Source organism: Clytia hemisphaerica, unplaced genomic scaffold (genome assembly GCF_902728285.1).
Source record: "Clytia hemisphaerica strain Z4C2 unplaced genomic scaffold, Clytia hemisphaerica genome assembly, whole genome shotgun sequence".
NCBI lineage: Eukaryota > Metazoa > Cnidaria > Hydrozoa > Leptothecata > Clytiidae > Clytia > Clytia hemisphaerica.
The window spans coordinates 1-72,089 of NW_027103355.1; the positions used below are offsets into that span (position 1 = coordinate 1).

The 72,089-nt window shown below is 36.2% G+C and overlaps 1 protein-coding gene and 1 long non-coding RNA gene across 2 annotated transcripts; both read right to left on the minus strand.

Annotated features, from left to right (window-relative positions):
* Positions 1–674: 674 nt before the first annotated feature.
* Positions 675–4,897, minus strand: LOC136820947 (uncharacterized). The gene is made up of 2 exons (XR_010848663.1): positions 4,717–4,897; positions 675–2,182 (listed from the first exon to the last, which is right to left on the minus strand). It is a non-coding gene; the product is annotated as an uncharacterized lncRNA (long non-coding RNA).
* Positions 4,898–21,671: 16,774 nt separating this feature from the next.
* Positions 21,672–40,588, minus strand: LOC136820955 (histone-lysine N-methyltransferase PRDM9-like). Its single transcript, XM_067077188.1, has 7 exons — positions 40,352–40,588; positions 30,414–30,566; positions 27,565–27,602; positions 26,799–27,009; positions 25,866–26,140; positions 25,117–25,402; positions 21,672–22,581 (listed from the first exon to the last, which is right to left on the minus strand). Exons 1-7 carry the CDS (start codon positions 40,446–40,448, stop codon positions 21,683–21,685), a joined length of 1,959 nt encoding a protein of 652 aa, XP_066933289.1. The 5' UTR covers positions 40,449–40,588; the 3' UTR covers positions 21,672–21,682.
* Between the last annotated feature and the right edge of the window lie 31,501 nt (positions 40,589–72,089).

The following is a 72,089-nucleotide window of genomic DNA, read 5'->3' on the forward strand; positions in this document are numbered from 1 at the left end:
CTCAGAGCATAGATTGTAGTCGCAGTCGAACCCCCAGATTATCCTAAAGCCCAACTTAGTAACTTAAATTTATTAAAGCCTTTATATTAAGCAATATCCGATGCAAAACAAAATACAACCATATTCCTGCTAAAAATTGTCGTTATTTCATAGACATGTTCACAGATGATCCCGGGGGGGGGGTACTTAGGCAAAAATGGGTGCTGGGTATGTGCGTGCCTTAAGGGTAGGGTTTTTCACCCTCCCAAAGTCTCTCTAAGGGTTACCAAAACAACAAAAGTCAAAATCAGTCTCTCTAAGGGTCGGTTTTTTCACAAACTCGGGTCAAAGAAAAGTGAAAAGTCAAAAAAGTGAGAACATTTTTAAAAAAAGTGAGAAAATTTTTCAAAAATTAGAGAAATTTTTTCGAAATTGGAGAAAATCGAATTTCTTTGGCCCATTATAGAAATTTTTTGTGAAAAAGTCTCTCTAAGGGTTGGGTTTTTCTACACTGAGTCTCTCTAAGGGTCACCTTTTCACCAAAATTCAGTCTCTCTAAGGGTAAGGCTCCAGAGGTCTGGCACGCACATACCCGACACCCATCAATCCTAGTACCCCCCCGGGCAGATGATATAAGTCTAAAAACTTGTTAAAAAATCGCATGCAAATGATAACCATTTTAACACAAAAATAAATGTATTTTATTCAACTAATATTGGTTTTTACCTTCATTAAGGAAATAAAATCTTAGATTTACAAGTTGATATTATTCTAAGACTCATCTGAGTAAGAAAGTGCCAAAATATCTTGAGACTGTCTACTAAGGGACTAATATAGAAATATGGCAATATGAATTTGGGAGATATCGAAATATGTTGTTCACATTAGTTTCATATGAAAAACTTCCTTGTCATCAATATTTTAAAGCACCATATTATACCATCCACAAATAAAAAGTTACTTAAAAATGGATCTCCTTCTTTACGTGCAACATTATCATTACATCATTGCCAGCAAGTTACATTGTATTGTCAGCTTTAGAGGTCGTCAAACTTTGTTGAATTTGTAATCGGGCAAAATTATTTTAAAGGGAACCAGAGACCACCTTGATTTCAAAAGGATATCGTGCATAAAGTGGAGATTGTCATTGAATGATTTTAATTTCAGAGGATGCACAATAAAAAATGCTGAAAAATGAGAGCTCACACAAGTCTGTAGCACAAGCGAAACTAAAGTTATGGCATTTTAAAGCTCAAAAACTGCCGATTTTCTACATGAAACAGAGTGTCACCCAAAAATTTGCATTGTTAAAGTGGTTAATAAATTAACACTGACTGATGATTATGCTATCAAAGTCATGATTTTTAGCCATAGCAACGATAACACTTTGAGAAAATCAAAAAGATTTTTGGTAACACTCAAACAATTTTTTAAATTTATCATGAATGCGGTACACATGATATGAAACAGAATCGGCTGTAAAAATCTTATTCAACTTTAGAACCCTATATAGGGTTAATGGAAAGGTTTTCAAGATGGACCAAATGCTTAGATTTTGATACAAAGTTACTGTATCAGCTTGAAAAATGTTTGAGGTGATATGGTTAAGTGAAAATTTCATATTTTTTATTTCAGTAAAGTAAGATAATTTTCCGTCATTCCGTAACCAAAAATGATTTCTCAATTAAAAACCAGTCTTCCCCCAATGGCAATTAATTTATGCCTGGTTTGAAAGTACTAAGTAAGAGGTAGAAACTTGCCAAATATTTTACTCTAAAAATGTTTCCTTAAAACTTTACAGCATTTTTAATTTTTCCGTCATTCCGTAACCAAGATTTTTGGAAAATAAAATCCTCCATCGTTCAATACAGGGAAGGCCAAACATGCTGTAAATGAGTTTTCTTGATCAATTGTTGGCCTATGTTGGATTTTGAATAACTAAAACTGCAGCATTCATTGTATTTTTTGTGATATGGCTGTGGCTGTTTTTTAGGCTAAAAAGCTTTAATTTCAAGGCTTTTTAGCCTGAAAAATGGCAAAATCAAGTTTCAGAAGCGCTGTAGCTCTAAAACAACTGCAAATGAATTTAGGATACTATGAGAAATGATACATATAAATTTGAAAATGTTTACTGAAAAAAAATTTTCAGCTCCCAGATGCACTTTTTGGTTCCCTTTAAAATAATTTTGCCCAATCCTGGTACCTGAATGTGAAAAGAAAGAAAAATTCAAAATTTCATAATGGGAAATAATCTCTTTACAGTAATCAATGCCAAATGTGTGGTCATTCGCTGAAATCTCTCAAAAAAAAAGACTTTAAAAAAGTGAGACTCTGCTTGATGGTTTGAGCTATGTTTGCCATGCATATATACTGAGCCATTAAAGAAGTTTACGAGAACGTACAAAAAGAACCACAGGGTACGTACAATAAGGTACACTGGGAACATACAATAAGGTTGACGGGAAACATACATAAGGTTCACGGGGAACATACAATAAGGTTCACAGGGAACGTACAATAAGGTACAAGGGGAACGTACAATAAGGTACAAGGGGAACGTACAATAGACCTTTTTTCAAAGAGCCCACCCTGTTGAATAATTATGTAATCCAGCAGAAAAACAATGATAAAACCATGCATAATTATTACAATATGCATGATACAGTAATTATGCATGGCTCTATCATTGTTTTTATGGCTGGAGCAGGGGGGGGTCAAGCAGTTAGTACAAGACATCATGCCTACTAAGTGATTCTTTGGAGGAAAGAGGCCACACCACCACCCTTTGACAGTTAGTACGAAATATACTAAGTGATTTCAAAGGAAATTCACTAAGGACCACCCCTTAAAACCTATCAAACGAGAGTGTGATATTTACTTTTTGTCAAACCATGTTCCCAAAATTGTTTTGAAACCGTTATTGATTTGGTATGATGAATTAAAATGAATCAAAAATTTTATTTTAACACAACGCTGTACAGCGATATATGTACAAGAGTTTCAAATAACGAAGTACTTCTCAATCATTGATACAATAATGAAACACCGTAAACCAAAAACATAAACATAATATGTAGCGTTCAATCAAGGCAGAAAAAAATACTTTTTCATGATCATTTAAACACAAAACTTTTCTTAAGTACAGGGAATTTCCCTACGAACATTAGGGGAAAATCAACTTTTTTCTTTTATTTATCAATCTATAGTTAGGGAATTCCCCTGATATAGTGTTTAACTAAAGGGTAATACCAAACAAACTCCAAAGGGGAAGACTTAAATGTCTTAGGTTCTTTGATTTCTCTTATGGAGGGGGATTTCCCTGATTGCTTTTGGTATTTATTTTTAATATTTTTCTAGAAAAGGTAAAAAAGTAGCACTTAGTATTCATTTGTACTAACTGTTTTCCTAGATTTTTTACTTGACACCACCCTAGCAGTCACTTAGTACCATCAAGTACTAACTGATTTTTGAAAATTTTGTAGGTATACCACCAGGGTACTAACCGGCATGATGTCTTGTACTAACTTCTTGACCCCCCCCTGGCTGGAGTACATAATTATTCAACAGGACGTCCTCTTTGAAAAAAGGTCTATAAGTTACAAGCGGAACGTACAATAAGGTACAAGGGGAACATACAATAAGGTACACGAGGAACGTACAGTAAGATACACTGGGAACGTACAATAAGGTTCACGGGGAACATACAATAAGGTTCACGGGGAACATACAATAAGGTACACTGGGAACCTACACTGGGAACATACAATAAGGTACACTGGGAACATACAATAAGGTAGAAGAGAACATAAAATAAGGTTCATGGGGAACGTATAATAAGGTACAAGCCAGTATGGTATTTTCGAAAGCAAATTTAGCCAAATGGAAGCTAAAAATCGATGGATTATGGAGTCATTCACGCCGAGCTGGAATTATTACTTTACGCCAACTGAAAATCAAACAATCTTTGTAAGTGCCCTTACGCCAATGCGCCAAAAACGTTTCAGTTGTACGCTGAAGAACTTCAGCGTTAGTTCAATAATAGTACAATAAAGGTACACAGGGAACATACAATAAGGTACTGGGGAACGTACAATAAGGTACATGGGGTACGTACAATAATTTATACGGGGAACTGCACAATAAGATACACTGGAACGTACCATAAGATACACAGGGAGCGTACATACGCCAATGCGCCAAAAACGTTTCAGTTGTACGCTGAAGAACTTCAGCGTTAGTTCAATAATAGTACAATAAAGGTACACAGGGAACATACAATAAGGTACTGGGGAACGTACAATAAGGTACATGGGGTACGTACAATAATTTATACGGGGAACTGCACAATAAGATACACTGGAACGTACCATAAGATACACAGGGAGCGTACAAAAAGGTACCCAGGAACATACAAAAAGGACCAACGGAGAGCGTACAAAAAGTACCCTGAAAGCATTCAAAAAGTACCCTGAAAGCATTCAAAAAGGACCATGGGTAGTGTACAAAAAGGAAAACGTACCAAAGGATCCCAGAGAGCGCACAAAAGATACAAGGGAGGGGAGCATACAAAAAGGTAAACAGGGAGTAAAAGCATCTATTATGATATATTTTCTTTTTAGTATCCGGCATCAAGGCTAAAAATGGGGCACTGAGAAGAGTACAAGCTTTTCCAAGTTTTGACCATTAATATCTAGACAATATATACATGATGGAAATCAGAAAGAAATTTATGCTCACCTTCTTCTCAAGTCAAGATAGGAATGGTTTGGATTTCCATGTGTTTCAGCTTCTTTCTCCACCCTTCTTCTTCTCCTTATGGGAAAGACAATAAATTCCAGTAAATTCAGCACACATGAGAGAAACTCAGGCAGTCCTCTGAGCTTTACACACAATCATTTGTTTTATGAAAAGCTGGTAAAAACAAAACATTTCGCTAAATGCACAGAGCGCGACGGCCCATTTTCCCTTTCCTATCTTTCACCTTACCTGTTTATTCTACTTTCTGAGAGTTACTTTCTCATTTCTGACTGAGTTTTCATACCTGTCAATCATTTGTCCATCAATTTCGACCAGTCTAATTTTTCGCACCGAGTGGGATTCGAACCACCACTAAAGAAAGACCTTCAGATTCGGAAGCCAGCGTCCTATCCGTTGAGCCATCGCCGCACAGCAAAACCACGCAATTCATAACACATTATACCGAACTGGCAAAAGACGGGGGTAATGTTATTATAATATGGGTAAAAGTACCCCTTTTTTAAACCTAACTGAAATTCGAGCCGTTACTAGCAACCCTGCGGGGCCCAAGGCGCCGAGTATGCACCCGGCACAGTGACAAGCCGTTACTAGCAACCCTGACCCTACCTCCCAATGCCCCCTGAATCACGGAATGACGGATAGGAAAAATTATCGGGGAAAAAAATTGCTCTGCGCGCTCTGTGCATTTAGCGAAATCTAAAACAAACCCCTGGCTGCCATATTTTGATAGATTGATACTATTTTTTTCCCCGCTAAATCTTCGCGACGATTTTTAGTCACGTGACTGAAGAGCCTAGTCATAATGTGCAGCACGAATAAAGAAAACATTTTAACATCGAAAATGGAAAAGGAAACGGAAAAAGGCCGTTTTAATAAATATTCCCCTATAGTAGGGAAATATTTAATAAAATTTAATTCCAAGAAAATTTAAAGTGTGTGAGACGAAGAATTTGATATGGAGAGGATAGGATGAAAGGAGATGAAGAGATTTCGTTTTTTTTTGTTTTCTTTGGGTTCATGAAAATTTCGAATCTTTCAAGTACTTTAGGCGTACAAACTTTCGCGAGCAGAAACTTTTGCGAGGACGAAAAATCGCGAATTTCACGACATTTACTTTCGCAAATTTAACGGAAGAATATTTTTCGCGAGCATTAACTTTCTCCTTTGTAGAAATATTAACTTTCGCGAATCAAAGAGGGACGAATACTTCTTGGATTGGCTTGAAACATTTGTCCTTTGACTCACTAGTTTTTTAGCAGGCTAAAAAGTGCCATAAAAGTTACATTTTATTCAAAGTTTGAAGTTTACAGATTTTCTGGATCAGGTCCGGTTAGCGTGGTACACGGGTACAAACTATACTTGTGAAAGATACAACTATACTTTGTACCCGAAACTATTTTACTGACCAGATCGAATTCACTAGTATACTTTGTACCTATTACAAGTATACTTTACACCCGCGATCAAATATACTTTACACCCTGATCAAGTATACTTTGCGCAAGCGATCAAGTATACTTTACACCCGCGATCAAGTATACTTTGTACCCTGATCAAATATACTTTACACCCGCGATCAAATATACTTTACACCCGCGATCAAGTATACTTTGCACCTGCGAGCAAGTATACTTTGTACCCTGATCAAATATACTTTACACCCGCGATCAAATATACTTTACACCCACGATCAAGTATACTTTGCACCCGGGAGCAAGTATACTTTGTACCCTGATCAAATATACTTTACACCCGCGATCAAATATACTTTACACCCGCGATCAAGTATACTTTGCACCCGCGAGCAAGTATACTTTGTACCCTGATCAAATATACTTTACACCCGCGATCAAATATACTTTACACCCGCGATCAAGTATACTTTGCACCCGCGAGCAAGTATACTTTGTACCCTGATCAAATATACTTTACACCCGCGATCAAATATACTTTACACCCGCGATCAATACTTTGCACCCGCGAGCAAGTATACTTTGTACCCTGATCAAATATACTTTACACCCGCGATCAAATATACTTTACACCCGCGATCAAGTATACTTTGCACCCACGATCAAGTATACTTTGTACCCATCACTAGTATACTTTGCACCCATGATCAAGTATACTTTGTCAAACGCCTAATGATGCCATCGTGCTGGCATTAGCTCCCATTTGAAATTCCCTTTTGGCATTTTAAGTCAAACAAAAGAACCAAAACAACGAAAAGATTTTTTTATGTGTGCACGTTTTTTATTCAGTCTTTTCTATATATTGTAAAATTTGCAAGATTTGCCGTAGCCTAGCCTTACGGCAAAAAGGTTTCAGTCATAATGAGTGCACTTTTTGAGAGATTTCGTAGCTATTTATTGTCTAATCTGTCAAAATTGAACTTGACGGAATCAACTTTCAATGACTCTAAAATGTTAATTTTTCGAAATACCATGACAGAAAATACAATGGAAAAGCTATTAAAATCGAATCATTTATGAGAATGCAAAATGCCAGTAGGCTCAACGTGTTTAATTTTATTCAAGTGGCTGAAATATTTGCAGTTCAATTTAAGGAATAATACGAATGAAAAATTGAATTTTTATATCACTACTCTTTTGAAATGATCTACATACATGTGTATGGTACTTGGTCCCAATAAAAAAAGACTTTACAAAGAAGTCCTATGAAAATTCTGAACTCCATTTTGCTTTATGTGTGCACTCTTTTTTGCTATCATGTGTCAGTCTCCAATAATTAGAATAATTCCCGTGAGAGTAGTTTCAGTATGGTAACAAAACTAGTGCACATTCAAAGCGAATCGGCTTTATGTATGAAAAAACTAAAAGATAGGTATGTTTTCATAGGTTAAGGATTTGTCCTATTTTTCAAAAAAATTATATTTTAAAAACTTCTAGAAAGGCCAAGGAAGTATTCGAGTACAACTTGCACTGAAAGCACGCTCTCGAATAACAGAAGAAAACAATATGATCAAACATGTGCGTGTTTATAGTTCATTTGCATAATTTGCAACCATAGCTTGTAAAAAGCAGTCCCCGAAAGAATCTTCTGCAATTTCCCCATAGAAACGGAGATTGTACTCGGCCAAGTACCCTCCCGCTTTATTGCAGCGGATTCCTTTTTTCTGACAAATCCATCTTTTGGCATGCTATTCAGCTAGATGACTGTTGCCTTGGTATAAATCAACAGTATTGGATACCGCAATATTCGGTTGAATATTAAAATTTGTCTCACTGAAGACCATACTCCCTTGAGCAATGGGTAAAACCCATGCTCTATCAGCATTTGAGTATCGGTCATCTTTATTGTGGAGAAGATATCCCGTGCGTTTGTTTGGTTGCGTTAGTATCAAAATATCGTGGTTTCCATTCTTCTGGCATTTCTTTAGAGTTGAAACTTTCACATGAATTCCAGGGCCTCCGATGATTGAAGGGTGTCTCACCAAATACGCTTGGCATTGCTCTCTCAAATACTTTACATGATCACCCGTTACCAACTCTGTTTGCAGGGTTTGAGCAGCAATCGCCTAAAAATAGTATTTGATATTGAATACAGTTCGCCCATAGAAAATAGAAATAGAGTAGTAAAAAGAATATCATATAATAGTAGGGGCAAGCCTGGAGTTCCGTGACATATTTTTAGGACCTAGCCATTTTTAATCTATCCCAAAGAACATTGTATTATAACATATTTTTGAGAGGGAGGATGCGGATAAGGCCCAGGAAAACTTTTTATGACCAAAATAGTGACGCAATAGGCAAAACTGCAGGGGAATATGAATGAGGGGTAGGAAAACAGCTGAGTTTCAAAAGTCAAAATAAACAAAATTGATTGGTATATTCTGGAAGAGCATGAAATTATGAGCAAATAAACATATTACAACTGATCTCTTACTCAACCATACAAAGAAATACAGCCATTTTAAAACCAGCGACCTGTCAGGGGCCTGTCAGCCAGCTCTACAGTACTGTGATTTGACGTCAAATCGTACTGACGTCGGAATATGTTTTTAACTTCAAACTTTTTTAGTTTAGTTTGAGCTAGAATCTCAGAATGCTTGTTTATGAGTTTGTTTGATTGTTCGCAAACTAGCAGTGTAGAGAACGGTATAATTGGTTTACGGAGCTGAAATTAGGGGTAGTTTTTTTAGTTTTTATTAATATTAATACACCGCTTAGGAGTCTCACTATCTCCACCGTGTTCCACCGTGAAAACGGTAGGTAAAATGCGCACTTTAGTACTGTAGAAGGTTAGAGGAATGTAAACATTGCCAATTTTTTTCTTTCCTTTAAAGAGAATGATTTAGATATTTGAACATGATATGAATGATAATTTTATGAATCTCTCCTGAAAATTTCACAAAAATTAATCTGGAGGAAAAGAAGTTATGATTAAAAGGAGTTCTTTACCTACCATTTCTCTGCTAGGTTTCCTTACGAGAACCGGAATTTTACCTACCGTTTTTTACGCGGGAAAGAGCGGTCACTAAAATCAAAACAATGAAAAATTGTTTTGACGCGTGCGCAGTCGACACTCCTAAACGGTGTATTTCTTTCACGAGTTATCACCATTTTACCTGGATTTTGCGCTCATTTATAAACGTCATAAAAGTCAAAATATTTTTAAAGTACCCAAATAGAATTTCATATTTTTTACGAATAATTGACGTCAATCAACAGGTATCACGTTAATCCACATCAAAATGCGCTTCTAAAAAACTATATTTGATATTTCTTAAGTGAGTGGAACTCCCGTGGAACTGGTCCACTTTGGTTTTGGATATGCCGTAACTCACCTGAGGAGGCTTATTCCTTACCAATCTCTCTGGGTGTACAACTAGCCTTCCCTTATTCCTTATTCCTGAGCGTCCGTTACCTTGGTTTATCACCAGAAGTTTACCTTTTTACCTTGCCTTGCCTTATCCCGAGTAACCATCACCCACCCTGGGTTTACAATCGGGCCTTCTCTTATTGACAGCACCTTTCACCCTGGGTTTGCAATCGACATTTTCGCATCCTAAGTGCCCATATTTCATTGCCCTGTTTTAAAAAGTGTTTACAATCGGGCTGACCTTTCCTGACCATCAACAAGGGTTTATAGTTAGGCGTTTCCTAACCCAAGTAATCCCACCGTAATCATTCGCTAATACCAAGTACTAAATTATCACCTGGGTTTGGGTTTACAAATGAGCCTTCGCTACCCAAAGTATCCATCTCCCTGGGTTTACAAATTCGCTAAGTTCACAACAGAGCCTTCCCTTCTCGTCGGATTTATAATTGAGCTTTTCTCAATCCGGAGTACCCATCCGTTACCCGAGGACGTATAATTCTAACTTTTCTTCGTCGGCCCAAATAATGGCTACACCCCCTTAGTCGCTGTATTTTTTACCCCTCAACGTTGAAATCAAGACCCGGACCTCACTTAAGCACATTATGAATGGGTATGGTTGGGCGAGGATTTGTTTAACTACTACCTTAAGGGAACTAATTTTTGCGGGAACTAAATTTTGCGGTTTTTGCGGATTCAGGCCCAAACCGTAAAATTAAGTTCCCGCAAAATTTTTCAAATGCGAAAAACAAAGGTCAAATAATTCACAGTACGGCTCTAATTTTCTTTCAAGTGAGAAATCCGCAAAATTAAGTTCCCGCAAATATTAAATCTTGAACTGCGAACCGCAAAAATTAGTTCTCGCAAAAAATAGTTCCCTTAAGGTACTTAACTGAACTTTTAAGTCAATGCTTAGGGTTGAAGAAATTGAAGTGTTGGTTTAGAGTCACCTGTATAAAGATACATTGGTGGTGAGTGACTCAAAACTTTCAGTTGTAATAGCTACGGAACTGTGAGATGCAAAGGTGTTTAATATATTCCAAGAACCAAGAATAAATTATTACTCACAGCTATAGTGGTTTCTTGACACCAAAGTTTAATAACTTGGATCCATGTTAGTAGTGTGGTGTGTGATCGGTTAAAAAATGAACCAGCCAGAACGGATATCGTGTTTGAACATTCTTTACATCTCCTGTAAGCAGTTGAAAGATATTAGTGAGGTTAAGTAAATTGGTAAAATCACGACGACGAACGAAAATTTAACAGGCTAGTGAGTTTCAACCAATCAAATTTTGTATTTCCACTAGCCTATTACATTTTTCGTCCGTCGTCGTGATTATCCCGGTATACTTAACCTCACTATTAACGATATTTATCATATCGATTCTAGTTTTCAAACTTGAATTATTTTTCGTATTTGCATTCACAACAACTCAAAATTTCGGTTCAGACATGGCGTCGCAAAGAATTTTTCAAAGATCTAGGCCCAAAGTTACTTGTAAGGATGATTAGAAATTTCCAAGTATAATGAGGTGAATAAAGCACATTTATATAGCAAATTTGGTATTTATCAGGGCGCAGTTTAAAGTGCTTTTAGTGTGCGACCACTTGGTCGAAAATTAGAGAGCGTCGACTGTATTCACAGCAAAAAATGGCCATTCATCACGCGTCAAGCAGACCCCTGGCTGAGCCTCTTAACTTATATTTTTTCAAAATTGTGCCCTTGACTTTTCAAATTTTGCACCCCGAGTGTTCATTAATTTGTACTAATTTAGTTATGAAGATTATTTATTAGATCAGAGTGAGAATATATTTCGAAAAGAAGGCTCGACTAGATAAATAGCACAGATTATTGCAAGCGAAGAGAGCGAAAAAATAGCTAGAATTTTAAAGTTTTTTCATCAGATCTGGTCTCGGGGCTTAATAGCTCAGGGTGGACTTTTGGTTACTTTGAATAATTTTCAGGGCAAAGATAAAAAAAGTTGCAACTTTTTGTCAACTTTTAATAATTTTGCCATTTTTCAAGGCGAAAATACGAAAATTTCTCAATCTCTTTGCTTTGACAGGGTTCTAATTTTATCAACGATTCGTATCTTACAGGGTCCACTTTTCGAACTCCAGCGGGACGTCCCCGTCGACCGTTAAGGTCAGTGCCCCTCCGGGTCAAGTGCTCGCTCAGTAGGGGATTATTATAATCACGTTGTTATTTTTATTAGACCTAAAGGAAACTAAGCTTTGGCCCTAAATAATTACAGACACAGTCAAAGAAAAAAATCTTACCATCGTTTCGCAATCTCCTCGTACTCCATCTGAACTTGGTGATTATGTTTTCTGACATTATTACAGGATTTCGTTCTTGAAAGAAGACCATATTGCATCAATTCAAAAATAAGAATTTGCTCGTCTTCAATCTGAACTAACCCTGTGTAATTCATTTTGAAAGTGGTATAAATTTGTATTACAAGCATTAACCTCTATGTATATTGAAAATATACCGAATGCATTGATTTGAAGAATAAAATGTATGTTGGAAAGAAGAAAAATTTTGTCTGGTCATAAGTCTTTATGTCCCTATTATGTTTATATGTGTCTTCTTATAAAATAAAATAGGACGCCAAATTTAAATTTTTTAAACTCGCCAAGATAAATAAGTATAATAGTGAAGTAAATCTTGGAAAAAAATACTTGTCTAGTAAATATTTTTCTGTGTTTTTTCTTTTGGTCATGCTCAAAAAATTTCCTTTTGAAAAAATTAGCATCTGGACATCTGGGGTAGACAAATTTAAAACTCGTGCGACCTAAATGAATCATTGCCTTGATGCTTATCTGAATTGAGGATGGCTGCTGTACAACGCAGATTTTTACAAAGATCGGGAGCTCTACTGTTTGGAAATGACAAAATCGCGATTGTCCACTTTTTGCAAGGTCAAGGATTGCTGAGTATCGTGAAAGCCTGTCCAGGATGCAATTCTAACATGCGTTTGGAGCGACACGACCAATGTTGGGATGGATATCGGTGGTGAGTTATACTATTACTTATATTACACTTTTTTTGTTTGTTAAAAATAATTTAGTGTGTGTGATATTTAGTTTGATATTCGAAATTCAAATTTAGCTCTACGAAGGAGAGCAGTCATCTGCTTGATTTCTAAACCTCTTAAGATGTTAACCATCATTTCCATCAAGAATGGTCACTTTCCATTGCAGTGGTGGCACTACTTTACATAATCGGATTAAATTTCGCGAGATTAAATTTAGCAAGCCAAAAAATTCGTGAAATTTTTTGGATTTAATTTCGCGAGTCAGCAGTTTGAAAAATTTCGCGTGGATTCAATTTCTCGTACAAGGCATTTATTTCCCTAAAAATTACACTTTTACGTACAATTTTTCACGGGCCTCTGCGCGAAATTGCGTGAAAATTAATACGCGCGAAAATTAGTACCTTCTTTGTAATTTTACTAAAAGGTTGTTGTTTGATTTACATTGAAGCTTAAAATATAGAAAGATTCGATCATAAAAGTTTTCTACAAAAAGAGACCTGGCGTATCTGGTCTTCTAGAATGAGTCATGGTCCTCACATTACAAATTTCTCTTGCAGGAAATGCAATAGCCGTCCTTGTAGAGATTCGATGAGGCTGAGAGAAGGCACAATCTTTGCGAGTTGGCGAAGAGTATCTCTTCTGGACCTGTTTTTTACCATTTATTTGTGGGCCAACAAAGTTTCAATGACAAAAACAACCAACATCGTCGGCATCAGAAAGGAGCACACGATCAAAATGTTCCAGTTGTTGCGGCAGGTCTGTACGAATCATCTGCAAGCCAACCCGATAACTGTGGGTGGTGGTGGGCCAAACTTCGTGGTGCAAATTGACGAAAGTCAATTCCAACACGTTCAAAGGGTATGTTAGTTATATTGGTATTGAATAGTAATTGCTCAATGGCAAGTTTTCTTTCGGGGGATTAATTTTGGAATCTCCCCCACAGTTCAGCTTTATCAGAAATTCAACTGTTCCTATTTCATAGGATTCGTGTTTTCAGTACATGAATTTTGGATCCTGATTTTGCTACGTCACTGAAGTAGTCAAACTCTTTTGCGAATTGAGATATAACTTTAACAAAGAGAGTGTCAATGTTCCAACAGTTCCTAAATTCCCAAGTCACTTACTAATGATTACAAAAATTAGCTTTTCCCGCCGTTTTTATTGAAGGGAAATCTGCACATATTTGTGCTTTTTCCCCTGTAAATTGAATAGAAAATAGCATGTAGCAGTTGCCCGAATCCTATGAAAGTGGCTAATGGGAATAATCTGTACACGTAGACAATTTTAAGATCACTCCATCGATTCAATAATTTGTTTTACAATTCAGTTGAAAAACTTTGGCTAAACAAATTTTCTTTCAGCTGTATATAGATTCTTTTTTATATGAAATTTAGTAAGTAAAGGGTCCCAAACCCTTAGGATCTGTGACATCTATTCTAGGACAAAACCTCGTGAATTTCTTTTGGATAGTTGAATGTATATAAACTCATTTTTGCGTATCAAAACATTTCACCCATAAACCGCCAGTACAGCAATATACTAATTTGTAAAATACACAAATATGACAGGTTGCAAAACGTATAACCCAAAGCATGTTTTATTGAGGGGAGGGCTATTCCTAGGTAAAAATTCCAAGCGATTATTTGATGAAAAAGTCCACCCGAGAGAGGACATAATACTCTGAAATCCGAATTTGTTGAATTCTAGCTAGATTTAATTTCCAATCATAATTTCTAGGGAGGAGTCGGCAGAAGAAGACAACCTGTTTGGGTATTTGGGTTCGTGGATACGCGTTTCACCCCAGCCAGAGGTTATATGGAGATTGTCAACCGTCGAAACCGTCCCACTTTAGTGAATGTTATCAATAATGTTCTTAACCCAAACACTGTCGTTCACAGCGACCGGTGGCCGGCTTACAATCGGTTGCAACAGTTTGTTCCAAATTGTGTACAACACAACACTGTCAACCACACCTACCATTTTGTGGATCCTCAAACTGGTGCACACACACAAGTAAGACCATGTGCCTAGTCTAAATTTTCAACACAAAATCAATTATCTCTTCACATAACCCGGGCCGGGGGTACTAGGTTTGCGGAATAATGGGCATGTGCCGCCCGACTTTTGTCCTTTAGAGGGAATGAAATCAAGGCTTTTTAGTGCTGGTGCTGGTGTTTTTCTAGATATATATTAAAAATAGCAATTAAAATCTAATTTCAAAACTCATGTATTCACTTTCAGAATATCGAATCATATTGGAACAGATTTAAATTGAAGCTTAAGGCAATAAAGGGAATCCAGCTCCAATTCCTAACTAGCTACATGGAGGAATTTATGTGGAGGTAACTTCTTTGATTTTATTTTCATTAAAATAGCTTTTTTCGGAACTCATATTTTAATATAAACAGTTGTTAGCGTTTAACAATCGAGGTTTTATGCGTTTTTGTTACATCCTTCTCTATGCAAAACTTGAACGGGTTTTCGCTGGGTTTTATGTTATTGAATCAAGCAGTTTTGTTAAGATTTCATCAAATAATGTCAAAATGTTTCGAATCATTTCAAAAATTTTAACAGCAATCTTGTTAGATTCTACCCTTGGGGTAAAGAGAGTTGGCTCTTCAGTAGTTGTCTAGAAAATTGTTCAAACTAATTTTAAACGTATTCTTGTTGTTTTAAGAGATTGGTATGGGTTGGATACTCCATTTGACCACATCATCAATCGCATAAATATTGACTATCCCCAATGATGATAGAGTACAACGTTGTAAATCTTTGTATTTTTTATAACTAAAGGATTCTTTTTGAATTTTTTGAACATCTTTTTCACAGAACAAAGAAAACATGCCAAGTAATTCATTGTTTTGCTTTATAATTTTATTTATTTATTTTCTTTGTGTTTGTTAATTTAGAAACGGGACATTTGAAAGTGAAGGGGAATATTTTGGTCCGTAAAATTGATTTTGGCACGAAGCGGAGGGACAGTCGCTTGTATTGTCTGAGTTATACCTATGTACAAGTGGACTCCTAGGGGGTACCAAGTGGACTTGTGTTCAGGTACCGAGTTATTTGTGTTTGGGTCTCAAGCAGACTTGTAGACTTTTTTCATAAACATTTTAATGAAAGTTTAAAAATTCGTAATTAAAGACCAGAGACATGAAATGAAATCTTAAACGATGTTTCGTCCTTAAGTCTGGCTAATAGCATATGCGGTTCAAGCCACATACCTTGTAACATCATTTCGCTCTATCAATTTAACCGATTCGACTGGTTTGAGAGAAATTCGATTGTCAAGTGGTGCACTCGAGTTTTACTGACCATAACTGATTTATTGCGGATTCTGTGGATACAAAGTGTACTTGATCAGGGTACAAAGTATACTTGATCAGGGTACAAAGTATACTTGATCGGGGTACAAAGTATACTAGTGCAGGGTACAAAGTATATTAGTGATGGGTACAAAGTATACTTGATCATGGGTGCAAAGTATACTTGATCGCGGGTGTAAAGTAAACTAGTGATGGGTACAAAGTATATTTGATCATGGGTACAAAGTATATTTGATCATGGGTACAAAGTATACTTGATCGGGGTACAAAGTATACTTGATCGGGGTACAAAGTATACTTGATCGCGGGTGCAAAGTATAGTTGATCATGGGTACAAAGTATACTTGATCGCGGGTGTAAAGTATAGTTGATCATGGGTACAAAGTATACTTGATCGGGGTACAAAGTATACTTGATCATGGGTACAAAGTATACTTGATCGCGGGTGTAAAGTATATTTGATCAGGGTACAAAGTATACTTGATCGCGGGTGCAAAGTATACTTGATCGCGGGTGTAAAGTATACTTGATCGCTTGCGCAAAGTATACTTGATCAGGGTGTAAAGTATATTTGATCGCGGGTGTAAAGTATACTTGTAATGGGTACAAAGTATACTAGTGAATTCGATCTGGTCAGTAAAATAGTTTCTGGTACAAAGTATAGTTGTATCTTTCACAAGTATAGTTTGTACCCGTGTACCACGCTAACCGGACCTGATCCGATTTTCTATTTTGTCAAGAATTTTTTCGAGCATAAACTTTCGCGAATGGCCCTTCCTAGAATTTTTAAAGTGTACGCCTAAAGTAGTCAGAACATTGATTCGGCTCAAAGAATGAAAGTTTTCTTTCCAATTTGGCGCCGCAGGCGAAAATCTTTGATTTAAAGAAAGTTCAAACAGCTTTAAAATGAACCCTAAAAAGGTCATCGTTTTAGAAAAGCTGCACGAATATTTTTGCATTTAGGTTTATGCTTTTTTTGTTGCAATCGCATGGATATGTTTCATTTTGTCCCCGCATTAGATTTATGGAAGCCGAGCGAGAAGGGTCAACGTGCGACATCTTCCGAAAGATGTCGAGATTTCTTTAAAGCTGTCAAGATTTCTTTCAAGTTGTCGTGATTTCTTTCAAACTGTCGAGATTTCTCTAAAGCTGTCGAGATTTCTTTCGAGTTGTCGAGATTTCTTTCGAGTTGTCGTGAATTCTTTCAAACTGTCGCGTTCCCAGAAAAATTGTCGCGTTCCTAAGAATTGTCGGGTTCCTAAAAATTGTCGCATTCCCAATCAAAACAGAAATTGTTATTAGGACGATTCTCAAAGAAACCACTGGAAATCACCTGCACTGAAGAATAATGGGCTTTTCCAGAAAAATTTGAATATGGGGGGGGGGTGAAGGATATAACAATTTTCAGTGATTTACCCCCGGACAAAGTGACTTTTGGCCCAATGTAGGAAACGCCAGTCCAGTCGAGCCTAAATGTAATTTGCATGTCCTCTATTAAATCAAAACCTAATGAACGATGAATCCGACCGACTGTATTTTTTTCGAATTTTTTTCGTCATAAATGTGGTTTCAAGTCACTTTTGAAAGTGACATATTTTGCATTTTTTTTCAAAAACTAACATGAATTCGCGCCACAAGGCTACAAAAGAGAATTTCCTGAGTAACATCTGAAATCACGCAACAGTTTTTGAGAACGCGACAGTTTTTGGAAACGCGACAGCTTGAAAAAAATCTCGACAGCTTTCGGAAGAGATCATTTTTTATTGTTGCAGCAACAAAATTTTCATGTTGCAATTGAAAATTATACAAAAACCCTCGTGCCCCCTTACCTCGAGAAGATATTTTGCAACATATTTCGATTTTAACCAGTCAAATTCGTTATACGAATAAACACAAATTAAAAGAAACTTTTCTATCATTGTTTCTTAATTGTCGTTTTTCTCCTTCTTTATCGTTATTTCCTACCCAGTGATTAAATCTAAATCCTCGTTTTTTTTCGTTTTTGCACGGTTTTATGTGATGGGCTGAAATTGGAGCTTATACTCTCTCATAATGCCGATATTCAGATCTTCTTCCTGTGAGGAGATTGCTTCGGGTTTTAAGGTTTAAATCCTTGATATTAAAAAACTATAGGCTATCGCTGTCAAATTATACATACGGTTGTTGATATATGTTGGACGGTGAAAAAGAATGGGGCTATTCCCAGCCGGCAAAAAAACGTTTAAAATTCTCGGTAGCACATTTCCTACGAAATTCCCTTAGAAACTCAGCATATGCTTGTGATCTGTGATGGAGTTATACCAGATTCAAATAGCTTTTTGATATAATTTTGCGTTTTCTCTGAAATCGATTTAAAGCTTAAAGCATGAAGAGAATTCACGGGGTGATTGTGTTTATGCTCTATATCTATGGAGAACAATTTCGTACTTTGATTCGATTTCCTCAAAAATATCAGCAATCAAATCCCTCTCCATGTTTACAAGAGTACCATTATGTTTTCATGTGACTTATCACGAAAAGAATTTATTTCACGAAATATTAAAAATTTATTGCTTGAACGGCAGTTTGGTGCGAAAAACTTTCATGCGGCAAAGAAAGGTATTCGTCCGCTGGCTCAGATTTAGATTCTCAATTTTCTAAGTTTTGCAGGTCTTCGGCCGTTTGTGTAGGTCTTCGGCCGCTGAAAACTGATCGCACATTAAATTTGTAGGTCTTCGGCCGTTAGCGTAGGTTCGGTCGCTGGAAAACCACGCATTAAAGTTTTAATAAAGGTATTCGGCCGCTAGCGTATGTCTTCGTAGCCTATCTCTATCCCAACACGCGATTTTTTTATCACTCTGTCGGTGTCGAGGAAAAAGCCGTGGTGGTCTGGTACAGGCTAAGGTCTTCGTTCGTTGACGGAAAAAAATCCGCCGCGCCACTCAAGGCCGCGCAACTTTGGTAGGATTTGTTGGCTTCAAATCCTACCAAGGAGATTCGATTCTAGCCCTTTTATTTGGGTCTCCCCTTTATTAATTGTTAATTGTAGAAAGAAAGTACCATGTCCACCATTATGGATTTGAGAGTGTTTCCATCTTCCTGGGAGTGGGGCTTTTTTTTGGCGATTCCTGACATGTTCCTGGACCTCTGTGCAAAATTTCATCTCTACACCATTTTTGTCCCGGTTTTGGCGGTTTATTACCTAATTTTACCTGACTAATGTGTTGGGTTTGGTAGATAAAAGTCATTTTTCCCTTAAGATACTAAGAGAAGAAATTTTGGTGGATAGAAAATCTTGGCCAAATCCGCCAAGATTTCCCAAATCGGGGAAAATAAATGTCGGGGGAAAGTGAAAATGAGAGAAAATTTTGAGGGGGTGACGAATTTCATCCCCGAAATTTCATCACCTGATCAAAACTTTTACTCGATTTATTTTCCCCAATTAAAATTCAAATCCAAATTTTTACGCCTTTATTAACCGAAATTTAGTGGTTTAAAGGACAAATTACAAGATCTATTTTCGAGCTACCTTAAGGGCTCTGGATATACCCAATTTTTTGATTTTACACCAACTTCAATGGCAATCTCTACATTTTAAAAAGATTAATATATAACTTTTTTTATATGTCCTGTTAAACCTACCTTTTTAGAATTTAAAAATCGAAAGATTGAAATGAAAAAATTAAATGAAGAAGAAAACGAAGAGTTTTTCGAAGAAGAGTATTTTCACCTTTCAAAGCTCTAATCTCGGTAAAAATTAAACATTTTGGAATTTTTTTTGGTTCAGGTGATGTATCTATTTAGTATCTAAAAATACAATTTCGGAGAATTTTTGAGAAAGTATCTTTTCTTTAAAATCTCAAAAAACCTCATTTTTGGCAATTTTCTGCACTAAATTTCCATACGAAAACAGCTACTTTAATCGTATAAATTTTAGCGAGACTAATTTTAGCGTTTTAGCGAGTTTTCCCTATTTTCGCTAAAATTAATCTCGCTAAAACACGCCGAATCGACAGATCGCTAAAATTTATCCGCGCTAAATTTTTCCAAAACACAATTCGCTAAAATAAATCCAGTTTTTTTCTTCTTTTTTTTTTACGATTTTTGCGAAAACTAATAAAGATATTTATTTTTGTCGGTCCCTAGAGTTCTGGAAGAAAATGTAGGCTTAAAAACACACGCTTATCTCGAACCTCCGTTATATCTCGAACTTTCACCAAAATACATCTCAAAAAGTTATTTGGAAATGGCGATTCGCTAAAATTAATCCACGCGAAACTTTCTCAGACAAGTATTCGCTAAAATTTATCCGTGCGAAATTTTTTGAAATCGTGATTCGCTAAAATAAATCCAAAAAAAATCAAGATTTTCCTGACTCGCTAATATACGCTAAAATTACTCTCGCTAAAATTTCTACGATTAAAGTATAACTTGGGATGTAGCCAAATAAAATATTTAAAAATATTTAATTTTGGCGGGAACTAATTTTGGCGAATTTCGTCTAATTTCGCCAAATCCGCCAAAATAAGTTCCCTTAAGGGCTCTGACCATAGTCCAAAAATTGATTTTGGAATTTGTACATAAAAGTTATATTTCAGGTTCCTTAACACTTTTAACAAAGAATTGCCTTTATAAATTGCTTTTTAATCGAATCCCTTAAGAGTAATTAAGAATTTAATTGCAAAAATGACGTTATGAACTTTAAAAAGATGTTAATAATATGTTGCATCACCCTCTTTTACAAAAAGTGCTTAGCTTTAATGGGCAATTAACTTTTTTGTTTCAAAATTTCTTTACCTTGTCCGCAAAGAATTGAACTATTTCAAATTTTGCGGAAAATTTTTCTAAAAAGATGTGTCAAAAGTTATGACTGTTTTTTTAAGCAAAATCCAGATGAAAAATTGATGAAAAACCACTATTTTGAAGATTTCGAGACAAAGAGGCATTTACAAAAATTTTCCGCAAAAATTTTTATTGTTCGTTAAAAGATACACCATCTACTGCGAAAATTTTTTCAAAATGTTTTTTCTTTGTCGAAACTAAGCTCTTCAAAGTTGAAATACTCTTCCTCGCAAAAGTCTTCATTTTCTTCTTCATCAAATTTTTTCAATGCAATTTTTGAATTTTCAGAGTCAGGAATAGTTTGTCTAACAGAAAATGTATAACATACCATAGTTTTGTTGGTTACATCAGTCAGAAAACACATTTTAAACACGGCAATTATGAAAAATTCACTATGGCCAGAGCCCTTAACGTAGTAAAAAAAACCATTTCATTTGGACAATTTGGTCGGGGAAAAGTGACGAATTTGAATTTTCGGTCGGGGAATAGTGACGAAAATGCCTCTAGGTGACGAAATTTTTCCCCGACTAGTAATTAAAACCCCGACATTTTTTTTCTGCCACCCGTCATTATAAAGTGATATGGGGTAATTTTTTTTCAAAAATTGCAAAATGACCCCCCCCCCTATAATTAAGCACACAAGAGTAGGAAAATTGTGAATTTAATTCAAGTTTTTTTTATCGGTGCATTATTACTTATCAATCTCGAGAAAAGAACTTAAAATACATTAGAATACTTTAAAAGGAAGAAACTTTCGCGGGACGACATTTTTGGGAAAATACTTTCGCGAATGGCGACCTTCAGCATTTTTCGCTTAATATTTGCTATTTGACCGAAAAATCGCGAAAGTTTCTTCCCCTAAAGTAAATGGAATAAAAAGAAAATAAAAAAAAAACAATTATAAATCTGGACAATAAATTAAAAAGATTTTGCATCCACTATTCTACAATTTTTGGATTTATGATACCTAAGCGAAGTATGATCACTGTAAGCAATTTCACAAATATCACATTTGTACGGTTTTTCACCGGTATGAGTACGAAGATGTTTTTGTAAATGACCTGATTGATTAAATCCTTTTCCACAAATATCACATTTGTACGGTTTTTCACCAGTATGAGTACGAAGATGTGTTTGTAAACTATTTGATTGATTAAATTCCTTTCCACAAGTATCACATTTGTACGGTTTTTCACCAGTATGAGTACGAAGATGTGTTTGTAAATTACATAAATTGCTAAATCCTTTTCCACAAATATCACATTTGTACGGTTTTTCACCGGCATGAGTACGAAGATGTATTTGTAAATTACTTGAAACATTAAATCCTTTTTCACAAATATCACATTTATACGGTTTTTCACCAGTATGAGTACGAAGATGTGTTTGTAAATTATTTGATTGATTAAATCCTTTTCCACAAATATCACACTTGTACGGTTTTTCACCAGTATGAGTACGAAGATGTATTTGTAAATTACCTGCCCGATTAAATCTTTTTTCACAAACATCACATTTGTACGGTTTTTCACCAGTATGAGTACGAATATGTCTTTGAAAATCACCACTATTATTAAATCCTTTTCCACAAATATCACATTTGTACGGTTTTTCCTTATCACCTTTCTTACCGTTTACCTTCCCCTTGTATTTCACATTACTAGTTGACGTCGAGATCTGCTTCCTGATACCAATGCAAGAATTTCCGATGGCTTCATCCGTCTCAATGGGGAGTTTCCGACAAAATTTCAAATGTCTTTGCAAATACTTATCATGGCAATACGATATGGAACAATAACGACAACTGAATATTGGGCCTGAAAATAAATTGATAATAATTTAATATTTTACTAAAGAATTCATGATAAAATTAATCGTGTTTGTACTGTAACCATAGTATAAGAAAGCCGCAGCTGGAATATGTACCGCATTGTCTTTTCATTTAATTGCTGTTCCATTTCTGTCTCCGAGGTTTATAAGAACATCAAGATGCTCAGTTTGTTATTGGTAGATAGTTTTTAAAGTTTTTCTCTTAGCTCTAGTTTAGACGGCCCACTTTTCGCCCTGCCTATTCTAATTGTGAATTAAAGTGGGCATAAAGTGGGCTATCTAAAGTCAATGCATTGCCCTCTTTTGACGTCGATGCAATGTCTTCTTTCAATCTTTTCCAAGCAAAGATTTTAACTGCCAACTTTGTGTCCACTTTCTGCCTACTCTAACAATTAGAATAGGCAGGCAGAAAGTCGGCCGTCTAAACTAGAGCTTATTTTCCTTCACAAAAAGTTTTTTATTGCTAGATATCTTTGAATCTATACCCAATAGAACACTTGAACTAATTTTGGACAAATTTTAGGGGTATTTTGTGGAAACAATAGTTTTTCACCAAAATTGAAATTATAAGAACTATATTCAAGATGAAAACTTTCCTGTCAGTTTGAATGATAAATTTTGAAGGTACTGGCTTTTCACAATAATATCTTGATGTACAATTTCATTGATTTCTAAAAAGATTTCAATGCAATTTTGTGAAGGCATCTCGAGGCACTTTATTGATTTTTTAATTCTTTAAGGCCAGCCATTTTGTGCTTGTTTAAATTTCCTATTGTTGATCTTTCCTTCACAATGATTTTATAATGCAAGTGTATTATCAAAGGCATATCATTAATGTCTAAAACGCACTGAGAAGTAAGTATTAAAGATGCTACATTACTGATTCTCGATCAACAATTAATAGTCATCAAATACAACAGAGATAGAACAACAGAAATTCAGATGTTATCATTCCAGCCGCGGCTTTCTTATACTATGCTGTAACATAAAATTTATGACTTAAGTCTTCATAGTATTATTTCGTAAAAAATTGCAATAAATTGTCTTTGGTTTTAGACTTCGTAAATATTAAGGTAAATTTTGACAGCTGAAAATCTTTTCAGTGAATTTTCAGTAGATTCTAACACGGTTCTCCCGTTGAAGTTTCTGTTTTCTTGCTAAAAGTCAGAATTTTGTGATTTGAATAATTTAGGCGTACAAACTTTCGCGAGCAGAACTTTCGCAAGGTCGAGAAATCGCACAATTTGCGACATTTATTTTCGCGAATTTGAGGAAAAAATCTTTTTCTCGAACATAAACTTTCGCGAATCGTTGGAAAAAACTGAGAATTTTTGAATAAAAATCGCCTTAAAAGTGAAAAGTATTCCTTAAATCCGCTAGAGACGGTTGCTCTTCGACTTTAAAAAGGCATTAAAGGATGATAATATGCGGAAAATTATATATTTATATATATTTCGAGGTTTTATAGATTTTCAATTCTTTTAAGAATCTTTCGCGAAAAGGGCCAAAATTCGCAAAAATCGCGAAAGTTTCTGCTCGCGAAAGTTTGTACGCCTAAAAGGGAATTAATTTTCGCAGAATTTATTTTTTGCGAAGCTAAATTTCGCAATAGACACCCGCTTCTTGCCTTAACTCTTTCATTTTCCTATGGGTTTTTAAGGATTTAGCATTTAGCAGAACTAATTTTCGTGGTATACACCCAAAAACGCGAAAATTAGTTACCACGAAAATTAGCTCCCTCGACTTGAAAAAGTCAGGCAAAAGATTTCAACGTTTTGCTTCTAAAACAACCCTACCTGATATCCCAAATCGTCCCAAACAATCTGATCGTCCCTTTCAAAATAGTAAGGGTAAAGAAAACTTCCTTAACTTTATTTTTTTTCAGGTATCTTAACCCTATTCAACCTAGGCTTTTAGGGGCGGTTCAGAACTAGGGGGGGGGGGCTTTTCCTGTACCACCCCTTAACTTTTGATCTAGTGGGTCTTTTTGGATGAAATTTGGCAAACAACATCTTTGTCACGTAAGGTAACTTTTGACAAAAAAAATTTTTGATGACGTCACTCATCATGCCCAAAGTGAGCAAAAACCAAAAATTTCCTTTGTTCTTATAAATAGCTATTGTATTCTAACAAAAGCTTTTGAAAAAGGTTGTCTGAGTTTAAAATGCTTATTTTATCCTAAATATTCAATAAATTACGGTTTAAACGATATATTTGACAATAAAAATAAATTTGTATTGGAAAAGTGTCAATTTTTGTGACACCTTACTGTCAGAAATGTCACCATACTCAAGGTGCGAAAATTTTTAGGTGTCAAATTTTTTTTTATTTTGAAGCTAAATAATTGTTAGGAATTTACAGAAAATTTCAGGGCAAAAGCTCTATATTTCAGGAGCTATTACCAATAGTTTGACCTCCGAACAGAAAGAGCCCCCCCCCTAGACCGAATAGGGTTAAGTAGCCCTGAAGTGATTTCATGCAGGTGATGTACCAAACTTTCAAATCTAATAATTTGGTTATACCTATATCTCTTTTTACTGTACTGGGTTCATCTTTTGACCAAGTTTTAATCTGCTCATCTGCCGCAACGATACCAAGATCTCTGGCGTATTCATCGCCATACCAAACCAAAAGCTCATCACCAATTTTCATCTCTTTGTACGCTCTGTAATATATTTGACCATGGTATTGAAAAGCAACAAGATTTTGTTCTGATTCAGTTCTTGAACAATTGATGTATCTCAACCAGTTTCCGTATTTCTCATCTTTGCCATTAACGTAATAAACAACTCGCCCTTCCTTCATGATCTGAAAGAATGACGAAAGGTTAAGTTGATTTTAGCGAGCAGAAAGAATCCTTGAAAATTCTAATTTGGCGAAGGCAACTAATTTTGGCAAATAACAAGGTAAATTGGTTCATCATTGCCTAAAAATGAGTTTTATAGAAAATTAGAGGATATTCTACAAAACGATGTAAAACCTGCGGGTTACTTACTTAAGCTTTAATATTTCTAATTTCTGCGAATATTAATTTTGGCAAAGTATGGCAAAATTAGTTTCCTTAGGGTAGGACATTTTCTCGTGTCGTCTAGTCTATCAAAAAGACTCTGACTTAACTGATTAACTAACGATTTATCGACTGAGAAACCTGGAAACCTGGAGCGTCTATTCTATGAGACTTTGTGAAAATTGCTCACAATCTATATTATCAAGATTTTGCCTTACTTCTCTTACTCACGTAAAAATGTACAATATGAATTTCTCGACATACCTCCCACATGTAAGAAGTATCCATATCATCTTTCGGAATATCAGGTCGAACTTTTTTTCCTTCATAAGGACCAAATCGTGTACCAGAGTTGAACTGGCGTTTAGCAAAGACACCGAGTCCAGCACCAGGGATATTCGATTCTCTAACTTCCAAACCATCAGGAAGACTGGCCAAACTGCGGTTTTCGGTGTTAGGACAATCTTTATCAGCTAACGGGAACAGCGGACCATGCACTGGACAGTCTCCAAAATAGAAATCTTCACATTGCTCACAATCTACACGTACAATGTTTTTGAAAATTTACTTTAAAAAACCCGCTTCACGAAAAAAAAAAACAGTACTTGTTGTATTATTTATTTGAAATTAAGTCTTAAATGTTTGGGTAAAAACTAAAGTAAATAATTTTCTAGCTTTTCTCCTAACGGGTTTTACCCAAACGTACGCATTTTCAAACCCTTCAAACTGTAGTAACTTTTTTTACCCCTGGCGATATAACGAGGGGCTATATTTTTGCTTAGAAGTGTCACTGTACAGAAAATTTTTTCAGATTCATGAGCTACAATTTGAGTAATTGAAGACAACTATTAAGTTGAATTATTTTAGCCCCCGCGTTAAGTGATGAGATTTTAGCTCCCCCAAGTACAGAGGTCCCCCCGAAAAAAGTGGTGGGGGGTGAGGCTATGACAGTCCTGTAATATGTTCATAGTGTATGGGTGTCCTTGTTTCAATAAAGAAAGGAATCTTTCTAAATAGAGATATTAGACTCTAAATACAAAAAAAAACCGTTGAAAGGTTTAGGATATCTTATGTAAAGAGATATTCGAAAGGCAAAGAAAAATCTTTCTAAACAAAGACAACCAAAGACTCTAAATAAGTTTCAAAAACGTATTAAAACAGTTAAAGCTGTAGGAGATCTGGTGTAAAAAGACTTACAGAGAAAATGGTCTTCATCAGGAACCTGTTGTTCTCTATAACACTTTCTAGATCCACCACGTTTTGGATATCGACTTGTTGATGACGGTTTTGATTCTACAGGAATGGGTTTGTTCTCAATAATCTCATTTCTTTCTCGATTTCGAACGGGCTGTTGTTGACTTTCTTTTATTTTCTTGTTTAAAGCAACAGATTTAACCCGTTCCGGAGCCTGGAAAACGAAAGAAACTTTATCGATACCAATAATTTCATAATTCGGGATGATTATTAACTTATATGAAGAATTTCCAAAAAAAAAAAATATAAGAATGGTGTTTTTTCATTTCATCATGGATATTCTTAACTTTTTGGCGAAAATCATCCAAAAAATACTCTTACGGTATTCTTAGGTTAAGATCGAAGTTGGCAATCTACAGGTTAAAATGCATTAAAAATGACATTCTTAGGTTCAGTTGCTAAATTCCATGATGGTGATATTATTACCATATTCTTAATTTTTTAGCCATTTTCATCATGGACATTCTTATAAAGTGTATTCTTGGTTTGAGCACTCTTGGGACTCCACAATGCAATCCACAAAATGTGTAACCGTACATCCTGTGCCCAAGTTCAGGAGTTGCCATAAAGCCATTATGGTAATAACCGGGAGGGCACATTGCTATACATTGTAAAGTGTATTCTTATAAAAAAACACGTGTATTGTGAGCAAGCAGCCTTAATTGAAATGCCTGAGCTTCTATTTTGAATTGATTTAAAAGAAAATTACCTTCATTTGCTTTGCTTGTATCTTTACTTTCTTGGGCTCTAAACAGTGAAATTTTCATTAAAAGTAATAAGACGACAAATCTATTTCTACTCTCTTTTGACAATGTACAGAAAATGTACCAAAAATCTTTACCCTACCTTTGCAGTAAATATACAATCAGTTCCAGGCTTTTAAAAATTACTTGAAGGTAAGAGTTTTTCACTCGACACGAAGGATATTTATAAGGCAAACAATTACTCTAGATAAAAAGATAATAGACCAGCGTCCGAGATTCAAAAAAGGCCTTTAAAATGGTTTTCGTAGGGCACCCCTTAGATCAGGGGAAATTTTTGATATTATGCTCCTAATAGGGTGTAGAATTGACAAAAAAAAATTTGCCCTTCGAATCTCCTGCAGTTTTCGAGTGAATCGATTTTTAGTTAATCGATAGAACTTATCAAGGGTCCCCCCTTTACTAACGGTTTTTTTGAAGTCTGAAAATCAAACATCTGAGACTACCAACGGATTCAGCGTGAAAATTAGAAAAAGAAAAATCGACGTTTTTGGCGTTTTCCGATGACGTCAGCATTTTCCCAGGAGCATTTTCAGAAAAGATCATTCCCACAGCTGGATAGCCCGGAATTAGCAGTATCCAAAAATGGCATGGTTTGTCAACTTTCAATGTATAGATCTCGAGATAATTCATTTTTATTAAGGTGGATAAATATGCTGAAAAACTGCTGACTCAGCAAAAAATATTGATAATTTTCAATATTTAAACCAAAATATCTCGAGATCTAGACATCGAAAGTTAACAAACCATACCATTTTTGGATACATAATTCAGGGCTATCCAGCTGTGGGAATGAAAATTCTGAAAAGCTCCTAGGAAAATGCTGACGTCATCGGAAAACGCCAAACACATCGATTTTCGCCTTAAAAATGCCATTTTTCGGCACCAGGTGGTCGAAACTTAACAAATAACCCCATTTTCTTTATCTACTTTTCACGCTGAATCCGTTGGTAGTCTCAGATGTTTGATTTTCAGATTCAAAAAAACCGTTAGTAAAGGGGGGGACCCTTGATAAGTTATATCGATTAACTAAAAATCGATTCACTCGAAAACTGCAGGAGATTCGAAGGGCAAATTTTTTTTGTCAATAATTCTACACCCTATTAGGAGAATAATTTCAAAAATTTGCCCTGATCTAAGGGGTGCCCTACGAAGTGACACAATCCATGAGCACCTAATTTACGGTTTGGCACTTTTGTAACATCGAATTTGTAAACCTCAATACTTTAATCGTAGAAATTTTAGCGAGACTAATTTTAGCGTATAGTAGCGAGTCAGGAAAATCTTAATTTTTTCGGGAATTATTTTAGCGAATACTCGTGTTACATTATTGATTGAATTCGTTTTCTAGCATTTCTTTGCACTCAAATCCTTCCTATTGATAAAAATGTATCAAGGCAATAAAACCAGAAATTTCGCGCGGATAAATTTCAGCGATCCAGCGATTCGGCGTGTTTTAGCGAGACTTATTTTAGCGAAAATAGGGAAAACTCGCTAAAACGCTAAAATTAGTCTCGCTAAAAAGTCTAAGATTAAAGTAGTGGTAGCCTAATTAATGGGAAAACACTTGTAAGAGATTGGTTTGGAAATCAATTTAATTTTGAAATGTAATCTTTACTTTAGATGAATACTTTTATTTATTTATTTGGATTCATTAAAGGTTCAAGGTTTGTTTACTTTTTATTTCAAATTATGTCATTGATTTATGAGCTGCAATAGCTGATTGAAAAACGAAGATTCAACCAGAAACTGTTATCTCAACACCGGATGTGCAAAATAGTTAAAACAAGCTAAAAAAATGACATGCCAAAATTTTTTTATCCAAACATAGGCTTTATATATCAATGGATGTGCAATTTGAAACTGAACAACTTTTTATATTATAGAAATCTTGAAAATGAATAACTCCTATTTTTCAAAGAACAACTTACAAGGTTGATATTTTCTGAGCAGTCCTATATTACACGTTTTTTCTTTATAATGAACCTTAACTTTGCTCTGAGCCTGGAGTTCCTTATTTTTACAGAGGATTTAAGCCTCAAAGTTCCTTATCGAGTTCCTTATTTACATAGCTGCTAAGTTTGGAAAACCACCTCTTACTGTTCCTTAAAACTTGTTTTCTTATTCTCAGCCTGAGCAGTTCCTAAACAATTCCTTATTTTTTGGACCATTTTCAGCCTTGAGTTCCTTATAAACGTGTCCCTTATATAAAAAAAACGTGTATATTTGACCAGTATACCTCAAAGTATCACCTCAATAAGAAAAATTGAGAAATCTTTGGAATTCTCACAAGCTACTAAAACTATGAAATTTGTAAACCGTGATGATAAATCTAATGAAAGATATTAGCAAAAGCCCGGGGTACTAGGGTTGCTAAAACGGATAAAACGAAGGTAAATTTTGTGAATTTTACGACCCTTATTGGGACTAATTTGACAAATTTTGACCAAATTTTGATCTTTCCGGGGGTAAAAAGAATTTGATTTTCTGATTTTTCCAACCCTCAGCGGGACTTTAGAAATCCAAAAAATGTACCCTTAAGGACGGCACATATACCGTACCCTACCGTACCCCCCCCCGGAGCGAAAGTCAGAAATTTCAATAATTTTTCAACCAGAAAATAATTTCCGTTTATTTCAGACCATGTTTGCACGTAACGGTTCCGTTTCACTCCGAAACGAAATGAAGCCATACTAATGGTTAGAAGTGACGTATTGAAATTAATCAATAAAATTGCTTCTTTCATTCCGGAGGAAAATGGAATTGCTACGTGCGACAGCTCACAGCATTTTTATACCTGCAGATGAAGATATTTCTTTTGAAGGAGACCAATCTTCATCATCTTTGTTGTCATCAGAATGATCTTCATCACTAAGATATGCAAATCGATCTTCAACTTCAATCGTCTCTACTTTCTTCTTGTTAAGAGCGGGATTTTTCACAGGAAGGCCTATGAAAAAGATCAAAACCTACAATTAGTGACCAGTCAAAGGTGGAATACTCTAATAAGCGATAATTTTATCTTCCAAGTTTCCTAAACGAATCTAAAAAAGGCAGACAAAGTCAGTATACTAGACAAATTTACACATAAATCTTTTAAATTAATTGGACTAATTTCAAGCACCCTTTGGTACAGTCCTTAGAAGTAAACGAGTATCATCCATTTTAGTACACTGTATGAACTTTTGATACCGACCCTAAGTATCCTGTGAAATCCATTTATCCTTTAGAACTCTCACAGCACAATATCGAGATCAGGTACTTTTGTTTTTTTAAATGAAATTGAGAACAAAAATACTTAGTACCCTAAGACGATACCTTGATCTTATGAATAATTGGTGTATAATTTGTCTAGATTGGAAGCCTCAAAGAATTTTGCCGGGAGGATCCCTCCCTGTCATGAAGGCTTTTTTAGTTTTGGCTGGCAAGGCTTATGAATACAATACGTCATAAAGAACTTTCAATTCAAGATTTGTCGTTCTTTGAGAAATTTGTCGTTCTTTTTGTCTATTTTTAGTAAATGTAGGATTCTTTAGATAAACCCCCTCCTCTAAGGGTCAGTTTTCAGAGGTCCGGTCCGGGCAAAACCAACACTCTCCAAGAGCCTTACCTCCTGGTTATAATCATTTGAAAGTATTGTTTATTTTAATATGCTAAATGGACTACACTATTATAAAAAATAGGTGAATGAAATTACGAAACACATACAAAACCAGTCAAAACTCCAAGAGACCCTCAAATAATTTTTGTTTAAGTTTGTTTCCAAAGAAAATTGACAAACTAAAACTGAAAGAGTAAAGAGTACTGATAGTGCATGTTAAGTTGAATAAAGGTGAAACAAGCTAGGTGCTGAATGGACCTACCTGATGATGAAAGTTAGATAGCAATGCGAGGAGAAAAATGAAAAAAATCAGTCAGAAAATATAGTGTTTAGCGAAAATGCATAACGCAAAAATTTTATCATTGATTGTTGATGGGGGGAGAGGAAAGGTTTGTAAGGAAAAAATAAATCGAAAGCTCTGCTCGCAAAAATCAGTTTTATTGACAATTGAATCATGCTTGATGGTGAGCATTGTTATCAATAATGTTTTTGTGTGAAAAAATTGGAAATATAAGGAAAAAATTCAATGAAAATCTGCAAAAACGGCGATTTCCGGCATTTTCCACCAGAAGAAATTTTTCTCAAAAATCGAACTCGGCCATGTTTTGAGCATTGCGAATACGCATCTCTCTGCAAAAAATCAGAAAAAACAAAAGATGAAAATTCGAGGAAATGTCAAAAAACCGGTTTTTCCGGCATATTTCCGGCATTTTCGGCCGGAAAAAAATGTTTTTCGAAAATCGGGCTCCGTCACATTTTAGGTATTATCATTTTGCATCAGTGTGCAAAATTTCATAAAAAAATATAAAGTACAGCTCGAGAAAATCAAGAAATACCGTTTTTCCGGCTAAAATGGGCTCCTCCGGCAATTTTTAGAAAGTTCCGGCTTCAAAACTCAGTTCTATTGACGATTGAACCATGCTTCATGGTGGGCATTGCTATTAATAATGTTTTTGTGTGAAAAAACAACGAAATATAAGGAAAAAGTCCGATGAAAATCTGCAAAAATGGCGATTTCCGGCATATTTCCGGTATTTTCGACCGGAAAAGATTTTTTCTTAAAAATCGGACTCGGCCAAGTTTTGGGCATTACTAATTCGCATCTTTTTGCAAAAAATCAGAAAAAACTAATGATGAAATCTTGAGAAAATGCCAAAAAACCGGTTTTTCGGCATATTTCCGGAATTTTCGGCCGGAAATGAATTTTTTTCGAAAATCGGGCTCCGTCACATTTTGGGCATTACCATTTTGCATCATTGTGCCAAAAATAAAAAAAAACTAATAAGCCAATCCTGAGAAAAGCTGGTAACAGACGGACGGACGGACGGACGGACGGACGGACGGACGGACGAACGAACGGACATGGGTTAATTTATAGGACCTCCACCGGGGCACCCGGAGGTAGGTCCAAAAAATCAGTGGAATCAGAAAAAGGGTTTTAATTACTTACAATGCAGGTCATGATATTTGAGAAAAAGGGAAATTCCCACCCACGAAATGTTATGGTCACAAACGATTGGCAAGCGCTCTAACTTAGGTTGAAAGGGTAGTTTTGACTCTGATTTTTAACATTAAAGACTTTTAGGTTCTGAGGATTCAAACGTTCAAGCTGGTTCAATATTAAGGCTCGACGACTTTCTTGCCCGAACTTTATATTGGCTAAAAACGAAGAAATAACCAAAGAACCAAAATTCTCATTATACTTTAACCCAGATTGTAGAACATTTAACATTTACTATAAATTCAACTTTTCCGTGTATTACCATTCAGTTATATAGGGAATCCAATTTTCAGAAAAACAATTTGCAAACAATAAGGATGAGTTACTGGAGCCAAAAGAACAGATTTTCTGGAAATTACCAGGGAACGGCACATATTTAGATTGGTGCTATCAACTCCCTATATTGAAACAGCACTGTTCTTTGTTTATATTAATATTTCATCACCTTGCCAAAGAGTGTTTGAGGGCTCGAGAGCCTGTTTTAATTGGAACTAAATTTTCACCCAAAAATGCATTTTATTGGAACAAACTAGCTTGCAAGTACAAGCTGGAATTTTTGAGAAAAAATAAAATCTATAGATGTTTTCACAAAATGAGTGTATGACCCAAATTCTTTTTACAGTGATAGAATTCTGGAAATACCAGGATCAAAATTTAGAAAAGGCCTTTGAATAGGTTCTCGTAGGACACCCCTTAGATCTGGGCATTTTAATAACATTTTGCTTCAGATAGGGTGTAGAATTGACGCAAAAAAAAAAGCCTCTCAAATTTTCTGCAGTTTTCAAGTAAATCAAAATCATTTTGGCCTTTTGTGTCTGTATTTGTCAATTAATGGATGCCACAGCTCAAATTATGAAACCTGATAACTTTATATGCCACATCAGGGCCCCCTGCCTTGTTTTAGTGCTTGACAGTCTTCCTCTATTTTTATGTACATTTTCCCGGGGATAAAAAATTCAAAAACGCTTTATCAAAACAACTAAAACTTAGAAATCTATTTTAGAATTCAATCCTGCAGAGGAGATTTAAAAAATTAGAATTTTGAACAAGAAAAATGATGCTGAGAATTTAGAACTCAAAATAGTATCAAAAATGTATGTATCTAATAAATAAATTCATTCAAAAAGGAAATTAAAGGGATTGAAATTTTAATTGGTATAAGAACCTTGAGCAGAAAAAACGAACAAACAAGGATTTCTGCTGCTCCTTTTTTTTTAACCTGAAGCATTCTGCCTTCTTCAAACCAATCCATCAAAAATGATAGTGGATGAGATTCTTAACTACCATATTAACTGCTAACTATCCAAAAGTCTGTTCAACAATTAAACGCTTTTCTGAGGATCGATTTTGTGATTGGTTCATTTGACTCAATTACCAGTACCCCTTAAAAACCTACAAAAAGAAGAGGTAACCTCTATCTGAAAATTTAGGTGAAATTTGAGGCTGAATTTTTTTTTGTGCTGAAAGTACGCTGTTTATGGTTTTCTACCCTAGCAATGATGTTTTTTAGAAACAACTTTTCAGTTTTTTCACGAGGAAGTGAAAAAGGCCCTTTTAGCTATTTATCCCTTAAAACTACAAAATGTTTTTTTTTGAATAACATTCTTCCCAAAACAATATGTGCATCTTTCAGGATTCTAGGCCGACAATGCAATTGCGCCGTTTTTTGGCAAAAAGAGGCTTTGATGGGTCAAAACTTTTATTGACTTCATTTATTTATGTTACTATTACTGACGTTTTTCCAAATTTTCAAATTTGTTACATTTTGGTATGCAATATGACCTTGTTTTGAGAAAGTCAATTTTCAGATTTTATTGGCCACTACCATAAATGAAAATGAGCTTTAAAATAGAAGAATAGCTTTTTTTTTGGGGGGGGGTAACCATGAATAAGCAAATTATTTTTTCAAACCTAAAGTATAGGTATCTATAAAGTATAGACTTTATGACCTTAAATCTGTATTTTTTGCGATGCTCCCAGACGAAATGTTACGGTTTGGAAGAAAATATCCTTGTTTGTATGGTATGCAACCGCTTCGTGCATTTTAGATGTTCCCAGCTCCCACCGTACCAAATTCAGGCCTTCCTGAACACCAAGACAAAAAGAAACGGAAGATGGAACTTCTGCTGTATCAACTGCGTGGAGGTACCCCAAGACCTTTATGCACTGTGTGATGTAGTAGAAGACGAAGTAACTGAACTCAAGAACGACATCTCGGAACGAGACCGAATCATCGAAGTTTTCGATGGTAACGAGAAGAAATTAATCAAGTCTGTCCAATCACTGAAGTCGCGTAATGCGAAACTCAAAGATAAGTCAATCGAGAGATGTTCCGTAGACGAGATGAATCAAAAGATCCAAAAAGAGATCACTGAGCTTGGTGCAACCATGAAAGCGTCGATTATTGACGAGATCAAAGCGACACTCTTGAGCGTTGAAAACCAAATGACTGTGGTAAAGCAGTCTTATGCTAAAGCAGTTTTTAAAAGACCCTTTATTAGACGACTCTAACACCTCCATCAAGGAGGTTATTAGAGAAGCTCTACGAGAAGAAGATGCAGAAGAAACAAATAAACAAAAACGTGTCTCCAATGTCATTGTCCATGGAGTACCTGAACAAGATACCAACATGGACAAGAGCTGGGTGGACGATCTCATCAAAGAAACACATTCAAATGTAACAGTTAAGCGTGGTACTCGATTGGGTAAGACCTCAACCGACAGGAAACGTCCAATTTTGATCTGTCTATCAAGCGAAGACGAGAAATTCAATCTTCTCGGAAATTTACCTGCTCTTAAAGGAAATGAAAAGTTTTCTGCAGTGAGCATCACTGAAGACCTTACGCCTGATTTGCGTAAGAAAGTGCACCAATTGTCTATCGAAGCTAAAGAATTGAATGCAACAAAATCTCCAACATCAGGAATATATCGCGTCCGTGGTAATTCAAAAAACGGGTTCAGTATCAAGATGGTGCCACTCAAGAAAAAATCATCGATGAAGAAATCACCAACAGAGAAGAATGTCTCCTTCTCCGAAAACCTAACAGAGACAAACATCATCAAAGAATAGGGGCAAAAACCGCTCCAAAACATATAATAAAAGATATGAAGATTCTTTATACAAATCCAGATCAGTTAACATCGTTTAAGAAAAAAGAATTACAGTCCATGGCCCGGGAAGAAAAGCCCCATATAATTGCAATCTGCGAAGCTAAGACAAAAGCAGGTGCCTTGAAGGAGCTACATGAATATGAATTCGATGACTACAAAATCGCTAGCCAAGTTAACCTAGATACAGATCAAGGGCGTGGCATTGTCATATTTGTCCATATATCCATTAAACACTTGGTAATCGATGTCAAGCCTCCAGTGACTTTCAATGAAGTTTGCATGATTGAAGTACAACTATCAGGAAAAGATTTGCTCGCTGTTGCATGCATTTATCGAAGCCCAACTAGATCTACGTCCTCCAACGAAAACAACAACAACCTAAACTTATTGATCAAGTCCATTGCATTAAACAAGAAATATTCGCACAAATGTTTGTTAGGTGATTTCAACTTTCCAACAATCAATTGGGGAAACTGGACCACCCCGCATCTGGAGGATAGCAAAGAAGAGAAATTCTTAAATGCTTTGAGAGACGCATATCTCCATCAACATGTTAATGAACCAACTCGATGTAGAGGAACTGACCCATCCCTCATCGACTTGATCTTAACAGGCGAAGAAAACCAAATTAGGAATCTCGACTACCTAAGACCACTAGGAAAAAGTGACCATAGTTCGTTGGCTTTCAATTTCGTTTGCTACGCATACTCCAAACCTACGCAAACAAGGTTCATCTATGCTTCGGCCAATTTCAAATTAATGAAAAATGACCCGACGTTGAGGGAATGGAAAGAAGGTTTCAAAAATTCATCCGTGAATAAATCAGTGGAAGATCTTTGGGAATCGTTCAAGAAAGTTGTCATTGATCTCAGAAATCGATTTGTCCCTTTGAAAGAAGTTGGAAACGATTTTTGGAGGAAAAAAGGTAAAGTTCCAATTGATAAGAATCTTCAAGATGAAATCAAGTTAAAGAAAACGCTCCATAGAAGGTGGTTAAGATCTGCACCTCTCGACAGAGATCGTCATCGTGCCAATTACACTATTGTAAGAAACAGAGTTAATCGTTTGATGTCAAAGGCCCACAGGACTTATGAAAAAAGCATTTGTGATAAATCCAAGGAAAAGCCAAAGATATTTTGGTCTCATGTAAGATCTAAACTTAAGTCATCAAGCGGAGTCTCACCACTACTTGAAAACCCTGATGACAAATCATCGATTAAACACGACGATCTCGACAAGGCTAACATCCTACAAAAACAGTTTTGCAGCGTCTTTACCAATGAGCCCCCAGGAACGATTCCCGACTTTCCTACACGAACGGAGATTCAAGTTGAGAACATCATCATAACAGAAGATATGATGAGAAAACAGATAAAATTGCTGGACGTGAGTAAATCCTTCGGTCCGGATGATGTACACCCGAAAATGTTAGTTGAACTGATCGACCATCTAGCCGAACCCCTGTCTATCATCATGAATAAGACCTTGTCTGAGGGAACAATACCAAAAGATTGGAAGATGGCACATGTGACTCCAATTTATAAAAACAAGGGTGCCCAAAACCTTGCGATAAATTACAGACCTGTTAGTTTGACTTCAGTAGTCTGTAAGTTAATGGAATCATTTATAAGAAAGCACATTATGAAGCATCTAACTGACGAAAAGCTTCTAACCAACAAGCAATACGGTTTCATTAGTCGCCGCTCCACCGTCACACAACTCCTAAATTATTTGGACAAGTGCTGTGAAAGTATAGCTAACGGAAGTGTTGTTGACACTATATATTTCGATTTTGCGAAAGCTTTTGATACTGTTCCCTATCGCCGTCTACTTAAAAAGCTGAAAGGATATGGAGTATCTGGAAACATCTTGAGATGGGTAGAGTCTTTTCTGACTGACAGAAAACAATTGGTTAAGGTTAACAAAACTCGATCTAAGACGGACGATGTTATCAGTGGTATTCCCCAAGGAAGTGTTTTGGGACCACTTCTCTTCGTTATCTACATCAACGACCTTCCTGACAATGTGCTGTCTTCGATTCTCCTATTTGCTGACGACACGAAGATTTTCAGAGAAGTCAACTCGATTGAGGACTCATTGGCTATCCAACAAGACATACACAAACTTGAAAAGTGGTCAAATGATTGGCTATTAAGATTTCACCCAGATAAGTGCCACGTTCTCACTCTCGGTAAATATTGGAATATTGTCCACGCGCACCCTTATTCACTTAGAGGTGAACAACTTGAACATGTTTTCGTTGAAAAAGATCTCGGTGTTCTGATAGACTCTGACTTATCCTTTGAAGAACACATATCAAAACAAGTGAAAAAAGCTAATTCCATTCTAGGAGTCATCAGAAGAGGTTTCGAAGACCTTAGCCTTAAAACTTTCTTCACTCTGTACACAACCTTTGTCCGGCCTCATCTCGAGTATGCCCAATCTGTATGGTCACCAAAACTACGTAAGGACATCAACTTAATTGAGGGCGTTCAACGACGTGCCACTAGGATGGTCAGAAGGTTAAGTAATCTACCATACGAGCAGCGCCTACGAAAACTTGACTTGCCTTCTCTCGAATTCAGAAGACACTTCGGAGACATGGTTCAGATCTACAAACACTTGCACTTCTACGATAAGGACACCACAGTTGGAAAGTTTATTCGCAGGGTGCGTCCATCTCGAACTCACGATTACGAACTGATACCAAACTTTGCAGACGATGGATTTAGAGGTGTCCAGACCAAGTCATTTTACTATCGATGTGTGACAGCATGGAACCAGCTACCAAAAGAGACTGTTAACGCTACTAGCATCAAAGCGTTCAAAGAAGAACTAACCAAGGCATGGATGGAACATCCATTGCGCTACAAATCAAGATCTTGTAATTGTAGACGATAGATCGGTTTAGAGGCCCTCGTGTGCCTGGACTGTAAATCTTCATAAAAAAAAAAATTAAAAAAAAAAAAAAAAAAAAAAATTCAGTTCTGTAATCTCTAGGTATTTTTGATAAAATTTTGAATAATTTTGAATTTTACGACACTTTGGGATAATGAAAATTCTTAAAATTAGGTATCTTATGAAAATACATTTTATAAGAGGTTGTAAAAAAGTGAATTATACAATATTATTTGTTTTGCGGTTAAGAGAGCCCAAAATCCAACTTAGGTTTTAAGTATGTGGTTTTAAGGGGTATCCTTATTCACTGGTACATCATGATTTTGAGATTCAACTAACCAGATTGATTTGATTATTGAGCAGACTTTTAGATTTTTAGCTGTACGTCAGGGGACACGGCAGCGGGGTGGGTCACCCCAGCCTTGGCAAGACCACATTTTTTCAAAGCAATAAGAAAATTTACTGATTTAGCTAAATTTTGCGTAAAAGCCTTGAAAAAGACCTGTTTTAGGCAGTCTAGAACGGGCTAACTTTCAAAAATTTCTACCGTTGCGTTGGCGCCAACCATGGTGACTCCTTAGACACTAAACCATAGCCCTACCACTTTCAAAGTGGAGCTGCGGCCCCTAAGTACAGTACTACAAACAACTTTTCATGTTTGTTTGCTCTAGGTTACTAAAAAGAAGGGGAGGGTTGTCCACCATTCTGTTGTTGCTTTTTACTGAAATTCTGTCAAACAAACCATGTAATAAATGAGAACCAAACTTCAGTGGAGGCACCAACACTCATGCATTGATTTAGCATGACACACTAACACATTTCAATAATGTCTCACTCAGATTTCGTACAATTTACTTTTACTTTACTATTTGATTGTTTGTTTTCTGTCTGTGTGTCACTTTTGTTTTCGCAAGCAATATTTTTGTTCTTTTAAAAAATGACTTTGAGCTGTTCGATAAGTTTGTTTTGATTGATACTGATAGATGATTTCTGCATTGGCTTGCCTACCTATTTTTTTCTTCTTCTTCTCTCTTTTCTTTTGTTTTGTTTTCGAATGTAATTAACGACCTTATTAATTTGAGACATTCGAATTCTTTTCAAAACAAAACAAAATATTTTAAACAAAATCTGTTATAGAATTAAGAACAAATATAAAATAAGACATAAGTCATAAGAATCACAAGACAGTTTGTTAGAACAACTAAACAGCAACATTGAAAAGACATTCAAAAGGTGGCAAAAAAGTTCATAAAATAAAAGAGTTTCTTTTTCGTAAAAAGTGATCTAAAAATTTCTATGTTGATAATTATTTTGCAATAAATCTAAGTCATTCATTATTGAATTTGAAAAGGTATGGCGAAGGTTTTATAAAAAGGAACATAAAATTGCGCTAAAATCATACTTTTTTGTTTTTTGTCTGCGTGCCCTAGCTGCCTTCCGGGGGCACAAGTACCCGTCCCCCCCAGGCTGCCTTTTCCCGACTTATTTCGTGCCATCATATCATGTCTATAATTTCACTCTCCCCTTATCTTGACATCAAAGGTTCACAATCATCCAAGAATATTTTGTAGTGATTAAAAGTTCTACAGCAGGACTGAAAAAGATGACCAAAAAGATGTCTCACCACATGCTTTCATGAACTCGTAATTTTGTTGAATGTTTTTGGCACGTTCATTCTCAAAATCTCCGATTGTATCAAACTCTGGGTCAAAGTCATCCATGATGGAGGAAAATCTTCTTTTCGTCCTTTGTAGATTGAGACTGATATTTAATTAAGTAAACAGTTAGATTTTAAAACTGATGAATGTGTTTCGACCAAAGACGTTGCTGATGCCAGTTGCTGCTTTCCTGCTGGAGTCTGTTTGCGATAGGAGACTGGACAGAGAAAAATTGTTATTGCTCCACAAAAGTGTGTATATTTTTTCGCGCTTAAAATCCAGTTTTCATAATGGCGGGTTTAACAAGAGCAGCCGCTGGCAGATTTTTTTGAAATATCTGTTCTTTTTTTCCAGGAGAGTAAATTTTATGGATAAATCCAGGAGAGACTTTCCTCAAAACACCCAGGTAAAATCCAGGGGTCGCCTTAATAACATCTGTTCTTAAAATCCAGGAGCACATTTTAAGGAAAAACACATACAATTTTCTAGTGGACAGTCTGTTCAAAAAAATCCAGGAGCTAAATTCCAGACGCGATCAATCGAACTTGTCGAGCCAATCGAACAATCGAACTAATCGAACTCCATCGAACGATTAAAGTTCGATTAAAAAAATTAATCGAACCTAATCGAACACTCACAATTTTTGAAGCAACAGCAGTTCGATTAGTTCGGTCAGTAAAAAGTTCGATTAGTTCGATGATATTAAAATCCTCATATCTTCCCTCGCTTGCAAAAACTTTGTCCTGGCACGCGATTGCCAATTTCGACAGTTCCCGGACTTAACAGCTTGATGTTTATTGTACCCGGATATTTTTCTATCCGGAAAAAAAGTCCGTAGCCCCTCTGTTGCGATTTTGCGCGCGGCCGAGTGGCGGAATACTACGCCCGCCCCAACAAACCGCTTCTTCTGGCGCTAAAAGGATACAGAAAAGGTGTGTAATCCGTTATCGGAAGTAATTTCCCGATTTACATTCCGAACTTGGCTTTGAAAAGAAGCTAATATACGGTGGCGGAGCAGCACAAACTTGTCGAACAAAATTGGTTTATCGAACTGATCGAACCGAAACCCATTGATCGAACTTAATCAAACACTCACAATCTTTTAAAAGATCTTAGAGTTCGATTAATTTATTTAATCGAACTTTAATCGTTCGATGGAGTTCGATTAGTTCGATTGTTCGATTGGTTCGACAAGTTCGATTGATCGGGTCTGGTAAATTGCGAAAAAAGCAGCCCGATGCCAGATTCTTTTTCCAGGGAGCTTCTTAATTTTCTTAAAAGGTCTCATTTTCTAGGAGCATTTTAACTTTCTTAGCGAATAGCTGTTATATTTTTCCAGGAAGCAATAAGCAAAAAGCTCGTCCCAAAAAATCTGAAAAATGGCAAAAAATGAAGTTTTCAGAATGTCAAAAATTTTTATATAGACATAAAGAATATCATTTCATGAACAATATGTGAAAAAATCAGAGCAGGAACATGCTCCATTGAAAAGTTATGACCAGATTTCCGATTTCCGGGCTAAAATCCCTGGCAAGCTCACAAAAATTAAGATTTTTACAAAATGGGCATATAAAGGCTACAAAGTAGTTTACCTTACCAAATGTTTTTAAATATTGATAATTTTGAAGTTACTGAAAAAATTAAGTCATTTCAGATGTCCAATGGAGTTTTTTGGGGGTCTAAAATTCCGTTGCGCCGTGACGGAAAATCATAATTTCTAAATAAAATTGAACAAAGCAGAATTTTTTCAGTTTTTAAATGTTTAAAATATTAGACTTATAAGACTGTTGAGAATCACTAAAAGAATTCACTCTAAAACACCAAGGTAATTTTTAGTGTACTTTAAAGGTTGCGTTGCGCCGTGACGGAAAATCCAGGTTGGCGTTTTAAAATTAGCTTTTCTCCAAAACTTGTTCATCAATCAACTTAATGTTTATATGACATGTTCAAACAAGTCATCTGGTAATATTTAGTTGCTAAAATTTAGTTTTTAGACTTAGTCATACCTTAGAAATAGCCAAGGGAAAAATACTAACAGATTTTTTTTCAAAAATGTTTCATTCTCATTTTTTTCCAAAAATGTCCATATTTTTTAAACAGTGCTAATTTTTTAGTATATGATTTTTGATCTTCGAGAATACATGCATTGGGAAATATTTAATAATTGTTTTGATGGCAATATGTTGAAATACCATAAGAATAATATATTATTCATATTTGTGATTTTCACTGTTTCATCAAATTTTAAGCCAAAATGGGCCATTTATTGACCTTTCAAGAACCAATATTTTTCCAGCACATTCACAAAACCCCATGATGTTATATATCATTGAAAGCGAAATTTTTAAAAGATTCTGAATAACTAATTTTTAAAATCCACAATTTTGTTGGGTGAGAGCTATAGTGCTTTAAGTAGTTTTTTCAACAGCTGGGACGAGCTTTTTGCTTATTGCTAGGAGCATAATATTTCTAGAGAACAGATATACATTTTCCAGGAGTTCCATGTTTTCCCAGAACAGATGATATAATCCAGGAGAGCCCAGGGTACAGAACAGATAGTTTTTTCTAGGAGAAAGGGACCTCGAGAACAGATATTTCATACTTCCTAGCCGGTGGCTGCTCTTGGTTTAAATACTCCCCGCCTGACTTCAGAGCATTGAGTTTCAAGCCCGAAGGGCTAGAGGTCAATCTCTAACCTTTCTCAGGCAAGAAAAATTGAAGCCTTAAAATATGCGCCGTATTTTTGATGTTGGATTGAATCTAGCGATTCCTTTGTTTTCGAGTGATATATTTTTCAAAATGAAGCGGTAAATTTTAGTTTCAATCTGTCATTTGTGTAAAAACCAGGCGGGTCGCTCAAGGCCGCGCAACTTTGGTAGGATTTGTTGGCTTCAAATCCTACCAAGGAGATTGACCTCTAGCCTTCGGCTTGAAACTCAATGCTTCAGAGACACCGTACCGCCCAGCCCAGCCTATAGTCTATGCTATAGTCTAAGACGAGTTTCATCTAAGAGGAACAAACCTGAAGACGGGAATTTTTTTCGGGGATTGCTGTTGTCTTCGTAAACACAGACTCTATCCACCGTGAAACATATTACGTTTTATTGCCCCCGCAGGAGCGTAGCGACGAGGAGGCACTCATAGTTTCACGCATAGATATTGGACTGGAATCTCGAAATTTTGTTGCGTTTTGTCGCCCAAGCATCCCCGTAGTTAGTCTCTTCCGTAATTGTTCGGTTTTTATATACATATTTTCATATTACGTTATATGCTATTACCATTATTACATATTACAATTTTAGTTTTGATTTAGCTTTGAAAAGCTGAAGCGAGTGTTATAAATGCAAATCATAACAGTGATTACTACTTGGACGGTTGGACGCGGAAGATGGCGCGGACATGCTCTGATTCACGGAACAAATAAATCAAGAATTATCTTCCCGAAAGTGGAAATTTTGGTAATTTAAAGTTCATATTTTGGTTTCGTGAGAAATTTGATGTTCGCAGTTATCGTAAACGTAACATTATGGGTGCATACCATTTAGCCAAAAACCCAAAAAAGTGAAACAGAGGGTTTAGCGAACGCATTGATTCATTTAAAAGTTTACCTAAACAGACGATCAAAGCCAACAGTCTTTTTTCTGTGTTTTCTTCGTTCGCTAAACCGAGGGTTTAGCAAACAAACTGCACCATTTGATTTTTTGTTTTGATAAACCATTATTCTAGCCAAGCACTACACCTTGTTTACGCTAGTTCACTAAGCGCACGCATGCATAAGCCCTAAGCTTTAATGTTTTTTTCCGCTGGGCTACCATTTTGAAATTCGTTGCTGTAACTTCAGGCAAGATCCTAGAAATCGAATTGGCAATGCAATAGCTTCTTTGTCTAGGTAAACAAACCCAAACCATTTACAGTTTAGTGAAACAGTTTCAGTTTTTTGGTTTTGAGCATTAAAAGGTATGCAACCTATCTTTCTGTCTTTCTTCGGGGAAACAGACGGCAACAAAGCAACAAAAGAACTCTGCTTGATTCTCGTAACGGTAAACTATTCGAGTAAGAACCATTAAAGTCGATTTCGCCCATCTTTTCCTTGGCAAGTCGGTTCTCTACTCAATTCGTTCTCTTTTCTTTCCTGGGATTTTTTCGGGCTCTGCGGGAAGCCTACTGCAGGGGACCCCCCGATAATCCTGAAGAGTTGCAGCATTTCCAGCCTTTTCTTTTTATACACTGCCTACGGGTAGTGTATTAAGTTTACCATAAAGATCGGCAGTGGAAATGGTCACTATCAACCAAGCAACGATCTGAAATGTGATTTCTGCCCAAGGATACTCAACTCAAAAACCGGAAAGGCAAATCATCAAAGAGCTTGCATGAAAACTGATCGATCAAAATCAGAAGCTGTTGCAACGTCAAAAACAACTGTCGAAACTGACGTCACACATGAGCAACTTCCTCAAAGTCAATCTCCTCAAGATTTGGTCGAGCCAGATCCACCTCCTGACAAACCAGTAGACGAAATCTTAGCTCAGCCAGCTTATAAATGGAATGACATCCCAGCCAGAGATTTCGAAGAAGCTGTAAAAGTAGCATATGAAAAAATTGTCTACTGGAGAAAGAACGTCTTTCTTCTGCCAACTGGTAAAGCTGGAAAAAGTTTCATTGACGAAATGTCTCGTTTGTTGAATGAATGGGTGCAGGACTCTCCATTGAAATCAATCGCTTTCACCGCCATCATGATCATGCCAAGTCTCCTGCTCCAAAAGCCATCTAAAACTTCAAAGACCAAAGATCACACAGCAGCACTCGAGCGAAGACTTCTACTGTGGCGGCAAGGCAACATTCTTGAATTAATACGAGAGGGCGAGACCATCCAAAATCAACTTCCTGACATGCTTCAGTCAAAGCAGATTGGAAAGATATCTCGAAAGTTTGCCAAATTAATGTCTCGAGGTAAGGTAAATAGTGCCATGAGACTTCTAACCAACAACATGAAGAACGGCATTCTTCCATTGACGGACGAAACTCTATCCATATTGAGACAGAAACATCCACAGTCAACAGAGCCCGACAATACAGTGTTGCTAGCAGACGAGCGTCCACAACGAATTCATCCCGCGTTTTACGAACAAATCAATGTCGAAACTATCAAAAAGGCTGCCCTTCGAACAAACGGTGGCTCTGGACCCTCGAACCTCGATGCTGAAGGATGGAAACGTATGTTACTAAGCAGTTCCTTCGGTGAAAGCTCTGAAGGATTGTGCCAATCGATTGCAAGAGTCGCCCGAAAACTCTGCACAGAATCAACTGAATCCATCGACGCTTTCCTTGCCTGCAGACTGATTCCGTTAGACAAAAACCCCGGTCTGAGACCCATTGGAGTTGGTGAAGTCCTTCGCCGCATCATCGGAAAAGCAATGATGGCAATTGTAAAAACCCATGTAAAGAACTCGGTTTGTTCGCTGCAAGCTTGTGCAGGCCAAGAAGCGGGTTGCGAGGCGGCAATTCATGCGATGAAGGACATATTCGATCACGAAGACACAGAGACCGTCCTTCTCATCGACGCTGCGAATGCCTTCAATTAAGTCAATCTCCTCAAGATTTGGTCGAGCCAGATCCACCTCCTGACAAACCAGTAGACGAAATCTTAGCTCAGCCAGCTTATAAATGGAATGACATCCCAGCCAGAGATTTCGAAGAAGCTGTAAAAGTAGCATATGAAAAAATTGTCTACTGGAGAAAGAACGTCTTTCTTCTGCCAACTGGTAAAGCTGGAAAAAGTTTCATTGACGAAATGTCTCGTTTGTTGAATGAATGGGTGCAGGACTCTCCATTGAAATCAATCGCTTTCACCGCCATCATGATCATGCCAAGTCTCCTGCTCCAAAAGCCATCTAAAACTTCAAAGACCAAAGATCACACAGCAGCACTCGAGCGAAGACTTCTACTGTGGCGGCAAGGCAACATTCTTGAATTAATACGAGAGGGCGAGACCATCCAAAATCAACTTCCTGACATGCTTCAGTCAAAGCAGATTGGAAAGATATCTCGAAAGTTTGCCAAATTAATGTCTCGAGGTAAGGTAAATAGTGCCATGAGACTTCTAACCAACAACATGAAGAACGGCATTCTTCCATTGACGGACGAAACTCTATCCATATTGAGACAGAAACATCCACAGTCAACAGAGCCCGACAATACAGTGTTGCTAGCAGACGAGCGTCCACAACGAATTCATCCCGCGTTTTACGAACAAATCAATGTCGAAACTATCAAAAAGGCTGCCCTTCGAACAAACGGTGGCTCTGGACCCTCGAACCTCGATGCTGAAGGATGGAAACGTATGTTACTAAGCAGTTCCTTCGGTGAAAGCTCTGAAGGATTGTGCCAATCGATTGCAAGAGTCGCCCGAAAACTCTGCACAGAATCAACTGAATCCATCGACGCTTTCCTTGCCTGCAGACTGATTCCGTTAGACAAAAACCCCGGTCTGAGACCCATTGGAGTTGGTGAAGTCCTTCGCCGCATCATCGGAAAAGCAATGATGGCAATTGTAAAAACCCATGTAAAGAACTCGGTTTGTTCGCTGCAAGCTTGTGCAGGCCAAGAAGCGGGTTGCGAGGCGGCAATTCATGCGATGAAGGACATATTCGATCACGAAGACACAGAGACCGTCCTTCTCATCGACGCTGCGAATGCCTTCAATTCCATCAATCGTAATGCGTTCGTCCACAACATCGGCATCATCTGCCCGGCCATTGCACAGTACGTTGATAACAGTTACACCAAACCATCAAGATTGTTGGGGGCGTCGAAATTTCCTCAAACGAAGGCACGACTCAGGGCGACCCAATCGCAATGGCTGTATACGCAATTGCAGCTATTCCACTCCTTCTAATGGTGCTTGAGATTACTGCCAGGAATACAGACAAAATCTGAAGCTTATGCCGATGACTTCTCAGCTGCTGGATCTATTCAAAACCTAGTGAAATGGTGGGATGCCTTGTGTCGTCTTGGACCCAAATTTGGATACCATCCTCAACCAAGCAAGTGTTGGCTAATTGTGAAATCGAAACAGCTAACGGTCGCTAAACAAGCCTTCTCGTCAACACAAATCAACATCACGACGGAAGGGAAACGCCACCTCGGTGCAGTCATCGGTTCAACAACCTTCCGAGACGAATATGTCGCAGAAAAAGTCGACATCCTCTGTAAAGAGCTACTTCTCCTCGCAGAGATTGGCAAAATCGAACCGCAAGCTGCGTATGTTGGCTTTACCTCCGGGTTTCGTCACAAGCTAACCTTCATCATGAGGACAATACCAGACATCTCCATCCACGTGAGAAGAATCGATCAGATCATTCTTCACCAGTTCATCCCATCAATCACCGGTGGAATCCATCTCAATGAGGTAGAGAGACAACTGATATCTTTGCCTACCAAGTATGGTGGACTCGCTATTCCCATCTTCGAAGAACAATGTGCCATCGAGTACGCCAACTCTCGACAAATCACGTCTCATCTTAGTGACGCAATAAACTCGCAAACTCGTGAATACATCCCGGATCCAGATCTCAACAAGAAGAAGTCGGCAATTCGCAAACAAAAGATTGACAAAATCAACGAATCGTTGCAACTTCTCGATGCTCTTCTAAATGAAAAACAGAAGTCATTGCTCTTGTTAAACCAAGAGCACTGAGCTTCATCTTGGTTGTCAACGCTACCATTGGAAAGCGAAAGTTACAATCTCTCTAAACAATGCTTCCAAGACCTCATTCGCATCCGTTATGGCTGGCAGCTCAATCGAACACCATCAAACTGCGAGTGTGGTGCGTCATTTTCGTTAGACCACGCTCTCTCGTGTAAAAAAGGGGGTTTTATCTCTCTCCGCCACAACAAGTTGAGAAATTTCTTCGCAAAAATGTTGAAAGAAGTTTGCCATGACGTGCAGATCGAGCCATCCCTCCAATCGTTGGTGGGAGTCGAAAACCTCCCGAAGTCGTCGGTAAAATCAGACGAAGCTCGATTCAGCAAGAGGTTTTTGGGTGACAGGCCAAAAAGCATTCTTTGATATAAGGGTTTTTAATCCACTCGCTAAAAGGTATGTCTCCCTCGAACCACAACGCTGCTACATGATAAACGAAAACGAAAAGAAACGTCACTACAACAATAGAGTGATCGAAATTGAACATGGCTCACTAACACCAATGGTATTTTCTGCGACTGGTGGCTACGGTCGAGAATGCGGCAAAGCTATTCGACGGCTTGCCTCTATGATTTTCGAAAAGAGACATTCTTCATACTCCGAGACAATGTCTTGGATAACAAGAAAGATAAACTTTTCGCTGATAAAATCTATTCATGTGTGTTTTCGGGGTTCGCGTACTGCGAGTCCCGTACGGACTCCAGAACAGGACATAGTTTTTTGTCCGAGTATTTCTGAGAGTTTTTCAAGAATCTAATTTGCTTTTATTTAACTATATATCTATTTATACGAGTATTTATATATTTATTGTCAGTTTATTATTTTTGTTTGTCTCTATAGTTTATTTCTCCAAATTTTATAATAGTCTAATATCTTTTCTACTTTACCCCCAATCATAACAGTGTATGATATAACACGAATTACAATATTACTTGTGCAAATCAAAACAAACAAAATGGCAGACTGGTTATGATGATGAGCGATTCTTTGACTGGAAAAAGTGTTTTGTATGTCAAATTTTGTTTCTTGTCTTTGAAACTGAATACTAACTACTGTAATTTAGTCAGAAGTTCATTTCAGCAATGATTTCAGCCCCTCCCCCCAGGACACAAAAATTAGAGCATCCTCAGACTTGATAGTTACTATGCTGTTTGTAATAACAAATATCAAACAAAAACTTTACCTTTTTTTACCTGTAAATTAATTTGATCGGGGCGAGTAATATACCAAATTTTTTTGACACAACTAAAGTGGTTTGGTTGAACTAAATGAGTGATTTTTAAAAGGAAAACGCTTTTAAATATTTTACAATTATAAAACTACTAATACAGTGGATAAAATATTAAAGAAAAACAATATTAAAATCACACATAAAAGTTATAAACACTATACTATTTACCATTTTAAGCATGTGACACTTCCTGACCAAGCCTGAGACAGTTCTACAAAACGGTGACTAATAAACCTTATAGTTCTATTGTAATACCCCCGAAACAATCCCACAATGCATCGCTTTTTTAGAAAAATCAAAAACTCCGATAATGTCTATAAATAGCGGTTATAAAAGGATTCCATCCAAACATTGAAATTGTTATGAATTTGAATTCATGATATTCATGATGTAATGTTTTATGCGGAAGTACCCAATATAGCCCGGGCGTTGAAAATTTGATTCTCTTAATCGTCAAAATTGGAAACAGGCATATTTATTCCGTCACTAAAATGGTTTTTTGTTCAATTAAAAAGTTAGTTGATACAAAGAGCATATAAGGATTAAGCACTTAACTACCAGTTTTTCAGTTTTAAAACCATATAACTTCTAACTAAAAAACCTTTTCAGTGCTTGAAAATTTCTCAGTCATGATTAAATATCCCTCCCTATCCGTCAAAGTCATTAAATCAAAGGTCAGAATATTCTCTGAGGAATGACATGCCCATTCAGAATGGAGCATCATTGCCACCGACTTAATATTACTGTTGACGCTTTCGAATTCGACGTTCTGCTATTCAATACGCTCCATTATTCATTAATTTTCAATAAGATACTCTGATAAACAAAGCTCTACTATTCGATGGAAATCACGATTGCCCTTTGTTGAGAATCAAATTAGAGAGCGTCAACTGTAAAATTTAAGTTTGTGACTCACACACTTTCTTTAAATCAAGATCCGAATATCCTCTGAGGAATGACATACCCATTCAGAATGGAGCATCATTTCCGCCTTCTTAACATTAAAACCACGATTCAAGTTTCTGACTCTTTCGTTAAATTAAGATCAGAAATGAGATTTCTATTCAAAATGAAACATCATTACCAACCAGTTAACATTAAAATCACAATTTACGTTGCTGACTCACCCACTTTCGTTATAAGTTCTTTCAAAAATAAATATGCTTCGTCAGCATCGTGTGTCAAGCTGGTCTGTAAATTACACGGTAAGTGTTCTTTGAAAGTATTGAATAATGATTCGTCTTTACAAGGTATGTATTTGACTTCTCGTAGATGCATATTGAGTTTGAATGTGAAAGGATAATCTGAAAAATTAAAATATTAGAAATTATCACTCATGGATAAACTGTGATTTCTTACTCGCATTGACAATTGATTTCAAAGAAGGTCAAATCAAAGGACGCCATTCCTTTGCATCCTCCGTCTATCGGTAACTTAGAGTAAGGGGTCCAGTCTTAGCAGACAACAAGGTTTAAGCCATATTGACGGTAAATCATTGAGGTCGTAATGATTAAGAAAATGGTGAGCTTGCTAAAACGGTGTAGTTGTTAAAAAGGGCTCTTCCTCAAAACGTTCGTACATGGGAGTGGAAGATATAGTGTCCGGGGGGTAAACTGGCTGTTTGAGGGTAATTTTGAATATCCAAGGAGGTCAACCGAAAATTGGAAAATTTTCAAAATTTTAATAATTAATTTGGGTTAATTTGGAACCTAAGAATACAGTCTCAAAAACGCAGCTTCAATTCCTCACCTTCTAGCGGTTTATTTCTTTGTTGTACGCGACAATGATATTCAAATTCATTTTTCACACTTTCTTCATCATCATTCTTCTTCTTCTTGTGTCGTCCTCTCTTTGACGGTGTTGTGTTAGGGGAAGATGCTGTTGTGTTGGATTGTTTTGGTTTATAAACAGAGGTACCGCATAGTATAGAGTAGAAATCAAGAACATCTTGTTGATCCAGTATAATGTCCTGTTGTGGAAGAAAGAATAAGTAAAGTTAAATGATATCATTTATCTTATATTCTTCAAGGATTTTTCTAAGCATTTTTTATGTCCGTATACCGGCAAAAGCACTCAAATTTTTGCCCTCTAAAGCCCCAAGAACCCTAAAGCGTTAGGGAAGATGTTGTTAAATTGGTTTGTTTTGGTTTGTAAACAAAGGCTCCGCACAATAGAGAGTAAAAATCGAGAATATCTTGTTGATATCTTATAATGTCCAGGGAAGAAGGAATGAGTAAAGTTAAAGGTCCGGGGGTGTACTAGGTCAGCGAGGTGTGTCCGAGCTAAAAATCGAAAATCGACCCTTTGAGGATTTTTTTTAAAAAACTTCTTTGAGACCCTTTAGGAGAATTTTGTCAAAATTTTGGGCGATATGGGACCCTTTGAGAGACAAACTGTTAGCCTGGTGAGCTAACAAAATGTTGTTCTGGGGGTGTGATAAATGTAAGAATTTGTAACTACGGTTTTCTTATTTCTTTACTCTATGAACTCCGATATACTCTATTTCCAATCTATTCCCTAGATCAAATTATCTCTAGGACCTGATAGCTATATCAACAACCTTGCGCATAATGATGCCCAAGGTGTGTTGATATTCGCTAGCATAGCTAACACAAACCTATGAAATCGAGGGACTTTTGAGGTTCGAAAAAGGGTACTCTTATGGCTCGCACATACCCATCACCTGTTTTACCTAAGTATCCCCTCCCCCGGGTCAAAGGACATCATTTTATGTATCTCCTACCATTTGCATACAAAGCACTCTTAAACAAAAGGAAAGGACAACTTTTCTTCCCTTCAGCGCTACGAGAGCACAAATGTGCAGAAATTCTTTTGTTTATTTGGCGGGCCTCCTTCTATATCATAAAAAGAATGTCTTAAACTTCGGGTGATCTCTAAAATTTTTGTTTGTTCTAGACGGAACCTTGTCCAAGAGCAGATAGGAGATAAACAAACTACAACCAATTTTAAATAAGCCTCGTTGTTCAGAAATCATACACCCATCATCTGCTTGATCCTATGCTGCTTATTTAAAGGTTTTGTTTTTAAATAAGAGTGATATCGTTTGCTTACTCATCATTTTCAAATATATTTTTTGTTTTCCTGATAATTTTGTAATTTTGAAAATCGAATTGTCGCAGGAATATTTCCAGACCTCGAGCTCTCCCACATTTTTGGTGAGGTGAAATTGACTGCTAGGTATTACAAGGCATTTTTCCAGTGTGATGTACCCATGGTTTTCTCGGTAACTGGCTTTTGAATAGGGGGTGGGGTCCCGTTTTCCACAAAAGTTAGTACCTGGTACTAATGGGGAGTGGTGGTACCTACAGGGTTAGTACCCCCTCCCCCTCATTGGAATCTCCCTGCCTATTAGGAGCACGAGAGCAACTCTGTCTTACCTCATATAAGTCGATTTTTTCTGCATCAGGCAGCGATAAAGCGATAATGGTTTCAGTCAGTAAACCTTTTCGCCTCGTTCTTGAAAATTTTGCATCGGATGGTAAAGTAGCTAAGGTTTCTGATATATCGAGACTTGATGCTGGAAGGAAAGAAAACAGATCTGCATTAGCTGTCCTATGTTAGGGACCGCAATGATTTTTTCAAATTGTTTTTAGCGCATTGAAACCATGCTCATTGGAAAGAGCATCAAAAAAGAAAAAAAATGAGGGGTCATTCATCAAAATCGGCCGAGCCGTTCTCGAGATATGAAATTTTCTATCTCCTGAAAATGACCCTTTTTTTAGAACGATTTTCGAGGATTTTTGTAAAAATCATGGTTAAATAGGTTTAAAAGTGAAAATCCGGGGGTTATGTCGAAAAATACATTTTTTGCAATAACTTTACTTCTATTAATGCTATAACATTGAAACTTGGCACGAAGGTTCTCAAAACAAAGTTTTAATTTTTTATCAATTTCTTTTTTCAAAATTCTCGTTTGCCGTACGAATGAATCGAAAATATCCTGTATGCCGGAGAGCTGGCAGATTGTCACTCTCCGTGGACTTTGAACTTTCGAATTGTAAACAAACACGCGCTCGACAATTCTGTAGAATTTCTCGAATACCAATAAACTTTGAGCCAAAAAAGACAGCAGAGCGTGGTTGCAAATGTTAATTTTTATTAACAAAGAATATGTAAAAAAGGTTGAAATTTCATATTATCTTTGTCTTAATGCCGGGGAGGACAGCTAAAGCCCTCAAAAGTGGCTTTTTCCCAGAAAAAACTGAATAATTTTTTGTAGGATTTGATTGGGTCAATGAGACAAAAAAAACAAACAGCGCTGATCTCTTCCAGTTCCAAAAATGTATAACATCATGGGGGTTTGAGGACGCGCTCACCTGTCTAAATCCAATTTTCTGTTGGTAGGTCGTCTGCCATTCAAAATTTTACAAAATTGCTCATATTTTCATAAAAAATAAAGTTATGGCCACCAAACTTTTACAGGACATTTATTTAATGATAAGAATGCTTCTAAAACTTATCCCATGGTTATAGGTGGTCTAAAACCTAAAAACAACATTTTGGTCGATTCCAACCATTTTACCCCCGTCTTTCGCGGTCCCTACCTATGTCCAACGGCTCGAAAAAATGCAACCTCTGTCTCACAGAAAAAAATTTAAAACAAGACGACTAGAAGTCGAAAATTTCGCTTTAAATAAGACGAAGAAGAAAAGAACATTGAAATCCTTGGAGAACAATGGGCTCACAATTAAAACTTGACGAGGAATGCGGAAAATTAATAAGATAAACCTATTTTGAGTGAGTTTAGAACGAAAGGCAAGGTAAAATTTACATCATTTCTGGTCGAAAATATCCAATATTTTGAACTTGAAAAGACAAGATTCGAGATTCCAAGCAATTCGTAGAAAAGTTTTCTTTCATTCTGGCCGAAAATGTGCTTTCGTTTTTTAATGAACAGGGGAAATACAGGTTGGTACAGGGGCAAAAACTTGAGTTTGGATTTCATGAATCTAAAAATTATATTTCCAAGTATTCGTAATTCCAAAGTTCGATAGTACATAGCTCATAGAAAATAGCTAGCAATTTACAAATTTACAAGTATTGTGCAAATTTGGCTTTTTTTCACATCCGGTGGATTTCCGGCTTCCAAATAATAAAAATTAGTTTTCAGTGTTTCGTTTACATAAATGTCACATTTCGAGTAATCAAACCATACAAAGTGTACATACCAAAACGTTTTTTTATCCAACAGGAACAAATCACCAGACATTTCGAAAATTGAGGTCAAGTCAGGATACGTACGTCGAAGAAGTCACAGTGGAATCATGGAAATCGCGATAAGGAATTGTTATTTTTGTATTATCATGGTCGGTTGGTGGCTGAGCGCGACGTTGATTTGCTATAGAAATGCTGAAAATCATAAAATTTTATGTTTCCAATGAGCAAATACAGCATATTGTGGAAATCGGATGAAACGATGATATGGTACAATGACTTTAAGCGCATATTTTGCAGTATCGATGTTGGCGATTGTATCGAATGTTGGTGATTGTAATGAAAATTTTCGAAACCATTCGACTCTTTGTTAATAAAGACTGAAAATGACGACGATTTAGGATATTTTGAGATTCAATGAATTCAAGCTGCATTAATCGTAATAATTCCAAAATAGAAATATATATCCACTTATACCACTATTCAACGTTTCAATAATTATCCTTATAATATCAACCAAAATGCATACATATATAGATGAATCAATCACTTGCAATTTACTTCCATATTTTTTCATTCCATATTTTTCCATATCGTCTATTTTTTAACTCTGTGACAGTCTTTTTGATTTTTGAGTAGGCAATTGAATAACAAAAAGAGTACAAGAAAATAATAAAACAATTAACAAAAGCCTATTAAAAAATGGTAGAAATATTACTTTGTTCTGAATAAAATAATTTCAAAAATCATAATAATTATGAAAAACAGAAGAAAAATGAAAATATAAAAAAATAGGAATAAATAATATAAAAAATAGGAATAAATAATACAATAAATAAAATGATAATTAAATGCCATACCCATAGGTATGTAAGTTTCCTGACGAGATAGTAATCAAAAATGAATTAATGAAAGGCATCTTTAAACTAATTGTCCTTGTCTATAGATTTTTTCTACCATAGACCATCCATAAAAGAGACACTCACACATATTTGACCCATTTCTCGACCCTCCCCAACTTCATCTGCCAATGTAACTCAACAGAGCCCTCCTTTGGTTAATGCAGAAATGTCTTTTAAGAATAGTCTTTAAACGTCAGAAAACTTACATAAGATGGACGGGGTGATGGGATGACTTAATTGCATATTTCCAACAGAGTTAAGCTTCAATCCTTAATTACAAAGTTAATTTTATCCAGAATCAAACATGTACTGATATCATATTAACAGATTTCGATAAACATCATTGCTTTAAAGAGTATTCCTGGTTTTACTCAGTCTATCACAAAAAATTTCCTTTGATCAATTCAAACTGTTCATAAAGAAGCACCTTGACAACATAAGCAAATGTATCTTTGAGCCACTCAAAACTCATCATCAGAAAGTTGAGATCATCCACCACCCCAGTTTCCAACCCCCCCCTCGTCCCGCCGGGGATATCGCCTCTGACGGGTATTCTAAGCTAGCAAAGTCAGCGATAATTTGATTCCATCATGATCGGATAAGTTCACACATTTACGAATAACTTCAATACCATACTCGTGCACCAATTCCTTATGTGTCCAAATTTGATCAAGCATTTTCCATCGATATGTGTTGGAAAGTTCGGAACTAAATCATAATCTTGGAGAATGTCAGCCAACAATTGATCATGCTCCATTTCAAAGCCGTCCATGTTGAAGTCTCCTAAAATGATATCAATTGTGTATCTTTCAATAAATTGAGCAAGATTGTAACAGAACACATCACGTTGAATTCTTGAACTTTTATAGAGAACCAAAACACAAAATCCCTTTTCAGTAAATTCAGCTTTTCTAAATTTTACAAGAGAAAAGCATGATGAATGATCATACTCATCAATGTCAATAAAAGAAGGAGAATGACAGACAGTAACACTGTTGAATTTATGCTGGTCAATATTATGACTAAGAATATAATAAGGAAGTTTTTCATGAATACTTTGTTTGTCTTCCTCAGAATGCTCATAACTCATCTGTGTCTCTGTCAGACATAACAAATCATTTTCATACAAAAATCTGTCCTTTTGAATATCAACTGCATGTCGTTTTAAAGATCTTACATTCAATAGGCAAACATTTAAATTAGAACTGCACCTCATAATATCTGCAACTCTTTCAACTTTGTTCTGACGCAATCGTGTGTATTCTTCACTAACTTTATCACTACAGACAAAAGCACTACGTCGATATTGACCAGTAAAGTACAAACCATTTAAATTTTTCACTCTGCTCATTGCAACATACATTTGACCAGCATTGAACTTTCTTTGCCTTGCAAGGTCAAAACTAACGACTACTGAATCCAAAGTCAATCCTTGAACTTTGTGCACTGTACAAGCATAAGCTAGCTTAAGAGGAAATTGTGTCCGAGAAATGATAGGTGAAGTGTATGGGTTTTTTTTGTCAAAGGGAAAATTTACCTCACTCTTTTCAATGGGAACAGTTTCAGTGGCCTTAGCATATTGGTCTTTACTTTGAGCTTTTATTCCAGCCGTCTTATCGTCTAGTTTAACATAAATTAGCTCTACTTTATTGTTTCTGAATTTTACCTCAGTGACGGTTCCAAGTTGACCATTGATCAACCTATCCTCTATATCAATATTACTAATTAGCATTACTCTTGCACATATTTTCAAATCAAATAGAACTGATAAGCCACCTGTATCGTTAAGTGGCAGGTTTTTAACCTTGGTGATTTGAGATTCAGTAAAATCCCTTGGATAAACGTCCATAGCTTCTACATTTATTGTTTCCGAGGGCAGAGTATCTAATCTTTGAATATTGTGAAGATGGACTGAAGCATTTTCTGCAAACAAATGCAATGATTCTATTGGATAATCAGGGTGTTCTCGTGTTATCAGTCTAGATTTAATCATACTTTCATCATTACTATTCAATTCACCTACTCTTACATTGTTCAAGAGATCAATGAAGTCAGAGTCATCCTTTTGACGCATAATCTCATCTAATTCAGCTAGTTTGAATAGGTGCCATAATTTGAATGCACCAATAATAGGTCCCTCAGTTGAAAATACTGGACTTTGAAAAATTGGAGGTAATTGAAAGAGGTCTCCACAAACAATGATACTTTTCCCTGCAAATGGTGTGTTGTCATTTACACCAAAAATTTCACATAATCTTGTATGGATGTTCAAAAGCTGTTGCGACGAAATCATAGATATTTCATCAATTATTATCAACTTTACGTGATGTAATTTATTTCTAATGGCAGTCCTTTGTTTGTCAGCCATATTTCTGAATTTTCCAACTGGAATACTCAATCCTGTGTGTACTGTGGTGCCAGATATATTGATAGCTGCTATACCAGTTGGGGCCAATTTAATAATACGTGGCTTTTCTAGCTCATCACTTTTATATGCTAGGACTTTTGACAAACAATTGTAAATACATTTAATTAAGTGAGATTTTCCTACGCCCGCACCACCTGTTAAAAATATTCTCAATGGTTCTAGTAGTACAGGATTATTGGACTTGGAATTTTGCACATACATTTTCCCCAAATTTAGTACTATATCAAAAATATCTCTTTGCTTAGAATTTAAAGATCTTATATGGGTATTGATTTGGTCATCAGTTTGCAAGCTATGAACTGTTTGAGTAAATGGTGCAAAATTTTGTTCAATATCATGACTTTCATCATCATTTTCACTGTCTGATGAGTTGCTCATTAGGTCTTGTACTTCATCATTTTCTTGTTGAGCAAAGGCATCTTGATTATGCATAAGGTCATTGCGATAGTTTTGAAGTACTAAATCAACAAGATGACCATCAGGTTCAAAAATTTGCTTGTTCTCGTTAACAACTGCATTGACTTCATCTAAATTGAGCTTCAACACATACGAGCCATCAAGTTTCAAATCATTCTCTTCTGATCTAAATGGGTAAAACAACATTAGAATATGGTGGGAAAATTTTTCTGGATGTTTGTTTTTGTTAGGAGTGTAGTACCTCAAAACTTTTGGAACTTTACGAAGCTTAAGTTTTTCCTTACTGTTGAGTAATTTGGCTGATTTTGGAAGTGTTTGGGGTTCTTGATGATTCACTGCACTTGTTGAATCATCTAGTACAGTAGGCTGCCAATCATTTTCATCATTTGTATTTTTTTTTGTGTCTAATGTATAGTTTGCACAGAATGTGGCATAACACATAGTATTGAATTGCCTGTGTTTGGGCGGTCAATATATCTGTTTAACATATTTCGTTTGAAAAGATCATCAGAATCCTCAGGCAATTCCTCAATTTCTTCTTTTGACTTGAAAATTCTGTACCTTTGATCAGGTAAGTTAGTGTTAACGAATGAAATAGCAGGAAAGCATTTTCTAAGCCACAGTTCAGGCATTGTTAAGTAAACTGCTTCCTGGATTGAGCATTCTCTATTAGAGTTGTAAACTTTGGCAATTTTAGACATTTTCTCAAACTGACTGTCATTTGAATCTTTGGCCTGTTTTAATGCTTCTTGCATTGCAGTTGAACACTTATCTTCACTTTTTGAAAAATAGGCACACATGTATGTAACTGCCTTGTATGCATTAAACACTGGTTGGATATCGATATTGGCCTCCCATGCTAGGAGGCCTTCTGCAAAATAATTGTTGACAAAACAAGAATATGGGTCACGTTTTAGAAACAAATGCTGATCTTTGTCTGGTGAGATTGATAAGTAATATTCATACGTTTCATAATTTAACCCTAAAGAATTCAAAATTGTATCAATAGATCCAATTTCAATATACTCAGGCTTATCAGGATCCAAAATGTTTCTCTTTTTAGGATGCAAATTTGTATCTATAAATTCTTGAACAGTTTGTATCACATTATTTCTAGCAACTAAAATATCATGTTTTTCAGTTTCAGGTAACCCTTCGGGAAGCGGTTCAGACAAAATAGTACGCTTGCAAAAAAGTTTTCCAAATTGAAATCGGCATTCATTTTTGCGATATTTACTACACGTTCTTGAATGGGAGTGTATTTGATATTTAGTGACTAAATTCCATAACTCAGGACTTTCTTCTCTATCAGGAACATTAGCAGAAATAACACTATCTATGTGTTCAATATACTTTTCTTTCCGTCTTCAAGTTTTGGGACATCTTTTGCCCAAAGCAAACAATGATCATGTGGACTACCCCTGAAAGTAAATTCTACTCTGAGAGCATAGTATGTAATTTTTCCAAGTTGGCCATCCATTATTATCTCTTTGAAAAACAACTCTTTTCTATATTGATATTGACGCACAAGCACAATAGGATTGCTATTAAGTAGGGCACATCTAGATTGGTAATCAAGAAGTTCATGATCAGTATCAGCATCCCCGCTTAATTGTCTGATAATGGTAACAAATTCCTCCCACCGTAAATCTGCACAAGAGAGAGTCATAAAGTATGTTGGGACACCAAGTTGTTTAACCATTGCAAGAACATCAGATAACATATGTTGCCAGTATGCAGGGGTTCCTTTTATAGTACTCATAAACTTGTATGCATTATCAGATGCTACGCAATTTGAATTGTATCATTAAAATTATTTGCTAATAGTCCCGCGGTCAAGTTGGAATTTGAAATTCTCATTGCGATATTGATTTTACTTCTAAGATTAAGCTGTAGTAATGTTTTGTGAGCAAAAAAAATGTAATCTGAATCCGAAGCAAACTTTTGAGTGTAATTTAAAAGACGCTGATTAAAGTACTTTGTTGGCGACAATTTTATATCTCGCTCTACGTTATATCCAAATTTCCCAGTAGGAAAAAGATGAGGATGGGCTAACTCTTCACAAAATTCATCTTGAGTTAATGAATTGGGGGTTTGACCTTCACCCGGAGCTAAAATTGCATTTTCATCATCTAAAATAATGTTTGGCACTTCTGATACAATGACTGTTTCACATGTTGGTGTCCGATACGCACTGAGTGGATCATCAGAATCAAATTCATTCTCTAATTGCTCTTCAAAAGGCTTGATTAAGGTAACTGTTGTATCATCAACAAATCTTATATCATTGGAAGAAGCGTTTGATATGGAATCATTATTTGATAAAACCCTTTCAACATATTCATCATTATTCATTTGGTCAATTATGACATATCAATATTTATATCATGATACAAGGATTATTATTCACTAAAAAGTCCAAAGTTTCAAAAACTTTTTGTCGTCTTACTTGCTGCGAAATAACAGGGTTTTTAGATAGCAATAATTTTTCTTTTTAATTCAACATTTATTACACCACTACTATCACTTCCTCTAGGAAGTACTTTACATACACCTGGTGTTTCAATAGGAACATTGCATATTGCACCTTGCAATTTGGGGAATTCACCTTTACGCATGATCATGACTTTAGAAAATAAAATTCTTTGAGCTACTAAAATTCTTTCCAGTTTTCGTATATCATTTAGATTATCTGGGAGATCAAAAATTTGAAGCTTGTTAGTAACAGACTGGCATGGGATTTCTCCCTTCATTAATTTTCTATGACAGGTTGTGCATACGTAGAAATTACCATCAAACGAGGTTACAGGATTAAAATTTTCTATTTCTTCAAAGTTGATCAATGAGAACTTTTGTTCATCAAAACCAAACACAGATTTTTTAAACATACAGCGGTTACACATTACACAGATGTAGGAAGGGCCCTCTTGTTTTTTCTGTTTAAAGTTTTCAACTCTTTTCCCTGGTTTGTTTTTTTTGTCTTTGTAAGCCTTGCGTCTCTTTTCTTTTTCCTGTTCATGTTTTTCTGACCCTTTATTTTGTTGATATGATAACGTTTCTTTTCTGTTCTTTCTTTATGTTTTTCAGACCCTTTCATTTGTTGCCATGAAAGACGTTTTTTTCTTTTTCTTGTTCATGTTTTTCAGAACCTTTATTTTGTTTGCGGAATTGTCTCTTAACTTTATTTTTCTTTTCATGCTTTTCAGTACCTTTTATTTGTTCATATGATCTTTTGTGTGAAGCATTTTTTTGACGGCGTGATACTTCCCTCAAAATAACATTTTTAGTATTTTCTACTTCTTGAAAGGCAGTTTTCAGATATATAATGTTAAATAAATTTGCGTTGTATTCAGATCTTATGTGCTGCTTGATTTCATTTACATGGTGAAATTCCAAAAGTACTGACTTGCCAACATCTCCAGGAACTTGACGTCCTGTTGAGTCTCTACTGTGTGAATCAAAAAGAAAATATTTTTTGTTGTAGTGCATCACACCTAAACAATTACCAGAAATTACTAAAACTGCACCAGAGTGCTGCATAAGGATTTCTTCACTGATAAAATTTACTGAAATATTATCTCCGGTCACAAAGTAACCTTCAAAAATATTGAAATCTAGTGTACAAGTACTATTTCCTATTTCAATTGTTTTTGAAAACTCTTCAATATAAGGGGACTGCCCAGTGATGCCAAGTTTTTTGAAATTCAGATCACCTTGATGTAAAACGTAATCCAAATCATGAGTCTTCCACAATGATAATTTTCTAAGTTGCGCATAACAAATAGCAAAAAAACAATTTGACGAACATTGTATGCCTGCAGTCTCACCAAACCTTTCCAAATTTCCCTGATGAAAAGACCCTTGCACACTTTTAATTTCTACAGTGTTTGGACCTGGATTGAGTTCTATATCTCCTGATAATAAAAGTGTGTAATTAACTTTAAGAAAAGTAAGATTTGGATCTCCTAAATTATGCGTCACATTGGGATATCTAACAAATATACCATTTTTTGAAAGATGCAAAAAATCCAGTGGTGTTCATAAAACGTTATCTCGTATGATTTTGGAATTGCAAAAAAAAGGATTGTTAAAAGTGCTACAAAGCGAACTGGTCTCAATAGTTTAGAAAAAGCATCATTGGAAAGTTCTGAACCAATAACAATAGATTTAGAAATACCTTTAACATTTCTCTGAGCTGTAAAAGCAAAACATCCTATACGTGAACGATATGACTCAATGGATATCATTTTTACACTTTAAAAATTAGCACTACAAAATTATTATGAACTTATATACAGCAATTAGATATTTGTAAGAGCTGACAGCGCAGCTTTGGTTTGTAAGAGCTGACAGCGCAGCTTTGAGTTGACTTGTAAGAGCTGACAGCGCAGCTTTGGTTTGTAATCGAGCTGACAATGCAGCTTTGGTTTGTAAGAGCTGACAATGCAGCTTGTACGGTCGCAGGCACAGGATGACAACCTGCCCTGGCCACGGGGTGCCTCAATCAGATTCAGTGGCCCGTAGTGCATAAATCTGAAGGGCGAAAAAAAAGCTGCCTCAATCAGATTCAGATAAATCTGAAGGGCAAAAATAAAAAAAAACAACTTCTAAAACAGAACCAGTCCAATAATTAAACTGGATGGATCTGAGAAGCAAAATATAGCTAAAACACAGAAAATAACCTCACAGCTATGAATGCTATTTTCCTACAGACAAAAAGATACAAAGTACTTACAACTTGGACTTCTCTTCGGGCTTCTTCAGACAGTTAGAAACCAGTTAAAACTGCTTTTACCTTTGCTTTCTATCGCTTTTAAGGCGCCGTTCTTACAATATTATTTTCACATAATGGCGCCCCATATTAAAAAATCACTAAATATTTAAGAGAGTTAGTCCACCGATACTTTACAATTACAAAATATTTAAGAGAGTTAGTCCACCGATACTTTACTTTCGATTTCGCAAAAAAATTTTCCGACCCGCGACCCACGAACGCTGATCGTAATACTTTCGCTAAGCGAAATTAAAAAAATTTTGGCGCCCCCTTGAAAAGCTTTTTTGGCGCCCCTCTCAGGTCTTTCTGGGTGGTGCACTGCACACCCTGCACCCCCTGCCAGGCCGCCACTGACTGAGATATATCTTTTTTCGTACAAAGGATATATATTTTTTTGGGAGTACTCTACCTAAGGGACTAGCCTTTAAACTAGGACCTTAATCTGCTATAAAAAAGTAACACCATCATTGCATTCACCAGTAACATCGATTCCATCATTTCAGTCACCTGCACCATTGATTCCACCATTGCATTCACCAGCACCATTGATTCCATCATTGCATTCACCAGTAACACCATCATTGCATTGACCAGCAACATCGATTCCATCATTTCAGTCACCTGCACCATTGATTCCAACATTGAATTCACCAGCACCATTGATTCCAGCATTACATTCACCAGCACCATTGATTCCATCATTGCATTCACCAGTAACACCATCATTGCATTCACCAGTAACATCGATTCCATCATTTCAGTCACCTGCACTATTGATTCCAGCATTACATTCACCAGCACCATTGATTCCATCATTTCATTCACCAGCACCATTGATTCCATCATTGCATTCACCAGTAACACCATCATTGCATTCACCAGTAACATCGATTCCATCATTTCAGTCACCTGTACTATTGATTCCAGCATTACATTCACCAGCACCATTGATTCCATCATTGCATTCACCAGTAACACCATCATTGCATTCACCAGCAACATCAATTCCATCATTTCAGTCACCTGTACCATTGATTCCAACATTGAATTCACCAGCACCATTGATTCCAGCATTACATTCACCAGCACCATTGATTCCATCATTACATTCACCAGTAACACCATCATTGCATTCACCAGTAACATCGATTCCATCATTTCAGTCACCTGCACTATTGATTCCACCATTACATTCACCAGCACCATTGATTCCATCATTGCATTCACCAGTAACACCATCATTGCATTCACCAGCAACATCGATTCCATCATTGCATTGACCAGCATCATTCATTCTATCATTGTATTCACCAACAACATTGGTTAAGTCAATTTTCAAATTTCCGACCCCTCAGAGCCACCATTTTCAAACTGTTACCCTGTTACCCTAGTGTTACCCCTGTTACCCATGTGTTACCCATGTGTTACCCCCTGTTACCCTAGTGTTACCCCCTGTTACCATGTGTTACCCTGTGTTACCACTTTTAGTAACAACGGAAGAATAAAACCAGTCAAAACAATCAAAAATGGTACTGCCAAACGCAAGCTGTAAATACTCATGTTGCTAATCCAAAATGTAAAAATTGTACTTGCACATTCTCAAGCAATTGTTATTCCTTTACTATTCTACTACAGGTCAAGACATTCAGCGACAAAATTTTTTAGCATAATCTTGGGTTGCGGGAATTAAAATATTTCATATATATAATTTTTTGACTTATATTTTTTTATAAATAACTTCAGATTGAATGAATATCTCAAACAAAATTTGGTGAATTGTGTGGCAAAGGAATAATTATATCATGTAAAAAAATTCCAGAATATGCCAATTTTAGCAATTTTTTAACAAGAAATTTGGCTGTTTGAAAAAAGAAACTGTCTGACTGTTGTCGCCCTTTGCTGAAAAAACAAGATTTTGATTGGGGTGTCTTTTGGGCATTTTTTATTTGCAAATTTCTTCCCGTCTGTACAGAGAGTATACACACCAGATCTGAAGTCAACCTGAAGAGTGCTCTAGGATTTATGGTAATTTTAATGCTACATAAGTTAATGTAAAATATGGTTTCGCAATAGCAGACAGTAAAATGTTTATATAAAGAAGTTAGAAAAACAGAACTAAAACTAAAATTTTATCCTTATTTTTTAAAATTTATATAGGAAATCAGAAAAAAAAACAAATTTTTAATTATATAGAGATTACTTCAGGGATTTTAATTAGGGTGAGAATTTGTTCTGGCATTTTTTGGTTTAATTTCTCGAAACCCTGAAAAAGCTCAGTTTTTACTCCAATCAGCCGATTAAAAGCAATTGAAAGGCCATTTGTAGAATATGTAGTACGATATGTCTGAGAAAACAAAATATTTTATCTTTTTTTAAATAATCATTTTTTCCAGCTAGGATTTGGATAAGACTTTCAAGTAGCATTGGGCCATTCCAGTTTTTATTCGTTACCCCCCAATGGACGACATGGAATTTCCGTAGCAAATTGCTTTCAAGAAAGTCCAGAATTTCCGTAACAAATTTACAAAATACCTATCAAAACAGTGGAATTCCGTTACTGTAACCTAAAAAAATCATGAAATTCCAATACTTTAATGCAAAATTAAGTAAAATTCATGGAATTCCGATACTTTCTCTTTAAAGTTTGCCTGGAATTCCGTGCCAAAATTTATTTTAAAAATTGATGTCATCCATTAGGGGGTAATTTTTTTTTTCTGGAATGGCCCATTGTATGGTAGCAATAACAGCATCTTGCTGTACCATGAACATCTACAACTTCCACCTAAGGCCAGAATATAATTATCTTTAAATATAGAATATGGTGGAAAATATTGTAAACAAATTGTCTTCAATTGTCAAACTATCCTGTAATGATTTTTTGTATCAGAATAAAACTCTTCTCTAGCTGCCAGAAGCACATAGTCTACCGGATCAGGTAAGGTTTCCGTGGGCGCTGGTTGAATTCTTTATCAGTTTTCGAGCCAGATAAAGAATTCGCCCAACGATGATTTTACTGACCAGATTTATTGAAAAAAGGCACTTAAAACTGTTAAAGAATTCTCCCAAGACTGTTTAACAATTGACCCAAGACTGTTAAAGAATCTGCCTTTCTGATAAAGCATCTGCCCCAAACCTGATAAAGAATGTACTCCCCTCCAGATAAAGAATCTGCCCACCTGTTTAACGATCTGCCCTCCACCAGATTAAGAATTGACCCAAGACTGTTTAACAATTGACCCAAAACTGTTTAACAATTGACCCAAGACTGTTTAACAATTCACCCGAAACTGTTCAACAATTGACCCAAGACTGTTTAACAATTGACCCAAGACTGTTTAACAATTGACCCAAGACTGTTTAACAATTCACCCGAAACTGTTCAACAATTGACCCAAGACTGTTTAACAATTGACCCAAGACTGTTTAACAATACAATTCACCCAAGACTGTTTAACAATTCACCCAAGACTGTTTAACAATTCACCCGAAACTGTTCAACAATTGACCCAAGACTGTTTAACAATTGACCCAAGACTGTTTAACAATTGACCCAAGACTGTTTAACAATTCACCCAAGACTGTTTAACAATTCACCCAAAACTGTTTAACAATTCACCCAAGACTGTTTAACAATTCACCCAAGACTGTTTAACGATTCACCCAAGACTGTTTAACGATTCACCCGAAACTGTTCAACAATTGACCCAAGACTGTTCAACGATTCACCCAAGACTGTTTAACGATTCACCCAAGACTGTTTAACAATTGACCCGAAACTGTTTAACAATTCACCCAAGACTGTTTAACGATTCACCCGAAACTGTTTAACAATTGACCCAAGACTGTTTAACGATTCACCCGAAACTGTTAAACGATTCACCCGAAACTTTTTACCAATTGACCCAAGACTGTTTAACAATTGACCCAAGACTGTTTAACGATTCACCCGAAACTGTTTAACAATTGACGCAAGGTTACGATTGTTTAAAATGTTCGTTCAGACTCCTATCCAAGAAAATATAGACTAGTAAACTAGTCGGTTATTACTAATAATAAAGCTATCAGTCAAATAATGTAAACACTAATTAAATATTCAGCGCGCGTGAGAGAAAAGGAAAATAACCGACTAGAAGCTTCTTCCAACGCCTTTTTTTCTTCACCTAAAATCGTAAGGAGAGACATACAGATTTCTGTATGTCTGACCCGTGCGGGATTGCATTTATTTTTCTTTCTGTTTATTGTATTTTTGGAAATGCTCATTTATTTATATGTTTCCATGTTTAATGTTACTATGAAATATCATTTAGTCAAAAAAGTTGGATGGATTCTCAAAAACCTAAAAAAGGTTGTAAAATTAAACAACGTTTTTTGAGGGAAGAAGCTTCTAGTCGTTGAAATTCAGAAAAGACACGCAACCTCGCCTCTTCGATTCTTTTTATTTGGAGCTTAAAATTTTTGTATATGGGTCTGTTTTCAACGACTAGTTTACTAGTCTAAAGAAAATATTGATCCCAAATTCAATAAAGTTATTTGCGAATAAGTAAAATTTCCACTGACAAAAAAGTTTTCCGATCTCTTCTAAATAAATTTTTGCTAAAGTTTCTCAAAAGCGTTATTCTTTGGAAAATTTTTGATTTTGTCAAGATTCTTGTTACCATACTGTATATGGTCCTATATGGAATAATTCTTCGAAACGGTATTTGAAGTTTGTGTTGTCTTTTCTCTTTGTTTTACAAAATGAAAAGAAAATAGTAAAATCAATCTGAAACGATTTTATGCCATATACAAAACAATAAGCAGCAATGTACAAAACAATAAAAGAAGCTACGTTTTTTATACGAACAAACTCTGTAGGAACATTCAAAAACTTTTTAAAAACATGGGAAACAAGCGATTTTTTTTAAAACTGGTAAGAATGTTGAAAATACGAACATTTTAAGGCTTAAAACTGAAAAAGGTTAAGAACATCCGAAGGCGAAGGCTTCTTTTAAACGACGGGTATATACAAAACAATAAGAAGTTTAGTATTTATTAGTCGACTAATAAATACTAAACTGACGTTCAATCTTATAATTATCTCCCAATTATCTGTAGATTATATACTGTAGAAACAATTTTATCTGAACACTGTCAAAATACTACAATTACATAACAAGATAATTGCTGTGAAATAATGTCGGTCCTTCGCATTTTCAAAAAGCTCCAGAAGTGTGAAACTTGAATTTAGAAAGAAAGATAGAAAATTATGGAATATAATTGGTTGGAATTAGAGACACTTAGTCACCTGCCTGTCAAAGAAAAAGTTAAGCGGTTATTAATATGCTATGTAATGTGGGGGCGTACAAGGATCTGTGTCACCGAAATACCGACGATTTTTTTTGAATTCGCCGAAAAACCAACAATTATTTAGCCAAACACCGACACACCGACATAAATTTTTTCGAAACAAATGAATTCTTTTGCCGTTTTCGTGTTGTATTTTACCACCTTCTTCAACTTTCATTTGAATATTTGGCCAAAGTATTTTTTACTAAATCTCTCTTCTACAGGTCTCATGACGGATATTTTCCTTTAAGTATGTATTACATCAGGCCATGCATGGGGTGATCATACGAACATGCTGACGCATGCAACTCATTAGCAAGTGCGAAAATATCCCCGGTGGTTATTTATAAAAACCCACCCTTAAAAACGTCACAACCCGTAAGTTGGATTATATGAAAATCTAATGTTTTGCAAGAGTCTTTCAAAATATCAACTGCAGTGGGAGAATTTTTCGATTAGTTCGATTGTATGTATGTGACGTTTGAGCACCCAGGCGTAATGCCAATTTTAATGAATGTCTGTACTCTCTGGTCTCTAATAGACGTCCCCCCTGCTAATTAAATTTTCGAAAATTTTTTACCCAGGACATTCAAATTCCACCCCCCCCCCCCCCTTATTATTTTTTGGGAAAATGTTTTTGAAAGTTCCTTCTTTTGCCCTAATTCTTCTGTATGTAAGTTTTACATTTTTTTCCAACCCCCCCCCCCAGCAATTACAACTAATACCTTTTTTTCCATTGAGTAAATTAATCTTTTTGTGATGTTTTGATGTGATTATTTTAAATTTTTATCCTGAGGTAAAATTTTCCTGGATCTTTAGAAAACATCGGTAACATAGGCAAACGGCGGCCACCCAAGGGTAATCGCGGCCACTTTTAGAGGCTAAATTTCACACGTTTTTAAGTGGAAAAAGAAAGATTTTTTATAGCTTTGGAAAGCTCAGGATTTCTAATTTCCAAAATTACTATACCTACATACAAAAAGTCTGAGACAAAACTCAATTATTCTCAGCCCAAAATCTTTTTAAACTTTTCAAAAAGTGAAATGCAAGGGCATCTTTCTATTTTTTCCAAGGGTGGCCGCGATTTTCCTACGAATTTTGCAACTATACATGTTGCCGTTCAATGACTTTTAAAACTTATAAATTGCTTGGTTTTTAAAAACAATTGAACTACCATTCGATTACTGATGTATTTTACTATACTCAGCCGAATTTTCTAACGAAATAAACAAAGAGTCTTGGAGAAATCCTGAAGTTTGTACAAAAATCCAATGGAGGCAGTTATTTCACTTTTTTTCAAGACTCATAATGGATACATCATTGAATGTGTTTGGTTCCTTGCTTCAAACTTTATTCAAAGTCTATAGTCCATCACTTTGAAAAGTTTTTTTGCGAAGCGAATTTAAGAGCGAAGCAGTTTTGCTATATTGTGCACTTACCTTTAACTTCTATCCCAAGCGAAAATTTGCTATAAAATTTGCTATATAAATCACATCTTCAAACCGATGATTTTATCAAAATCACCTTGAATGGTTTGGCTTGAAGCCACGAAAACTTTCTCGGTTTGGTAGCTGGGACTGCGAAAAATGCCGTTTTAAAATGGTGTACCCTAGCAGTGAACAGCAACAAACTTACCGGAAGCCGAAACACGGACTTAGAATCTGAAGTTGATCAAATTGCCGCGCGGGCGGCACGCATCTAAGCAATCTAAGCAGTGGTTCTTCGGTTTTTAATGTTTATTTTGCTGTTAAATGGAAAAAAAATAGTTTGAACGGTGACAGAAAGGATCTTCATCATCCCTTGACTTTTAACAGCAAGTATCAAGTATCAAATAAGGTCAATCAATGAGAGGTTTTTGCAAGTCGCGCGGGCGGGAAGAGTGCTCTTTTAGTGAACGGAACTTACCTTGCAAAACCAAGTGGATATTCTATGATAAAGAAGTACGGAGGTAATCAAATTTGTCGAATTTGTCAAGAAATAAATCAAAACTGCTGAAGAACCAACAAGCCATCTTTGTACATTTTTGTTGTTGTTTTATTGTTATGTTTTGTGATGATTTCGACAGACGATTCGTGATTCGAATAAAAATGTTCGATCGTTCGACGAGTATCGTTCGATTTTATTTACACTAGAATAACTAGAAGGAAAACAAAAGAGCGATGCGCATGCAGCGGCGGGTGTTGTGCCGCCGTGGATTATGTAATGTGTTTGGGGCATTAAGGCTCTTACGACCCTGTCTCTATTATAGCGGCTTTATCAGAAGGAGGAATTTTTAGAGAGTCTCTTATTTTGCTAGCAACTTGCGAATTGAGGTGGAGTCTGGATCGCTTCGCAACCCTTATACAATACGGCTAGTTCGATGTACAAGTTTTACTGTTCGAAAACATCAGTTCGCAGAATCAAATTGTTGCTTTCACTCAAAATATAGGCTTCCAAAGCTTTCCCAGATGTGAGAAATTAAATGAAACATTCAATAATATCATAATTCAGTCCAAAACAATACATAAGCTCAGTTTCCATGTCAAAAACACAGCTGACTGCCTCCAAAATGTGAATGTTTTTGAAAATACCACTTCTTCGGTTACCATCTTTAATTACATTATATTAAGAAATCCCGGGGAAAAAAGGCGGTATTGACTTAGACGCCCAAAAAGGGCGTAAAAAGAGCTTTCATTTGGTATGTCATGATGCTATGTTTAGAGCAGTCATACGGAAATGACGCCCTAGCAACAGATGCGATTTCCCGTTGCTAAGGAGAAAATTGTATATCAGGGCTCATAAGAAACCCAATATATCGGCAGATATTTATGCTACGGCCTTGAAATTTTCAGGGTATGTTCAGGAAGGATAAAGGATCCTAAAAAGCCCTAAATCCCGAAATTGATAAATTTTTCACCAATTTTCAAAATCTCATATGACTACCCCCTTAACATTGGACATTGGGGGACATTGTTAAACTGAGTCAAGGGGGCATTGTTAAACCGAGTTAAGGGGACATTGTTAAACTGATTTAGGGGAGATTCTTGAACTCAGAGTTAGTTTCTATTGTTTAAATCCGCTAATTTCGCCATTTTTTATCCGTTGGCATGAGATTTTCAGTAACGAGATACTCTACAGTCTTGGGTGAATCGTTAAACAGTCTTGGGTGAATCGTTGAACAGTCTTGGGTCAATTGTTGAACAGTTTCGGGTGAATCGTTAAACAGTCTTGGGTCAATTGTTAAACAGTCTTGGGTGAATTGTTGAACAGTTTCGGGTGAATTGTTAAACAGTTTTGGGTGAATTGTTAAACAGTCTTGGGTCAATTGTTAAACAGTCTTGGGTCAATTGTTAAACAGTCTTGGGTCAATTGTTGAACAGTTTCGGGTCAATTGTTAAACAGTCTTGGGTCAATTGTTAAACAGTCTTGGGTCAATTGTTACTCTTAGGTTCCAAATAAACGGGCCCCCCCCGCTTGTTAATTTTTCGAAAATTTTCCAACCCCCCCAGACCTTATTAGGACCCCCCCCGTTTATTAATCTCAAAGAATATTTTCAGCTGTCAAAGAGAAGACCCCTTATTTTGCTCTAAATAGCCTGATTTTAGCCTATTTTTACCTTATTTTGGGGTTTCAGAAGTACAATTTCCAACCCCCCCGGCAATTAGGTCCCCCCCGTTTATTGAAATCTAGAAAATTTTCCAACCCCCCCCGTTTATTCGAACCCCCCCCGTTTATTTGGAACCTAAGAGTAAACAGTCTTGGGTCAATTGT

What these genes read in the sequence shown, in the direction of transcription:
- LOC136820955 (XM_067077188.1), bottom strand. Translation starts at nt 40,448, where the DNA reads ATGGATGACTTTGACCCAGAGTTTGATACAATCGGAGATTTTGAGAAT. An exon ending in CGAGTTCATGAAAGCATGTG is followed by an intron (nt 30,567 to 40,351) that starts GTGAGACATCTT and finishes TCTTTTTCATAG; the next exon opens with GCCTTCCTGTGAAAAATCCC. An exon ending in AGAAATATCTTCATCTGCAG is followed by an intron (nt 27,603 to 30,413) that starts GTATAAAAATGC and finishes TTCACTGTTTAG; the next exon opens with AGCCCAAGAAAGTAAAGATA.